The sequence below is a fragment of the Myotis yumanensis genome, unplaced genomic scaffold, assembly GCF_028538775.1.
Source record: "Myotis yumanensis isolate MYYU_CA2020_CCGP unplaced genomic scaffold, mMyoYum1.0.hap1 SCAF_13, whole genome shotgun sequence".
Lineage (NCBI taxonomy): Eukaryota > Metazoa > Chordata > Mammalia > Chiroptera > Vespertilionidae > Myotis > Myotis yumanensis.
The window spans coordinates 10,067,359-10,139,447 of record NW_027223764.1 but is presented as its reverse complement, the minus strand read 5'-3'; the positions used below and the strand labels follow the sequence as shown (position 1 = coordinate 10,139,447).

General features: G+C 46.2%; 2 long non-coding RNA genes across 2 annotated transcripts; both read right to left on the bottom strand.

The window, feature by feature from the left end:
• Positions 1-28,929: 28,929 nt before the first annotated feature.
• LOC139021437 (uncharacterized) lies at positions 28,930-35,950 on the bottom strand. Its single transcript, XR_011473508.1, has 5 exons — positions 35,855-35,950; positions 34,993-35,110; positions 32,098-32,262; positions 31,173-31,357; positions 28,930-29,584 (listed from the first exon to the last, which is right to left on the bottom strand). It is a non-coding gene; the product is annotated as an uncharacterized lncRNA (long non-coding RNA).
• Positions 35,951-38,327: 2,377 nt separating this feature from the next.
• Positions 38,328-68,848, bottom strand: LOC139021436 (uncharacterized). The gene is made up of 4 exons (XR_011473507.1): positions 68,789-68,848; positions 50,239-50,396; positions 40,638-40,805; positions 38,328-38,644 (listed from the first exon to the last, which is right to left on the bottom strand). It is a non-coding gene; the product is annotated as an uncharacterized lncRNA (long non-coding RNA).
• Between the last annotated feature and the right edge of the window lie 3,241 nt (positions 68,849-72,089).

Here is a 72,089-nt window from a genome sequence, read left to right as displayed (position 1 = left end):
TTTTACTTGACTTGGGAGAGGCCCAAAGAAATTTAGGTTGCTAAAGGAAGAGTGATAAAACTTTCAGCCTTACTCCTCAACAGATTGTGCCCTGGGGAGATATTTGGAGGGCTGGATACTTTTCAGTTGCAACCCAAGCACATCAGTGATTATGCAAAAAGCCTTCATGGTATTATGTGCATGTGTGTTCATAGATACACATACATATGGGTGTATACGTGTATGCACACATATGTTCTCTGCAAGAGAACTGTGGGGAGAGGTTAGTTATAATCACACACAGATTTGGATAATGTCAGTAGCCAGATCTATTGGTATGATGTCTTTTTTTATCACATTTAAAACTGTGACTTATTTCTATCCTGGTGATTCAGGCGAGTGATTTGGCATGCCTATTTTACACAGGAGGAAACTGAGACTCGCCTTAAGCCGTGGAGCTAGATGGTGGAAGACAAGAACAGGTCTTCCGACTTTGTGACCTTCACTTCTGTATTCAATTCTACTTCCTCCTGCTCTGAATATCCTGTACTGGGGAAGAAAGGTCATCTGTGTGATCTCCCAGGAAAAGCTCCCAGTCAGTATAAGCTGAGCATATCCATTGTTCACAGAAAGGCTGGAAACATAAGAAACCACCCTCCCTGCTCCACTCTAGCCCGGGAAGGGGCCTTGGAGCCTCCTGCAATGCAGCCATCATGCATTGCTTCACAATGAGACATGGACAAGTGGTGGCCTCTGGTCCCCTGAAGTCCTCTGGGCAGACCTAACCTCCAGCCCATTCCTTACCACCGGAGACATTTGTCTTCTGGTTGCATACACACCTTGGGTTTCTTAGGAGGAGTTACCTCCTTCCCCCATCTGCCATGTGTGACATCTTGGCAAAGATGTAAGTCTGGGTTCCCACCTCCTATATGGCCTCATTCCTCGGTTTCCCTCTGATATAGGCAGGGCCAGGCAAACGGCGGTCAGATTCTCTCTACTTTGAATGGAGTCTTTCCCAGCAGGTGCTACCTATTGTATCTCCAGATTCCTGCTTCTTATCTCCTGGGCCTCTGGAGGAGCAGAGATTTTTCTGTTTCACCATACTTCCCAGGCTATTCAGAAGGAAAGCCAAGATTATGTTTCCCGAAGGCTATCTGCCTGACTTCATGGAGGAGGGAGATGGGGTTGGAACTTGGAGGATATGGAAGGCTTTCTGGATTGTTGGGATGGACTGAAAAAAAGGCATGAAGTGGAAAATCAATGAGTCTAGTTTGGAGTGCAATGTATGCATAGGACAGGGATGGGATGGGAGATCAAGTTGATGCATCAGATTGGCATCAGTCTTTGTAAGGTTCTGACCAGAAAGTTAAGAGGTCTGGAAAGCAGAGCATAGAAAGGTTGAGCACTTATAGTCAGCCATGTCTGGATCCTGCTCCACCCTTTCCTCTCCCTGAGATCCTTCCCAACATACTCTATTCCTTGGCTGAACCCTGAGAACCAAGCTGGGGCTCTGTGTGTGACCATTGTGTTTCCATATGAAAGAATGGACTAGACCATCCATTTCCACAGTGGAGGCCAAGAAAAGTCTTACAATTACTGCTGAATCGCACCCAATGAGTCACCCTATGAGCTTTCTCCATGAGTACTATCTCTTTCCTCTTTCCACTCCCCAAAGCTGAAAGTCCAGAAAATTGTACACTCCAAATATCTCTCTAAGCCATGAGCTAAATCAGCCCTTGTCATAGCTCCTGGCACAGTGCACTAGGTCTGACTGACCTCTGGCTTCAGTGGTACTACCCCTCCCACAATGTGCTCAGGATCCATCCACCACAATCCACCGAGGGATCTCTCTAGAGCAGGGGTCCTCAAACTTTTTAAACAGGGGGCCAGTTCACTGTCCCTCAGACCGTTGGAGGGCCAGACTATAGTTTAAAAAAAAACTATGAACAAATTCCTATGCACACTGCACATACCTTATTTTGAAGTAAAAAAACAAAACGGGAACAAATACAATATTTGTATTTGCATGTGGCCCGCAGGCCGTAGTTTGAGGACCCCTGCTCTAGAGCTTAAATCTCATGACGCATTACATAGCCTTAGTGTCTGACCACTGCCTTTGGATGTATACCATCTCGTGAATTTGGCACGGAAAGCCCACTGTGATGTCCTGGCCTGAGATCATGCCTGCTTCCCCACTCTCTCTTCCACACAATCTCTCATACATCCTGTCTCTATGCATTTGCTATTTCAACCCTATTCTATTGTCTTTCTACCTGCTCATCATAGCTTCAGCCCGCAGGTAAGCCCATGCCTTGATGCTGTCTGCCCTGCACAAACACCCTCAACACTTATCATTTCCAAGTACAACAGTCCATGGTTTAACTTCTAGCACCCATGACTTTATGTTACAGGGTAGACCAGGAGTTCTAGGGTATGTATACTCCTGGGATCAGTCCTCAACCAATAACTGACAGGAGTCAGACGGTAAATTCCCCAGCTCCCTCACCTCTTAGCAAGACAACTGAGGCCCATGCCCTACCCTGGCTCTCTGAGCTCCCAGCAAGATGAAACTCCAATTGCCCTTCATGGAAGTGTGCTTGATTGGCTTCCTCCCTTTTCTTCTCTCTTTCCCGTCCCCTGACCAGCGTTTACTGGGACCACCTCCCAAATAGACTCAGGGTTTACTTCTGGGGAATACACTAAACCAGCCCATAATGGCCCTAGCCCAGTGTTTCCATGGCTATGCAGCTCTAGGACCCACTGCTCACTGGCACCTCCATTCTGTCTCTCTTCATTCAAATTCCAAAGAGAGAGGTTGGCTCTCTTTTTGGTGAGAGAGAAGCTCATCTTTTTAAGTCCGGCAGCATTCAGAGGTGGCCAGTATGCCCATGTATGGCCACCCAGGTCAGCTATCCACCCCAGTCCAATCATCTTTAGCCAGGAAGAGAAGGGTGTAAGGTTGACTGCTTGGTCCACAGGGCTGTAGGCAGGAGGCACCTGAGTCTCCACTGGGGCCATTTGCCTTTCAGGCAACTATCACCCAGGTGGCTGCATGGGGAAATCAACAGAAAAGACTGTTTATTGGACATCAAATACTAATTTTCAAACATTGCTTTGATAGGTTAAGTGCAAAAGAATCAGAAACATATGGATTAAATTTTTATTGAAATGCACACGTGGGTTTGAAAATTAACATGATATGTGCTTGGGAAGGGATTCTCTTCCCCCTTTCTTTTTGCCAAGCCAGGTTATTTGGGAAATAACTTGGGAATTTTTCACAGCTCAGCCACCCTCACTCCTACTCCCTCCTTCCCTTTGCTTTAGCTTTTCCCTCACACAGAGTTAATTAATAAAAGCAACATTTATCAAAGATGACAGGTCAGTCTGCGAGCGTGTCCTGTGGTGTTGGGGGTGGATGTTAGTTTCTGCAGGATGGATGCATTTCAGGGAGACCTGAGGTCACCAGTGCCTCGATGACTAACACCCGTTGCACACATACCACGTGTCAAACTCACTGTGCTAAGTGCTTAAGATGATCATTTAACCCCTGGGAGACCCCTGCCAGTAGGTGCTATCACTTACAGATTAGAAACTGTGATGTAGGGTTAGAGGTATATTTCCCTGGTATAAACAGCTGGGAAGTGGCAGAGCTAACATTTGAACTCTCTCCTTCGGTCTTCAGTAACCACTGGGTGATCCTACACTCTCTGTAAGTGGAGATTCATAAAACCTCCAAGTTGGAAGAGAGTTCTAATACCACCCTTTCATTTTACAGAAGAGGAAACTGAGGCCCAGAGACTGAAAGATCAAGCTAGATCATTTTCTTGGAATCTTGGTTTAGATAGGCGAGCTGTTAATTAGAGGCATTCATCTGGTGCAAGTATGTCAAACTCGGGTTTGACATGCTTGAGTGGCTTATTCAAGTGTTAAGTATTTGAAATACATGAAAGAAAAAATCCTAGGTAGAGCTGGAACATCTAGTACTCAAGTTCTAGTCCTTCACTTTTTGGGTGGGAATTGTTTACATAAGAAATATGATCATGATGACAAGATTCATTTACCACCAGGCGAGTTATGATATCAGGAGTTCCCAGAGCTGTCTCTACACCAAGTTTAACTCTACATCAAGGGGTGATTCGAGGGCCACTTGGATAGCCCACCAGCTCCAAAACATCTCTGCCAACCCCTGCTTTGCCATCCAAAATTTCCAACAGTAGTCCCTCCTTTGTAGTACTGTGGTACTGTGTGGGGTCCCTGAGTGGGCCAAGATCTAATGAAAATGTGTTGCAAGGGAAGGAGAACGATTTAAACTCTAAAAGTGAATTGACCTAATGGGTTTTCTAGCCTTGGATGTCACAGTCGTAAGGGAGAGAGATGTGCTTTGTCCCTGTCCAGGAAGCTAGGGCGAGAAGGAAACCGTGGAGCCGACTGCCTCCCTTGCTCAGACCCATTGCCACACAGAGACATTGTCATTGTCAAGGTTCTTCTGGCTGCAAGGAAGAGAAACAGACATGTTTAGACCATTGTTATTGTGGGTTTTCTATTGTTCTTAACCAAACCAAGACCTTTACACTGGACTCTAGTGACTAGAGGGAATTTAGGAAAGCAGCAGTGGGGACATGCTTCCTTTTCTCATTTTGTAGATATAGTGTTCCCCCCCTAACCCCCCCACACACACGCTCACACATACTCACATACGCTCTGGTCACCATAGAGCAAGAGTGGAGGGGACATTTCTCTGGCCCATGCAAACTGCATGTTCTCTTCTATTTCCTGTGGCTTCTGTGTCTTCCTTCTTGTGAGCATTTGCAGTTTACTGAGAGATTATTTGGGGAGATAGTCAAGATTTCCAGGGGGATTTCCTGCTAATGGACAGATCCTTTCTCCTCCTAATGATAGGCGAGCTCTGGAGAGCACCGAGGCCCTTTGTTCTCTGTTCTCAAGGAGACAAACTGTTATTTCTTTCCTCTGAAGAAGCTTCTTAGACGATGGGCGAAACATCACGAATAATTAGGCCAAATAGCAATGCAAGTCCCACTAGAAATAATGCATCCATTATTTCATTTCATCCTTGTGGTTAGAGCTTCTGCCTAATTTCAGTTGGTATAAAGATAGCTGTAGATTTTCTCTGCCCAAGAACTCCTCTAATCGTGCTCTTTATGGAATATTTACCATTTCTTATTTGATTCTTCTTCTCTTGATCTGTTGTTTTACAATTAAGAAGTGCTGCTGCTATTTTGATCTCACATAAAACCTCTGTAGTTGCAAAGATGCCTTGTTCCTGGGTTTCCCTTATGTCTTGGGGAGGCATCTGAGAGTGAGGCTGAAAGGCTAATGTGTGTGGTAAGTCGGTGCTTTTAGTGGAGTTAATGAAGGAGGGGCTTCCTACAGAGTCCTCCGGTGGCCTGAGTGAGTTAATGAAGCCACTTGCATGCCCAAGATGGAGGACCATCTGGACCAGAGTCTCTTTCTACAGCTTACAGGTGGGGTTAGATGAAGGAGGGAGGTGGGATCTGGCCAGCAACTAACCCCCAACAAATATTTGCTAGTGGCTTAAAGGAAGCACATGACATTTTAAAAATATGTATGACCCATTAGAGACAAGAGGTGGATAAAATTCTGGAGAAAGTAAAGACATCAAAAGTGTATAAGATGTAGCCCTGGTTTATGCTTCAATTCTGAGTAATTACTTGTAAGGAAATCCTTTGGATGTCATCAACCAATACAGGGTAATAGGTGAGTCCCTACTGTGTGTCCAGCACTTGCCAGATGTCATTTCTGCTTCTATGGGGAGGTGGGTGAAAAAAGTGAAGGGAAATAAAAGGTACAGATTTCTAGTTATAGAATAAATGAGTCACAAGGATGTAGTGTACAACATAGGGAATACAGTTAATAATATTGTAATGACTTTTATGTTGACAGGTGGTTACTAGACTTATCATGATGATCATATCATAAGGTACATAAGTGTCAAATCACTATGTTGTACACTTGAAACTTCTATAATATTGCTTGTTAACTATACATTAATTTAAAAGAATTTAAAGATGCATTTCCTGCCCCTGGTTGTGGGGGAGGGGGCTTTTAATTCAGACTCAATAAGGGAGTAATATAAAGAATATATTAGATATGTTTATAAATAATAAGAATGACTTTGCCAGCCAGGACATCAATTACCAAATGATGGGAAGCCAGTGAAAATAATGGCAGAGGGTGAAGATGAGAGGCTAGGAACAAGAGCTTTTTAGAGATAGTAGATCTCATACTAGATCATATGTGTAGACTTCAAATGAGTATCATAGATGAGATTAATATAATATAATAAATATAATATAATATAATAAATATAATATAATATATTCTAACTAGAGGCCCGGTACACAAAATTTGTGCACTCAGGGTGGAGGGGGAGGGTCTCTCAGCCCAACCTGTGCCCTCTTACAGTCCAGGAGCCCTCGGGGGATGTCCGTCTGAAGGCTTAGGCCCGTTCCTCGCTGCACTCACCAGCCATGAGCCCGGCTTCTGGCTTAGTGGTGCTCCCCCTGTGGGAGCGCACTGACCACCAGGGGGCAGCTCTTGTGTTGAGTGGGATCAGGCTGAAACTGGCTCTTCGACATACCCCTAGGAGTCCCAGATTGTGAGAGGGTGCAGGCCAGGCCAAGGGACACCACTGGTGCATGATCGGGGCCGGGGAGGGACATAGGAGGTTGGCCAGCCAGGGAGAGACTGCAGGAGGGCTCCAGGGTGTGTCCAGCCCATCTCCCTCAGTTCAGATCGGCCAGACCCCAGTAGCAAGCTAACCTACCTGTTGGAGTGTCTGCCCCCTGGTGGCCAGTGCACGTCATAGCAAGCGGTTGAGCAACCTTAGCATATCATTAGCATATTACGCTTTGATTGGTTGAATGGACAACTGGACACTTAGCATATTAGGTTTTTATTATACAGGATAGTGGTAGCACTCTAGAGTTGGGCAGAACAGGGATTAGACCCAGCTCCTCCACACAGTATGTGTACATGCGACCTAACCAGATTACTTAACTTCTCTTCTGAGTCCCAGATTCTTTAAATGAAAAACAAGGGTAATAATAACAACAGAACTTAGAGTATAGGATTAAATGAGATAATACACACAAAGTGCTTGACTTATAGTAATGCCGTTGGATCTTAGCTATTTTTATATAATAAGGACTAGAGGCCCAGTGCACAAAAATTTGTGCACTCGGGGTGGGGGGGGTCCCTCAGCCCGGCCTGTGCCCTCTCGCAGTCTGGGACCCCTCGGGAAATAACGACCTGCTGTCTTAGGCCTGCTCCCGGGTGTCAGAGGGCACGCCCAATCCCTAGGTGCAGCCCCTGGTCAGGCTCAGACCAGGGCTGATTGGGGAGTTGGGGCGCCGCCCCCTGTCATGCACAGAGCAGGGCCCATCAGGGGGTTGAGGAGCTCCCCCCTGTCACTCACAGAGTAGGGCCGATAGGGGAGTTAGGGCACCCCCCCCCCCTTTCATACACACAGCAGGGCCAATCAGGGGGTTGGGGCACCGCCACTGTCACACTCAGGGCAGGGCCGATGGGGAGGTTATGGCTCTACCCCGTCACACACAGAGCAGGGCCTGTGGCGGGGGTGGGGGGGGGGTTGGGGCGCTGCACCCTGTCACACACAGAGCCGCAGGGCAATCAGGGGGTTTGGGCGCTGCCCCCTGTCACACTGATCCGGTGCCAGGAGGCCTCGTGGCTCCGCTGATCCCAGTGCTGGGAGGCATATTACCCTTTTACTATATAGGGTAGAGGCCTGGGGGCCGGCTGGTTTGCCCTGAAGGGTGTCCTGGATCAGGGTGGGGGGTCCCCACTGGGGTGCCTGGCCAGTCTGGGTGAGGAGCTGAGGGCTGCTTTCAGGCTGGCAATTGACTGAAGCTCCCAACCACTCCTTTTTTTCTTTTTCTTTTTCTTTTTTTTTTTTAATTCTGGGCCAGCTTTAGCTCTGGCTCTAGCTCTGGCTCTAGCTCTGAGGCTTCCGCTGCTATAATCGAAACAATGTATAACTCTAGCTCTGAGATCCCGGCTGGCTGAAAGCTTTTTTCTGGGGTTTTGTTTAGCTTCTATATTTGCAACATAGTTTCTTAGAGTTGTAGCTCAGAGGCCGGCAAGTCAGGCGGGGAAGTTGGAGTCTGCAGTCACTGGAGCAAGCAAGCCTCATGTTCGCTTCCAGCTGCCTGGCTGCCGGCCGCCATCTTGGCTGACAGTTAATTTGCATAAGGATATGCTGATTAGCCAATGGGAAGGGTAGCAGTTGTACGCTAATTACCATGTTTCTCTTTTATTAGTGTAGATAGTAATAACCCTCAGGCTAGAAGGTTGTCGCAAATACACATGCAATTAATTGTTGATTGACTCAACAACTATTCACTGAGTATGTAGTTTGGGCCAGGCCTTGGGGGTACCATGAGGAGTCAGAAAGGATGAAGGCTCTGTTCTCAACAGGGTTAGAGCATTAAGGGAGAGAGACACATCAATCAACCATGATACTAATGATTCCATGAGCATAAATGAAGAGAAATACTTTAAAGGAAGGGACCAAAGTTTGCAAGAGCTGAAGCAAAGGATCCTGACCAAAACTGAGGTCTAGCAAGGCTTCCAGATGTGAGGATTGAGCTAAAGTTTGAAGAATGTTATGGAGCTTGCGAGGGAAGTGAAGAGGCAAGGACAAGTTGCAAAGACAGAGGGACAGGCGAAGAGAAGAGCAGGCACAAAGGCAAGGCACAGTCCAGGCTGGGGAGGGTAGCTGAAGGAGTTAAAGCTGGAGATGGGGGTGAGGGTGTCCAAAACATGGTCAAGTCAGGGAGATCAGCAGAAAAAGAGGTGAAGCTAGGGGGTGGCAGGAGGGAGATGTCCCGACCATGGTGGCCCTGGAAACCATGGTAGGGATTTCCATAGGAAGTGACACACCTGATTTGAGTTTCAAGAAGGTCATCTGGAGGCATCCCTCCAAGTTCATCCTGCCTCCTTTCAACACATCGTCTGAACCACTTACCTGGGGCCAGATTACACTGAATTCTGTGGAAGCTGCTCCTCTTGCTTCTGTCTGATCTCCCCCAGAGAACATACACTCTCCAACGGTCAGAAGCATGTGCTTCGTGTATTACCCACAGTGTCTCACAGAGTCTTGAAAACAGTAGATACTTCAATTGAGCATATGTCTGAGTATAAGGCAAGCCCAAAGATGAGAGAAAACAAACTTGAATAGATGAGCTTTAATGAAATAGTAAGGTATTTACTTCCATACTTAATTGATCAATTTATTGGCATATATTGCATAGTGAATAAAATAGTATCAACATTTAGAAATACCATGTTCCCCAATTTTTTCTTAAGTTCAGGTCATGAAATAATTGTATTCAGATTCTTGCAGTGCACCTTTATCATTTGCCTTTGTCACAGAAGCCATTTTTGAAGCATCAAACACAGTTCCTCATTGCCCATCACCTTTAGTTCTAAATTGTTCATGACACAGCACTTTAAATCCATGTAAGATACTGTTACTGAAAATTTTATTCTGAGTCCCAGAGGCTTTTTCAGTTGTCCTATAATTGGATATTTATGATCTCTACAAGGTCACCACTTATAATATGCTTTTTTTAAAAAGTGAGCTTTAAAAAACATGCTCAAAGTAACTTCAATATTTTTAATGATGAAGTCATATCTTCAGAAATAACAACCAAATCTGTGCTAAATATTTTTACCTCTCTTTTTTCACTTGATGTTATTAGATGACATCTATAAGCCTCTGGTCTTCATTCCCCGACCAACTATTATCTGTTGAGGTCACTTCAGCCTAATATGTCTTCCCCCCAAACACTTCCTTGATGTTCAAAACAAAGCAATTGAGAAAATGTTAGGAATGAGAAACTTTGTCAGGACTTATATTCTATAGAACAGTTTTGGGCAAAACACTTTCACAGTAATTACTTGTCCAATGAATATATTTGCTTACTTGACCTTGTGGTCACAGCTCAAGGGACACTGGATAACGGGGAAACTTTTGCTGGGAGAAGTACTGTATGCCTTCTCATCGTAAGAATAAATTTCTCTGTACATGAATGAATCTCAAGTGAATGAATGAATCCCAAATCGGAGATGTGAGTGCACCCAGTGTGGCCTTGTTAACTCAGAGAGTGTTGGTTCTTAAGGAGTGAGAGTGGCTCTTGGTCCTTCCTCCCTTCCTCTTCCAAGTCTGAGCCATATGATTCAGAAGGTTCTAGAAATGGAGCAAGTGTCAAAACACTTGCATGAAAGTAGAGTCCATAAGAGCATGAGCCTTGGAGCTGGGGTGTGAATCAGTTCTGTCACTCATTAGCTGGGAGTCTGCATCAGTTTGGTCTGCTATAACAAAATACCATGGACTGGGTGGCTTAGACAACAAACATTTATTTCTCATATTCCTGGAGGCTGGAAATCTGAGGTCAAGGCCACAGCAGATTCAGGTTCTGGTGAGTCTCTCTTTCTGCCTTGAAAATGACTGCCTTCTCACCATGTCCTCTCATAGCCTTTCCTGTGTGCGTACCTGGAGAAGGGCAGAGGAGAGGGGTCTGTCTTTCTCTTATAAAGGCACTAATCCTGTCATGAGGGCACCACCCTCATGACATTTACTCATCTAAACATAATCACCTCCTGAAGGCTCCACCTCCAAACTACCATCACATTGGGGTCAGGGTTTCAACATATGAATTTTGGGGGAGAAGGGGGGGGTCACAAGCATTCAGTCTAAAACACTAGATAATCATGGGTGAGATGTTTAATGTCTCTGGGCCTCCCTTTCCTCCTCCATTTGTAAAATGCAGATAACAATGGTACCTACTTCCAGGGATGATGTGAGGATTACCTGAGATAATGTAGGTAAAGTGGGGCTGGCTGGTTCTGGTAAGTAGGCAATCATGTCGACCACAAAGATTACAGTATTAAACTTTGGAAAGTCATGGACCACTTTGAGAAGGTCACCAAAACTACTACTCACACCAAAAGTAGACATGCACACACATGCAAAAGTTTGCATTGATTTTTGTGAATCTCCACCATAGGAGACACCATAGGATTCACAATATTCTGGGGTCTTCTTGCTGTACTCCAATGAACAGGATTCTGCTTTCTCTGAAATCTTTCAGAGTCTATTGGCGATACCCCCCAAGTGACTCCTCAATTCTATCCTATTTCACATTGTCCGTGCATAGTTTATGCTGATAGCTTATGTGTGTTGGTTTTCACAACCAAGACCACAAACCCCTTGGAGACAGAGACTACGTTTAATGCTTCATCATCATCCTTTGTAGTGATGGGGCAGATATTGGTCTGTGGTCCTAGGTCAGGTGGGCTGCATTAGGCTGACCTGGGGAAGATTTCTGGGTCTCACCCCTCAAAGCACCTGGGGCTATGCATTTCCCCAGTTTATGTTGCTTTTCAGCCAGTTTCATGAACCATTTTTGTTCCAGGAACTAATCACAAAACACTTCGCAGTGTGATTAAGAGAAGACAATAGCATATTCTGAGGGCTGACTAGATACCAGGCTCTGTGTCAAGTGCTTTCCATGTTAGGATTCCTAAAAGCCCAGTAAGCCATTAAAGAAGATAGTATCACCCTACGGTTTACACACAAGGAAACTGAGGTGCAGGGAGGTTGAGAAAGTGGAAATAACAGCTGCAGAGTTCCATCTCTCTGACTCCGGAACCCATGTCCCCATGGCCACCCCATGCTGCCTGGATGTTGGTGGATTATTAGATCAATGGATTACTTCTTCCTAACTCTCCTATTGGTGGGGCCATTGCCTTGTACATTATATTCCATGGCTCAAAATCCCTCACAAAATTTTGATCATCAGAGTTTTGAATTTCTCTGATCAAAGTTTTGCCTGACTGCAAGGCGTAAGGTATGATGTGAAAAGAAAAAGTGGGGGCACTTGCGGGGAAGAAAGGTCACGATCACACACTCAACCTGCTCGGAAAGGTGAACCAAGGAGGAGGCCCCACAAATCCCTGCGCAGCCGTCATTATTTCACTGTTCCTTCTTTTGGTTGCTCTTAACTGACAATCAACAAGCGAGGGCTCTTGGGCCAGTGCTTAGAGTTGGCTGGGGAGCAAATAGTCATTTTAAGCACTTCATTCGAAGCTTCTCAGGGTCCCAAGAAACATACCTTCATGCCATTTTTATGAAGTGCTTGAACCCCCAAATGAGGATGGGAGTAGTGCCGAACCCCTAATCCCAGCCCTGCCCTCCATGTCATGGATTAATGCACAGCCTGCAATGGTCAAGGTCAGAATGCGTCCATCATGAGGAGCAGCTTCTGGCTTCAGGTGGTGGGGACCTGCTTCTGCCTAGCAGACTCCTACTCGCTTCCAGATGGCATATCCTCGGCCGTGAATGGCATATCCTCGGCCGTGAATGGCATATCCTCGGCCGTGAATGGGGGGAAGGGAAGCCAGGAGCCCGATCCCTCATCAGTCTCAAGTCAACCGCCTTTTTATTTTAACATCCATCTCCGACAATTTGAACGAGCTCTTAGGAAAAACTGCCTCTCCCTTTCCAGCGTGATTCTGATGGATACTGATGTTTTTATGATTATTAATAAAATCTCTGAGACAGAATGTTATGGGCACACAGAGACCCTAAAAAGTCCTTCTTTGTCTTGGGAAATTGTATATGTTAAAGATGATGGAGGAAATTTTTAATAAGAATGTTCAAGTGAAAAGTTGGGGTGTGACTCCCTTTAACATTGAGTTGGCTTCCTGCAAAGCCCTGCATGGATGTGTCTCCTCAAGAGCGCGCACCCCAGGAGGCGTCGCCCCAAGAATGCCGGGAGTGATGGTTTCAGTTTCGGTGAGCAGCCCTTAGTCTGTTTGGGAAAATGCGTCATTAACTGTTGTTTGGCTTCTTTTTTAATCATCTGTCTTGCTTTCTCCCCGCTCTTCCCTTCCCTCCCCGCTTCAATTCTACCAACATTCTTTCCGGAGTTTCATGGATCTGTTCACCGAAACTGTGCAAAATCAAAGTGACTTAAAAAGAAACCCCAATTCCCTTTGAACCCCCAAATGAGAATGGGTTAAAAAATGAGACAGACACACGGGGCATGATGAGTTAAACATTGATGCACTGAGAGAGAACAGGAAGGGCAGAGCGCCCGACATCTGGTTAGAAGTCAGCCTTAGAATTCATGCAGATATTGGGGAGAAAATGCCTCGGCGAAGCCTGGAAAAATTTAGCTTTGCTCAATGCCAGGGACAAACTGGCACTGTTTCCACGCACAGTCCTTGCTCCGCTCTAGCAATCTGAGGGTAGGGAGGAGTGATACTGAGTCCTACCTGCAAATCTTCTCCGCCCCCTCCACCTCCCTCTCACCTCCCAGCCTTGGGACTCCATCAACTTCTGTATTTAAAACGGGAATCCTGGAAAAGTTGGTCATTGCAGGCCCATAATGAACGACTGGTTGGTGAATTCGTACACCACGAGAGTAGGGCAAACGAGGCAGCTAATTTTGATCACGAACAGCTTCGGAAGAACGAGGTGACAGTGTCCTTTGCATTTAGTTCCACTCCTGCCCGTGTTTTTTGTTTGAATTCTGTGTTCGTTTTAGAAACTGTGAAACACAACGTGCCAAATTGGTTGATTGCTGCTTCCCAGAGGCTAGCAACCTGTCCTCTTGCGGGAGGGGAGAGGTTGCACAATGAGTGTTTCCTCGGTTGTAGCCAAGAGTCTCGGGGGGGAGTGAGACAGTTAGTTGTCCAGGTAACTCAGAGCCTCGGTGAACGGGGGGCTCTGAGTGTTTTGAATCTGCTTCGTGTCTGCCTGTGTGTTCCTTCATTCCTGCATCTGTGCTTCTACTCATGGTGTAATTGGTTCGATTCTCTTTGCCAGTGCAGACGGACTATGTTTTGATCTGGAACACTGCGTTTTCAGTCAAAGTTACATAGATATTCTCCCTGAAGACCTGCCAACGAAGTTGGTCATTTCAAATAATGTACGACTCTATTCCTGAAGGGAAATTGAATTTTTATAGTCCTTTTAAAGCCAACATCATTCAGTTCATGAGTTTTAAAATGAATGTATAGAAGGAAGGGAGGAAGGGAGGAAGGGAGGAAGGAAGGAAGGAAGGAAAGAAAGAAGAGAGGTTGCTTAGTGAATTTAAATTTAGACAAACTCTGAAGAAACGCTTCCCGTTTCATTAAATAAATAGATGCTGACTGCTAAATTATATTGTTGAATCATATGATAAAGTGGTATTTAACCAGCCTATAAACAATTAAGATAAACATTTTTGCTCTCCTGGGACTATTTTAAAGTAGGAAAGATTATTTTCACAGACATTCATATAATAGCAAATATGGTAGCTGGCTTATTAAAAAATTATGAATGTTGATTTTGAATCATGCTTTACAAAAGTTGTTGCTGAGTATGGTTTATATGTCAGTTTTTATCTGTCCCACTAAAAAAAAAAAAACACAAAAAAACCCACTCATAAGTAAAAGACTCAATGCTGGGCATTATTTAATGGGAATTGAAACAACCCCTGTTTTCAGGGGAGCTTTTGCTAGAGAGAAAAGTCCCCTCAGAATATCAGGGAAATGCTTCAGATAAACATTCAGAATTACCTCCTGGCTAAGCAAGCAAGCCAGGGGGGAAAAAAAGAAAAAAAAGAAAAAGAAAGTAGGATAAAAAATAAACCTTAGTGAAGACACCCGTGGCAAGTGGGAAGGAATTGGAACGGTTCCTAATTTGAGCTTTTAGCTCTTTTGCTGGCCTCCTGGTATTTGGTTTCAACCGAGAGCAATTCTGGGGTTTTGGGTGTCTGTCCTTGTTGCGAAGATAAATAAATTGAAATTTAGGGAGAATTGAACTTTATTTCCTTCTTCCCCATAAGAACCTATTTGGACTCCCGCCCCTCACCTCCTTTCCAAGCCTTTCCGCCTTGCGCTAACTCTTTTTAAAAAGAGAAGGAGGCAGGAAACAAGCAGCAGTGAGAACTTTGGGTCGGGTTCCCACGACTGCATTTACAGATTAAACCCAACTCTCCCATGTTGCCTTCATGAGCCTTTAGGAGGCCCTACAATCCCCACATCATAATGAGGAAGAGGCATGGTTGGGATTTGCTGTTGTGCTTTAAACAGACTGAGAATCCAGTGAAATTGTTTTGTTGTAATTCTTCTATCCCTTTGTTGTTGTTGTTGTTGTCAGCTCACTGACTTCTCAAAGCAAAACTTTTTACCAAAGTAGCTGGCGGGTTCCAGAATGATAAGGGGAAGTGGGGAGAGAGTTTCCCTGCTGGTTTCTCTGTCCTGCTTTCCCCACCACCACCGCCCCCCGCCCACCCCCCCGCCCCGCCCCTGCCCAAGAGTCTGAGGCCCCTGGAAATCCCTGGAGTGCATTTGGCGAGTAGAGGCCATTATAAATGAAATACGAATCAAAAGCATCGTTCCATGGGCGCCTTTAGGTTCTTAAGCAGAAGAACGTTCTGATCACCAAAGCCATTTCAGGGCCTGAAATTAGAAAGTAATAAAAAATATCACACTCTCCCTGGTGGGTAAGACGTTTAATTGGTTCCCCAGCAGGAGTCCAGCTCAAGTCAGAAATGCTTACTTACTCTCTAGGTCTCTGCTTGGGAAAGCCCTCGTGCAAACACGACCCAATAAGTAAGAAATCAGGTGAAGGGAAACTGGAACTTCAGACACAAATGCAGAAATAAAGAGGCTCAGTGCTAAGGAGAATAAAGGAAAGAAATGCACCACCCCCACATTTCTTTAACCACAACAGTTTGCTAACTTGCACATCAGACCAACTGCCAAGTTTATGCGTTTAGGTCAGCTTGGACCAACAGCCCTGTTTAGGCCTGAAGTTATGCTTTGGACTTAAGTTCCGGCTGCAGGATGTTCTCCGGGAGAGAATGGACTGTGCTCACAGAACTCTGACTGTTTGGGGTTTGTCTTAAAAGACTGGCCAGATCCGCAGCTCAGCCTTGGCCCAAGCGCAGCTTTCCCTGGCCGCCCATTAAACGCCAAATTGTTGGGACTTGCTGCCTGATCCAGGAGGACCGCTTGGCCCACAGAGCCTGGTGCTCTGCTGCCACCTTCTGTCCCAGCCGTGGTGCCAAGAGGCTGTTAAACGCCGAGCTGCCCAGAAAACCCGGTGACGGTCCCCTCCGCCTTTGAGAGCCTGCCTGAGTCACCCGCACACTCCCACTCCGGGCACATGAATGTCCTGTCCTCGTGCCCACCCGGGGGTCTCAAGGCTTTGGGGTTTGGCCCTTTGCAATGGCTTCTTCCAGAATCAACGTCAGCTTGTTTGCTTGCCTCCCTCCTTTCTCTCCCTCCCAGATCTGGAAGTTTCCATAGGTAGAGGGGTCTGGAAAACGAAGTTGAAGGCAAAGACAGGCCTTTTTGTTTTCAAACGTCAGCACGCTCTTGTCTAAATCATTGCCGAAGACAAATGGGATGAGGGGAGGCAAGGAAAAGTGAGATTGAATAGCAGGAAAAGAGCCCTGACAGCAAGATCTATGGCCCTGTGGAGAGGCGTCCCCAGGGGGGAGCTGTTGGGAGATATATTTAAAACTTGAGTGGACAAAACATTAGACCCTTCACCACAGGGAACAATTCTGCAGCAGCTCCCGGGACCTGACCCTCGTGAGCTCAGGGGTCCTTCCCAACTCTAATTTTTTTTATGATTTCTCAATTGGCTCCCCGTTCTATAAAAAGTATTGGGTTGCCGCTGAGGAATCCAACTGCTTTGACATTTGGTTTGAGGGCAGGATGGTTTCGGTCTCCTTTCATTTTTGTGCGGCACTAAAAAGGCCCCTGTACCTGCTCTCTTTGAGACCAAAGCAAGCAAATTCACACAATTAAGCCTATAAATACGTATTTTGGGGAGCGGATGTGGGGGGGGGGGGCGGTCAGTGCTTGACAACTGGCCAAGATGTGACGTGCAGAGTAGCCGTGGCTTTGCCGGATGGCCTTGGGCAATTGTTACCCATCTGAGTGGCCAATTTCAGTTCGTTTGTCCGTTTGTCTCAGAAGTCAGGATAATGATATCTGATGCCAGTCGTGAACATTTTGGAAGGCCTGTGAAGCAGAAGGAGTGCCGTAGCTCTGCATCTCATGTCCAACTGCTCCTTCTTTGTGCGGCTTTTATACTTCTCAGCTTGCAGGCCGGAGCTGGGGGTGTGGGATGGTGGCAAAAGGGAGGAGAGGGAGGTGAGATGCAGTCATGCTCTTTGCTTGCAAGATCTTCCTCTTTAGGATGACTGGGCTCAGCCATCCCACTGATCATCATTAGGCTCCCATTAATTGCTAGGCCCTGAGCTAAGAGCTGGTCAAAGTGGAGGTGAACAAAGACAGACAAGGAGACCAGTGAGTCCCTGGGGGAAATCGCTCCATGGCTTTTGCCTGTTCTTAGGGTAAGGTTTGAAAGCTCACATTCTGCAAAGCATCCTGTGATGAGGCCCCTGCCTCTCCTCTGATCTCATCCTAGCCCTTTCTCCAGGGTCTAATGCACCGGCTGCGTCTAGCTGTTCCCATTTCTTCGGTGAGCTCTGTTCCCTCTCATTTCAGTGCCTGCCTGGGTGCTCAGACCCAAACGCAACTAACTGGTCTTCCTCCCACCCTTTTACCTAGTTCAGTGGTTCTCAACCTTCTGGCCCTTTAAGTACAGTTCCTCATGTTGTGACCCAACCATAAAATTATTTTCATTACTACTTCATAACAGTAATGTTGTTACTGTTATGAATCGTAATGTAAATATCTGATATGCAGGATGGTCTTAGGCGACCCCTGTGAAAGGGTCCTTCGACCGCCAAAGAGGTCGCGACCCACAGGTTGAGAACCACTGACCTAGTTAATGCTGCGTCTCACCTCCCAGTTCCCAGCCGAAGGGTCCCTCACACAGAGAAACTTTCCCAGGCCTCTTGGCCTAGGTCAGTCTCTTGAGCGTGTGTGCTCCCTTGGCCATTGGCCCGCCTTTATCAGGGCCCAGGACAGAAGGACAACTCATGACTCCAGGACAGGGATCACTGCTGATCTCCCAGAACATGCTTCACACAAGTGGGCACCTCATCTGTCTTGCTGATCTCTGCTTCCCAGAGCTCCCCACGGGGCGCTGTGCACAGTGCCTCTGTCGAGTGGATGAACAAATGAAAGGCTGAATGAATGAAGTGTGGTGACACTGGAAGGGGCTGTTGGATCACAGAAGAGATAATGAATTCCACCTGGAGGGGCTTCCCAGAGGAATTTATGGTTGAGCTGGGGCTTTTCCCCCTGCAGTTTTACCGAGGTATCATTGACATACAGCTCTGTAAGTTTAAAGTGTACAGCACAATGACCTGATGTACATATTTTGTAAAATGATGACCACAGTAAGTTTAGTTAATACCCATCATCTCACATAGATACCAAAAAAAGAGTGAGAGGAAAACCATGTGTTGTTGTTGTTGTTTTCCTTGTGATGAGAACTCAGGATCAACTCTCTCAACAACTTGAGCTGACTTTTAAGGATAAATTTAGCGTTTCTATGTTGAGAAGGGCCTAAGGGCTGTTTCTACAGGGTACACCCTGTAAGCCAGCTTAGGAATGGGGCCTCCTTTTAATTTCTTATTACATAATATGTATCTGTGGTAAGACATTGACACATTATTGAAATGTACAAATATTAAAAATCACCCTCCTTACTTCCCACCCACACCCTCAAGGCACAACCACTAGTCACAGTGGGTGTGCCCTTCTTCCTGTTCAGGCTTTTTTTTACACTTTTCCCCGAGTGATGAAATTATTAAAAATAATTTTTTCTTCTACCCACGAAGTGCACCCACATTGTCCCAGGGAAGAGCCTTGCTCCTTTCATTTAACTGGGATCTTGCGCAAGTCAGGAGGAGTCTGGAGGCCTTTGTTTATTTCCCAAGAGCTGTGCAAGATACACTAGGAGACATTTTTACATTGTTGTAATAAAGCAAGTCTGGCCCCAATTTCTCACCCCTGAGAAACACAGGTTTTGGTCTGAAGAGAACTCTTAATAGATACCGTGACTATTTGGTTCTGTTACAATGAGGATTAAAAAACAAGCTAGATCAGGAAGTCCAAATGGAATGGAAAATATGAACAGCTTGAATTGCATTTCTATTTAATAATCCCCAAGTTCAGGGACCTGACATATGTTGAGCGTCTGGCATTAGACTAATGTTTTGCATGTATCTCTTTATTCGCTCTTTATGATGACCTTGCCAAGTGGGTCCTACTATTAGCACCCCCAATTTACTGATGAGGAAGCTGAGTTTCTTGCCTCAAGGTCAGAAAAGCAAGTATCAGAGCTGGGACTTGAACCTAGACAGCCTCGAGAGCTTCACTACTGGGCTATTTTGGCCCCTGGCTAAGTCTAGTAATCAGAAGTCCTAGTTGTAGCTCCTCTCTACTTTAAGAACTGGAAATACTTGAATTTCTGAGTCTCAGTTTCAACCCATATAAAGGGGGATAATAATTGTCATCCCACAGGGTTGCTGGAGCTACTAAATGGAATCATCAGTGGAAGTACTTGATCACCTCTAGCACATTCTAACATTTTCATGAGTGCCTCCTAGTTAATTTCACAGCGGCACTTTTCAAGATGGCTAAGGTCGGCTGAGACCCCTGAGAAGAATAATACGGAATGAGAGGAAGCACCCAGGTCACAGTTGGGAGGGAGTGGGGAATGATAGTGGTCCTCCCTACAAAGCTACCTATTGTGGCTCTCATCCACACCTCTCATCTCCATCTGCATTATCATTGATATAAATAGGTGTCCATTTTTAAAAAATGATTTCATTGTCTTTGTCAAGTAATTTGTGCTTATTGTGAAAAGTCAAGTAACATAGAAAGTACAAATAGTCATCTTTTTTGAATGTTCACCTTCCTGTTTCAAGGCACTTCATTTGTTTTATTCTTGGCACGTGGGTTATAGACTCTGTATTACCCAGAACAGGTTTTTAAAACAGCATACGGATACCATGCTGCCCTGAGTCTTGTTGAGGAAAGTCTTATGAGATATAATAGTAGGCAGAGTGAATAAGGAAAGGGACCTCTTGAACGAACCAGGTGGGCATTCCCAACCCCACCGGATTGAATCAGATTTTTCTCCTGCTTCGGCTATTGGTGCTTCCTCAATACCACTCTGGTGGAAAGCCAATCTTGCTTTATAACACGCCCTGTACAGTGTCTATTTTTTTTTTCCCTTTAAAAATCCAAACCCTTGCAGAGAATGTAAATATGCCTCCTCCCCTGCTCCGAGGGCTCTCTCCTCCAGTGACCATGTGTGAAATCTCACACGTACTCGTGCGCAGTGTGGCTGACTGTCTGATTCAAGATGACAGGGCTGTTCTCCATGTGTCTGTTGGAGGCCCCAACCCCCCAGAACCAAACGAGACCAGATGGGAAACCACAGACCAGACCCCTGCCCTCTGCAGCGTGTTGTCACCTCATGTTGCTGTGCGTCAAGTGAGGAGACCAAGGAGCTCAACCCCATTTCTGGACTGGGCTTAGCACACAGGACGGCTTTCCGCACCTAACTCGTCCTTTGTCACCAGCCCAACCCTCTCCTCGGCCTGACACTTAAAAGTGATCAAGCCACTGATCTCTCCCTCCACCCCTTGCTCACCAGCAACATCGTCCCTGATACAGAGCAGACACTGGGAAAGAACTCCAGCACGTGGTGGGGAAACGCATCAGGCCCTGTCGGCAATTGTTTATCAGGGGCTCACGAGCTGTCTTCCTGGTTTAAGTTGAGGGAGGTGCGGAGAGATCACGGAGCTCTTTGTAGCTTTGGCTCATTCAACATCTGGGTGGAGCCATGTCCCGGCGGAGAGAGACGTGATGCTAGTCATCCGTGGGTTATCTCCCGTGCTGCCCAGTTTGCTGAGCACTTTCACATTTGTGACCTCCGTTGACCCTCTCAGCCACTGCAAGGAGGATTCTGTCCGTATCTCCCAGAGGAGGCTGTGGGACTCGGAGAGGTTGAGTGCTTTGCATGTGCCATGAGGGGCTGGGCTTTCTTCATCCCAGTCCCTCCCTACAATCTGAGGATCTTGAAGCAGAAGTTGAACTTAGAGCAGTGGTTCTCAACCTTCCTAATGCCGCGACCCTTTAATACAGTTCCTCATGTTGTGGTGATCCCCAATTTCATTGTTACAAATTGAACATAATTAAAGCATAGTGATTAATCACAAAAACAATATGTAATTATATATGTGTTTTCCGATGGTCTTAGGCGACCCCTGTGAAAGGGTCGTTTGACCCCAAAGGGGTCTCGACCCACAGGTTGAGAACCACTGACTTAGAGGAATGACCCGAAGCAGCTGGTCCCTGCAGTCCTCATGTCCCCTCTTCTCTTCTGGCCCCATTTTCACTTCCCTACTGGGACCTTTGGGGAAACCGAGTGCCCAGTGCCTGGGGTGGCCCTCCTTCTCTGCCCTACACTGTGGCTTGTCACGGACTGAGCAGGGAGCTGACAATTACTGGCGGCTGACCTGTCTCTTTGAGGACTGCGGGGAGCAGGCAGCCTGGCATTCTTTCTCGGGCTGTCCCAGGTGATATTTTTCAAACTAGTTTTTGAAAAACCAAAAAATCAAATCTGGTTAGTGTCTCACAATTCCAGAAGGGCTGGCTATGGGCAGCATCAGACGAGGTGATCCTGAATGGCCCCAGGGTAGAAACAGTCACTGAGCGAAACATGGTTTTTCACCTGCAGGAATTTGAAGAAGCGACACACAAGAGTTGTGTTGGCCCTTGGTTCCAGCACTCAGGGCTGATCAAAGACCCAGGTGTTTGCCGTGACCCTGGCCACTCATTTCTACTTGGATTGGGGACCACCCTCAAGGGCACAAAACCTTCCTACAAAACCTGGCCACTTGGCTATAATTTGTATAAAATTCTACCCACTGAGATCTGCCTCATTGAAAGTCTTCAATCTCATATTCTAGAAGAATCTCACCCTTTTTTCCCACAGCAGGCTTTTCCCCAGCCCCTCCCCATTCCTTAATGTCTGTTTCTATCAGAAGTGGCAGGATAAGGACCGACCAGAAGGCTAGTTGGGGTCCGGGCAGCAGTAAGCCCCCTAGTGCATTTGTTTCCTGGTTGGCTGAATATGAAAAAATATATGTATTTCTTTTATATTAACAGTAATAGTGACCCAAACTAAGAGCTTTAAAACATGATCTCATTTAATCCTAAGACTAATTATTAAGTAGAAATGTGTTACTCTCCCCATTTTACAGATGAGGCAATTGAGGCTCAAGGAAGTTCATGAACTTACCTAAAATCATACATTAGCAGGGAGAGATGAGATTCACACCCAGAAGTCTCTCATTCCAGATCCTAGTGCTTTGAGCCATTGCCCAATATAGGCTAGCAATTCTCAAACTCAGGCTGGAAGCAGTATTTCTAGTTGGGCCTCATCTATACTCCTGCCAGTCAGATGTTACTAAGAAGCCCCCTCAGTGGCAGAGCCTGGAGAGCAGGGCCTTTCTCCCAGCTGACTCTGGAGTTGGGGTATTCTGTGTCAGTGACCCACCCACATTGAGGGTTCAGCCGTGACCATGTGAGGGCTCCATGCTAGAACTACAGGAAATAGACCCTCAAGTATGCAAATCCTATTTCTTAAACCAAGGGTTATCAGATAAAATAACAGATGCTCACTTAAATTTGCATTTCAGGTAAGCAGTAAATTAATTTTTTAGGATAAGTATATCTCGTGATATATTTGGGATATAATTTAAAAATTATCCACTGTTTATCTGCAGTGAAAATTTAATTGGGGATTCTACATTTTTATTTTTTAAACCAAATAACCCTACTGGAACTTAAAACAAATATATCTGAACCAACTGAAAAAAAAATGTGATGTGGGTCTGATGTCCATGTATATCTCAAAGACATAGCTAATATGGCAGTACCAATAATAATAACTATTATTACCAATAAAAGAATAATACTCATTAACATGAATAATAATACTTACCTGTTATCATAGTTAAGTGCTGGAATACCAGGATTTCTGGGACGCTTCCGCTTCCATGGTTTATGTGGGATCAACTTGACAAATACTTGAATTAGAATTAGCCCAGAAAATTTGGGACAAATAATTGCTTTATGTATAAGAGGTGACTTTTAACTGGTGGTCCTCAGTCCTGGTTACACATTGGAATCATTAATGAGCTGAGATTCTGGGGATATTTGGTCTGGGGCATGGACTGGTCATGGAGATGACATATTGACAATAAAACAACAAGGCTTCAAGCATGGTGTGGATGGCGTGGCGGTGCAGGTGCTCAGAAGGGGGCTACTCTATGACTGGAATGGTCCCAGTAGCTTCCATGGAGGAACAGGGAACCCAACAGGTTGAAGGATGGGGAAGGTGTGAATAAGCAGAGAGGAGCAGGGAGGGTGTGCCAGGGGAAGGGAATGACTTGGAGCAATGAGGTAGAAAAAAAGGAGCAAGGCAAGTGCAGAGGATAGATAAAAGTGGCACATCTGAGTAGGAGCAAATTTTTAAAATTTAATTGTTTTCATTTCGGTATATAAAAATAATACATGAAGTTGTGGGAATTTTGGAAAGACAAGATGAAGAAAAAACCATTGCCTGTCCATCAATCATTAAGTGAAAATCACTTTTTAGTGTGGGCTACTTTTCTATGCCTTTTGGACATTGTTTTAGAGCATAGCATTCCACAGTTTTGTATCCCATGTTTTAAATTTAACATTATATCACGGCATTTCCCCCATGTTATTAGTAATTCTTCATGAGCATTTGTACTGGCTGCAACTGTTGATATTGATGTAAAAGTCGCTCAACCTTTCTCCTCAAGTTGGGCCTTCAGGTTATGTCCAATTCTTCACAAACTTGGGGGTTGATTTTAGATTTGTAAGAAATGAGGGAGAGAGTCTGAATACTGGCCTTTTCCTAATAGTCACTGGAGTGAAAGAACTTGCAGACCCCTTCTTCAAACTGTGCTCATGAAAGCGCTGGAGAAGAACCTTGAAGTCTTCAACCCCCAAACCAGATGTCAATTCATCCTCAAAGTCAAAAGCTGCCGATCTTGGAGACGCTAAGCAATGTGTTGAGCCTTCTCTCCTCGACCCCAAATCACAATTCCTAACAAACAGAGCTGCTGCTTCTCCACGTTGCAGATGCCGTCTGGCTAGGAAACTACTGGGGGACCTTAGATTTTTTTAACACCCAATTAAATTGGTGTAATTGGATAGAATTGCAACTTCTTTGCCTCCAGCTGTGAATCATAATCTGTTTCACACCCGAGTGTTGTTTGACATGATGTTTAGTACTTTTCCCGGAGTTGTGGAGATGGGGTAGAAGGAGAGAGAGCTCTTTCCCATTTTTCGATGTGTAGACAATTTTTCCTTGACTTGAAGGGGTCACTGGCAGTCGGACAACTATGGTTAACCTCCTGTGGGCTAAGACTCTACTTTGATCCCAAGGTTTTAGCATCCAACTCTCTCTGGGGCCAGCTGTTTAAAATGTCTAGGCAACAAGGAAACAGTCTGATCAGGAAAGAACAGTTGGTCAAGCTTGAGACTCAGCTCACAGAATTTTGTTGAAGGCTCATCTGGCCCATTTCCCAAGGCTGTGGGAATGACAAGGAGATCATACTACTGTGTCAAATTCTGATCAGTTTTAAAAACATGAACCCGATATACTTTTTGTGGTTTGGAAGATAATTAGGGGAGACAAAATAAGCTTGAAGTACTCTCTTCTTAGACACTTAATGATTTTATCAGAGCTCTACAATTAAATAACAGGATACATAGGAAGGAGTATTTTGGGCCTCAGCCCATTTCTATTATCTGGACCCTTTTCCTCCTTTGAAACACTCCTGTGCTTAGAACATAGTCTTTTTCATAGGAGGTGTTTAATGCATATTTACATATATTAAGTATGTGGAACCTGTACTTGTTTCTGACTTTGGCAATAGCCAGAATTTTTAGAAAAGATTTGTATGTTGGATCAATGGTTCTCACATTTGCATGTTCACCAGAATCACCTATGGGCATGTTAACCTCCATATTGTGGGACCTCACTTCTGATTCAGTAGGTCCAGGAATTTGCACCTCCAACAAGTTCTCAGGTGATGCTGTTGCTGCTGGTCAGGAGACAACGACTGTGTTAGATTTTGAAGGTTTCTTAAGAAGCATCTAATCAGAGTGTTACATTCCACAGCCAGTTCTCCACTTCCCTCTTTTCCTGGACAGACATCGCCACTAAATCCCTCCCCTCTTTCCTCATGGGTTCTGACTCGCCTCGGATCCTTGCAATACTGCAGTTTAGTAGGACCTGTTCCTCAAAGTGCTCCATGCACAGTAGCATTGGCATCACCTGGGAGATTGACAGAAATGTGGAATCTCAAGCCCAACCCCAGAATCTGCATTTAACAAGATCCCTGGATCACCTCTATACACAATAAAGTTTAGGAAGCATGGGTCTCGGCAACCAGAGTTACATTGGAGTTGGAACCTATCTGTTTAATATAGTCCACTCATTTCATCTTAGAAATGAGAAAACAAAAGCCCACCGAAATCAAGAAATCTAAGCAGCAGATTTTCCTGTGCTTGTTAAAGCATTAACTTACTCAAGGTGTTAGCTGATGATCTTAAAAATGTCACACCAATCCCAAACCCCACCACCTCTAGTTTTGTCATTGCATTTTTTCCTTTTGTTAACCATGTATTCTTTTTTAAAAATCTTTACTGTTAAAAGTATTACATATGTCCCCCTGTCCCCCATTGACCTCTCCCAGCCCACCCCCACCCCTAATACCAGGCCTTCACCACCCCATTATCTATGTTCATGGGTTATGCATATATGCATTTAAGTTCATTGGTTGATCTCTTCCCACCCACCCACCATCCCCTGTCTTCTCTCTGAGGTTTGATAGTCTGTTTGATGCTTCTATGTCTCTGGCTCTATTTTTGTTCATCATTTTATGATGTTCATTAGATTCCACATATGAGTGAGATCATGTGATACTTATCTTTCTCTGAGTAGCTTATTTCGCTTAGCATAATGCTCTCCAGGTCCATCCATGTTGCAAATGGTAAGAATTCTTTTTTATAGCTGCATAGTATTCCATTGTGTAGATGTATCAGTTTTTTAATCCACTCATCTGCTGATGGGCACTTAGGCTGTTTCTAAATCTTAGCTATTATAAACTGTGCTGCTGTGAACATAGGGATGCATATGTTCTTTCTGATGGGCGTTTCTGTTTTCTTAGGATATATTCCTAGAAGTGGGATCACTGGGTCAAGTGGGAGTCCCATTTTTAATTTTTTGAGGAAACTCTATACTGTTTTCCACAGAGGCTGCACCAGTCTGTATTTCCATCAGCAGTGTAGGAGGGTTCCCTTTTCTCCTCATCCTTGCCAACACTTGTTTGTTGATTTGTTAATGATAGCCATTCTGACAGGTGTGAGATGGTACCTCATTGTTGTTTTGATTTGCATCTCTCAGGTGACCAGTGACTTTAAGCATTCTTTCATATGTCTCTTGGCCTTCTGTATGTCCTCTTTTAAAAAGTGTCTATTTAGGTTCTTTGCCCATGTTTTGATTGGAATGTTTGTCTTCCTGTTGTTAAGTTGTATGAGTTCCCTATAAATTTTAGAGATTAACCCCTTATCAGATGGATCATAGGCCAATATGTTCTCCCATGTAGTGGGCTCTCTTGTTATTTTGTTGATGGTCTCCTTTGCTGTGCAGCTTTTAATTTTGATGTGGTCCCATTAAAAGGGTCTTAAAAATGGAAAAGTCTGGACTTAAAGATGCCCTAATGATTGACTGGCAAGCAGAAGGGTCAAGACAAACACTACTTTCACCAAATGGATGCTTGAATACAGGCACTAGAAGCTACTAGTAATGGGGCTAATGTATCCCCCAATGTCTTCATCACCTAATTCCTGGCTGGAATTCTGGGCTGAGAGGGCCCGAGTCTTGACTCTACTTACTGAGGCTCTCCACAGAATGAGGCAGTAGACCTGTACTAACTAGTCGTCTAATCCCAGAGACACACTTGTGTTTCTTTTCTGAAAAGAATTCCACAAAACCAGCATTGAAGGCAGGTCCAGATAAAAGAAAATATTGCTTTAGAATGTAGCAAAAATGTTTGTACAATAGCATGCATTTGGTTAAAGGTGAGAAAGGAAAGGCTGGGAATAGACTTGAACTTAGAGCTGGAAAGGCCGATGGTGATGACCAATGCACAGGTTCTTAGTCCGAGCCAGCAGAGCCAGTCATCAAACTGAGTGGGGATGGGGCGAGGAGGATGGTCTTCTGTATCAGGGTGGGAGCAAACCTCAGGAAGAGGTGTGGGCTGGAGGGGATGTCCAGGCCTAGGAGTGGAGGCACATGTACAAGCAACCTCGATTTACTAGTACATGACTGATTTAACCTGTTCCACCACCACCCTCAATTATTAAAGAAACAAAGAGAGTAGTTCTTAACTTTCTTCTTTTATGGAGTCCTTATCAGACTGAAGTGCCCATTTGGGTCATGGCACATTTGTACAGACAATGTCAGGGTTTCACAGACCCTGAAGCCCACCCAGGGATCTCTAGGGGATCCAAAGACTCCAAACAAAGAATTCTGGATAAATGCTCAAAGCAAGTGCTTGTTCAAGGTCACACCGAGGGTTAGTGACAGAAAGGATACCAGGCCTCCTTTCTGCTTGAGGCTCTTTAGAAAATTCCAAAGTTTACCATTGAGAGGAAACTTAAGGTAATAATTAAAATTAAGGACCTTAACCTAGTTAAGCTTAAACCTCAAATAATATCTGGCCTGTGTATCTTTGAAAGTCAAATAAAAAGCAAAGGTCTAAATGGATGTGTTCAATCTATACATCTGTATGAAACACTATGTAAAAGACTGTGTTCTAGGCACCGGATAGAATAGCAAACCAGTCAGATACTGGCTCTACCCTTGGGACGTCTGTGGTCCAGCCAGGAAGACAGAAAGGGGACAAGTACTAATTATTACAAGTTGCTGCTTAATGAGAATTATAAAGGTTATCTTGAACTCTTTGGGAGCAACTGTGCTAAATAAATGATTAACTTTAATACTCGAAATAGGGGTAAACCCTCCTGTGTATGAATAATTAAAGGAGCTTCCACGATGGAAATGCAGCTAAGCTTCTAGGAGTGGCCGTCTTCGTCTGCGGCCACCGCTCCAGTGCGTCCTGCGGCGCTTTCACTCGATGCCTGCGCGCGGGTGTCTGTCTTGCCTGTGGGAGAGATGAGCCCTTTGGAACCACAGCCAGACTCTCTGGTCCAATCAGCCTGTAAATATTTACAGTATTCACGGCACTCCCTCCTCGTATCAAATGCCGGGGAGCAACAGAAAAACGAATGAACTCAAGCCGACCCCATGTTACGCCACGATAAATATTTAGACGGTGCCTTTGGGGGGGCTGGGTATAGAGCTGTGGGGAAGTGGCTGTGGCCACCACTTTGTCCTAAAAAAGAAATAATCAACATCGCTCCGAACACCCGGAATGAAGCTGGGGGAGAATGGAACAGCCCATTTGGGGGATGAGGAATGCTCGTGTTCTTTTTTATTTTGGCGCTCGGAAGCAGGCTCTTCTGTGCAGGTAGCGGATTAGTGGGGAGTCTGTTCTCTTTAGCGTCCGTCAGAGACTGGAGATCTGGGGAATGGAACTGTGTCCTTTAGATTTCTCAATGTTTACTTCTCAATGTTTATTATAAACTGCTATTGGGTGTTTTTTTTTTTAAGTTTCAAGTATATGAGAAGGATCTTAGAGGAGCCCACCCCCGAGTTGGGGACCAGCTTACCATGTGAGATGATAACTCAGTAAGCTATGATAGCAGATGTCTTGGTCCAGTTAGGCTGCTGTAACAAAGTAGTACAGGGTGGGTACCTGATAAACAACAGAAATTTATTTCTCACAATTCTTGAGGCTGAAAGTTTGAGACTAGGGTGCCAGCATAGACCAGTGAGGGCCTTTTTGGGTTGCAGACTTTTCATTGCATCCTCACATGGCAAAAGGGGCTGAGGGATCGCTCTGGAATCTCTCTTATAAACCACCAGTCCCATTCATGAGTTTTCACCCTCATGATGCGAGCACCTTCCAAAGGACCTCCGTCCTAATACCCTTGCTTTGGGGTTTAGGGTTTCAACATTTCTATTTTAGGGGGACACAAACCTTGAGACCATAGCTATAAAGACCCACAACCCAAAACTTGAGTTGGGAGGTGCTTGCTGAGCCACACTAAGGAAAGGGAATTTTCTTTTTAAAACATCCAGGTGAGAGTATGGCTCTGTGCCTCCCTGCCAGGCTGCACCTGGTAATCAGAAGTGTTAGAATCTTCCTGGCATTGTTTGCTTTCTCTTTGCTCCAACCTTGGCTGCATTGGGCGTGGCTGCCCTGGGATCCTAGGCCATCCTGGGAAGCTGACCGAGGTCTCTTGACCCCTCTTTGTACCACCACTGAAGAGATCACGGTCTTCAGCCTGTTTTCCAGACAGGAATGGGGTCTGTGCTCACATCTGGTGTCTTGTCTCACATCCAGGAAGGAAATGCTGAAATAACTCAGGAAAGAGACATCTGGAATAGAGCAGAAATGCCATCTTCTGGAACATCCCTTCTCCAGATTCTTTTTTCTAGAAAAGGTACCCCAAACGATCAGAATGGAAACCCTAGGCTAGTCAAGATTGAACCCAAATTAATGCTGGTGGGGCAGGAACAGGGACAAAGGTACACATGTTGTGACCTCAACCCAGTTAGAAACCCAATTTACATGATTCATATTTAAATCGCTTCTTTCATCCAGGAACAAGGCTATTTCTTGCCAGTATTTTAAATAATTTAGTCTGATTCATTGTGATCTACACTTGGTATGTGTATAAACATACCCAATGGGTTTCGTCCTTTATTCAGATAATTAGGACATGAGAGAGGAAGTTGTTGTTTTTAATGAAAAGTTGAAATAAGTTTTAACTTTTGGGGGACTGAACCAGTTTAGAGAAAGAAGCAACCACTCTCACCAAGCTCTAAGCATAACCAGGTGGCACATGTTGGTACACACACCTGTCCATGGCTCGGGGGTGAAGGAACCACCATTTGGCCAAGATGCCTCCTTTTATATTGTGCTTTCTGTGCTGCATCTGTGTCCCCAGGGGTGGCTCTGCCATCTAGGAAACCCCATTTTCATGTCAATCTCTTGGAGACTTTAAACTGATGGTCTGTCTATTTGTAATTTTGTGCATTTAAAGTTTGCTCCCAGCTTTTCCCCGAATGGCTTGAGGAAATTTATGCCTTTTATTGGCCCAATAAAAGGAGGAAGTTAAGATTATCTGATAGAAGTATGTGTGTGTGTGGTGGGGGAGGGGGGGGCGTGGGGGCGGGTAGTCATTCCTTTGAGGAACGTGGCCTAGTAGTTTTTCCAAACGTAGGCAGTGACCTAGGCTGGACATTTTTAGCAGCAGAAGCCAAAAAGGAAGTGCTCCGGGCGACACGGTGTCTGCCTCCTTATAGCTCAGAACCTACTCATTCATTAGCATCATCTGCTGAGTGGCTGGGGATGAAAATGGAGAAGTCCACAGGCTCAGCAAGAATCCGTAGGACCAGTCTGTAGCTTGGTGGATTGTGATATGTTTTCCATTAGCACAAAAAGCCAGGGGATGATTCCTGTCCACTTCTGTCTCCTAAACCCTTTTGGTTCTGCATTTAAAACCATGTTAACTCCTCTCTCTGAGGCCAAGCTGTGACCTTGGCTGAGGACTTGTCCTCAAGATGTTGTGATTCTGGGATCCACAACTCTATCCACCTACTTGGTCAAATCAGTGAAGGTTTGTGGTCTCCTGGCCAGGCAGGTGACTCGTGGCATCTCCAACAAAGGGAAGGATTCTTTGTTTCTTTTTTTAAAAAAATTAAATTTATTGAGGTGACTAATTAATAAAATTATATAGGTCTCAAGTGCACAATTCTATGATACATGATCAGTATATAGCATTGTGTGCCCACCACCTAAATCAAATCTTCTTCATCACCATACTAGGATATTTGACCCCATTTATCCTTCACTACCCCCTTCCCTACTGTCATCTGTGTCTATGAGTTTGTGTGTCTTGTTTGTTCACTTGTTACTTTCAGTGTTATATCCCATATATTAGTGAAATTATGCAGTTCTTACCTTTTTCTGTCTTATTTCGCTTAGCATGATAGCCTCAAGATCCATTCACATTGTTGCAAATGACAGTATTTCATCTTTTCCTAGGGCTGAGTAGTATTCCATTGTGCATATGTACCACATCTTTATCCAGTCCTCTATTGAAGGGCACTTTGGTTGTTTCCACATCTTGGCCACCGTGAATAATGCTGCAATGAAATAGAGGTTCCTATATCTTTGTGAATAAATGTTCTTAAAATTTTAAGGGATACCCAGAGAGGGGTTGCTGGGTCATATGGTAACTCTATTCTTACTTTTTTGAGGACCCCATCCCCCATACTCTTTTCCATAGTGGCTGTACCAAAAGATGATTTTCTTGCCTCTAGTGGCCATTGCAAGGTGGCAATGTGTAACTCATGAGGAGTCATGCTGTTCTGGCCCAGAGGAGGTGTGCAGGGAGTCCAGCACCTTTTCTGTGATAGGGCGGGACATCACATGTAAGTCCTGGGTTGGGTGCTTGAGGAAGGGGGAGGGATCCACTGCTCAGCTGTAGTCACTGTAGATGGCAAGACCTAAGCAGTGCTTCTCAGATTTTTTTTTTTGTTTGTTTGTTTGGTTTTCAAATCGTCTGTGTCACAAAAAACAAAGAAAAGCCATGGTCCCTCTCCATATTAAAAACAAAAATAGTTATTATTGTGAAGAATTGTCATTATTACAGTAACAATTCAAGTTGAAGGCAGCTAAGCAGACCCAGACTGGGATCTTAGCTGAGCTGAATAAGGAGCATTTAACCCAACCCCTTTCTCTGGGCACAGCTCTCAGCAACAGCTACCAAAACCCTTTCCGGATCAGCAAGAATGTTATTTCAAATGATGCGGCCTCTTGACACAGGGTACATTTCTAAGACACAAATGTTTCTTGAAAAATTACATTTTCAGGGGTCTATTACCCTTTCAACAATAGTTCAGGAATCCTGAAAGCGAGGTGTTTGATCCTTTCTCTTCGAAGAACTGAGATCAGGAAATAGTCGTCATTGTCAGAGTGGGCTGCGAAGGTTGTGAAGAAGGTCATGGAGAGCAGAGGGAGGAAGGTGCTCTACAGGAGGGCGTGCTTCCTGATGCGGGATGAAAAAGGAGCCTGTTAAGGACAGCTCACCTCAGCTTCTCACCAAGACACCCTTGGAACTTTCTTCCTGCACATTTTAAAGATCTCTTTTCCTTCCAAACCAGATCTGTATTTCTGAGCAATAAGAGTCTGTACGCCATTCTGAAGTGACTCGGCGTGCTATAGATCTGGGCTCTGGTCCTCATCCTCTCACCAGCTCTCTGTGTGTCTTTGGGTAAGTTACTTAACCTCTCTGAGCCTGTTTTTCTCATCTAAAAGGAGCATTAGTTTAATTGCTAGAAACACATTGCAACTCTGGCCTTCGTTGATGCTTATATCTGGGAGGTAGCTTTTCTCCCGGCCACGTTTGTGTCTACCTCATAGTGTGAAACTCCCAGGTGGGCTAGAGATGGGTGCAACTCTCAACACAACCACTGAGCCAGCTGAGGGACATGGCTCTTACTGACACCAAACTTTAAAAATAACCTTACTGCTTTGCTGCGCTTTTAACCCTTTGAGTGCCAACCAATATCCTAGGACCTATGCTAAAATTGCCAAGGCATTTTTGCTGATTTTACAGCAGTTTAGGAAAAAATTATGAATCGCAAGTAAATGAAGTTACATATTCAAAAACTTAAGGAAACTTTTACTACATTGACATATTTAGCAGTATCATCATCACTAATAAAAGCAGACTTAGAACTGGATGCCATTTCGAAGCTTTGATAGCGCTCCCGGCACTTTTGGCGAAAGACAGGAGAAGCGCGATCGCGCTCCCCGGCACTCTAGGGGTTAAGGCCTAAATGAAAGAGCATCTTAGGTTTCTAGCTCAGCACTTGGCACCAGCCAGGCCTTGAAGAAGTTAAGTTTCTCTTTTTTCCTCTCCAATACCCATCTTCTCTCTCCAACCCCCATTCCCAGACCAGGTGCTGTAACCACTCCCTCCCCATTCCCACACAGCCCAGAGCAGGAAAGTGAGTCATGGGAAACCAAAGATGAGCCTTTGGGCCCTGTTTTCCATCTCCCACCCCCAAACTGCAGCTAACTGGCCTTTCCAAGTTCATGAGCATTGATTACTCTTCTAATGATCATGATAAAAATAATGTCTATTGAGTGTGGCAGGGTCTGTGCTGAGTACTTTAGGGGCATTCTTTTGCTTCTCACATGGTGAGGATGGTATATACCCATTTAATAGATGAGAAAACTGATGCTTAAAGAAGATTTGAGAACTTGCCCAATCAGCAGAGTAACAGTCAACACGTTGGGCGGAAGCCCAACCTCTTGATTGAACAGGTACCTCCCTACTGCCTGGTAGCATACGCCCTGCCTCAGGGGACCCTGAGCATCCTGGTGGGTTTATGTCAAAGCCATCAGCCAGGCAAAAAGGACAAGTATGCATGAGCATGCTGGGGTCGGGAGGGTGGGCAGCCAGGTGGGTAGCCAGGTGGGTGGTGTCTCTGGGCTTGGGGTGAAATTATAGCCTGGTGGCCTCCTCTTCCCCCACCTCCTTGGTTCTGAGGCTGCCAGAGAGAAGGGTGACACACCGCCAGTGGCACTGACAGTGTACACCCCAGATGGCTGCCAGGCTCTGACTGGCGTTCGGGCCATTAGTTCCAGCAGTGCCAAAGGTTGTGCACGGAGCCGGGCAGCTGGGAGAAGGGAGACAGAGGCCCGGGGTTACCCAACGGCTAACTGTGACCCCGGAAGGCTCAGCTTACACCGCTGCGTGTTTCTGCCTGGGAACGGGGAGAAGTCTGCTCTCCAGGCTGGAAGCTGTCACTCTTGTTTGTGTGTATGTTTTCTGTTTGCTGCCAGGTGCCCCCGAGCCTGTAATGTGAGGAGGGTCTGGAAATGATTGTGGCTCCTCCCTGGCTGAGAAGACTGGGAAAGGAAATGGGGAGTGAGGCCCATTGACCCCGAGGCTGGAGAGCAAGCTCCCAGTGAGGAGTGAGCAGAACTCGAGGCACCTGGGCCGGGGCCTTTCTCCTTCAGGTGTGTGTGTGTCAGGCGGGGTTCTGCCCGGAGTTTTTTGCTCTTGACATGGTCAGCTTGTCTCCAGAGGCTAGGGAAGAATTTCTCTCTCTCGGGTTGTGAGACCATCCTGGGGTGGGAATCTCACAGCAGTAGAACTTAGGGGGTAAGAGTTAATTTTGTCTAAGTGGAAGCCTAGGGCAACAGGGTCAGCTGCATGGCATGAGCAAGTTTCCAAAATGCTCTGGGCCTCAGTCTCCACATCTGTAGAATGGGGATAAAACTAGGACCTACCTTTTAGGTTCCTTGTGTACAGAGATGAGGAATGCAAAGCACTCAACACCAGCTATGACCCATAGTAGGTGCTCATTAAGTGTCATTGAGTGTTCAGAATTTTTATGGGCAGTAGAGCCTGTCCAATTTCTTAGATGTGTCTTGGGGTCATAACAATAATCCAACTTTGCAGAAATCTACTGAGCCACGCTCCCAGACCCAACATAACCTCCGTTATAAGCAGAGGTTTATTATCAAACTTTATCAGCTCTTACTGAGTTCCAGGCACAACGCAACAGTATTTGTTGCTTAAGACCTCATTCAGTCCTTACTGTAACGCTATGAGACAAGCACTATTTTATCTTCATCATCCCCAGTGCTATGGGAGGAAGCCATGTGCTCAAGGTGCCATAGCCAGGATTGGCCAGCAGAGTGCCCGAGCCCCAAGTGACCTGCCTCTCCCATCGGAGCTATGCAAACGTGAGTCACTCCTCACCTTGTCAAGTAGAGGGCTGAAGAAGATTCTAGAATGGTGGACATTTTGTCCAAGGTTACCCTCTGATTTTGGTAGAAGTCCTGAATCTCTGCAGGGGTGGCTTAACATTCCCCTTGGCCTGAAAGACAAAATGCACAAGTTTAACAGTGCTTGTGGTCACCTTGAAATCAACACAAGCGCCAAATTCTGCTCCAAAATCCACAATTCAATGCAATGGAAGGAAAATGTACAGTCTCTGTACTGGGTTGAATAGTATCCCCTCAAAAAACCCTTCTAAGAACCCTGGAGGTGACATTATTTGGAAACAGGGCCTTTTCAGATATAATCAAGTTAAGATAAGGTCCCACTGGTCAGGGTGACCCTAATCCAATAATTGGCCTTAAAAGAAGAGGAAATTTGGACCAAGTCACTGACACACAGGGAAGAGCGTGTTAGAACAGAGGCAGAGGTTGGCGTGATGCAGGTAGGAGCCCAGGGAGGCCAAGGATTTGGCAAATGCCAGCAGCTAGAAAGGGCAGGTAGAGACTCTCACCTGATGCCATCAGAGGGAGCACGGCCCTACCAGCACCTTGATTTTGGCTTCCAAGATTGTGAACAAACAAATGCCTGTTGTTTTAAGCCACCCACTTTGTGGTCATTTGTTATAGCAGCCACCAGAAACTAATACAGTCTGCTAGAAGGGAAATTGCGGGGTCACCTTGGAAACTCTTTTACCTAAGTGTGCTTGGGAGATGAAGAAACTGAGGCCCAGACTCATGCACCGTCAGTGAGCTTGGGGTAGAGCAGCTATCACACCATGGAGGGCCACTTCAGGGTGAGGACAGGTGGCACCTGGGTGTTTTCAAGTTCTCAAGGGACATACCTGGTGTTGAGTGTCACCTATATAATGAACCTTCGCCCAGCGTGGGGCTTAGGAGTCGAACGACACTGCACATCAGGCAAGCGTGCTGTGTGCCCTCTGTCCTTCTGGGGAGACACACTGGACCTGCGCTGTGTCCTGTTGCCCTCAGCATAGCACGCCCTCCCCGGGCAGAGGGAAGCCTGTGTAGAGCAGGTTGCAAACATCAGGCAGGCCGTGCAGGCTCCATTCTTCATGCTGGGGGAGGGCCCTGGCTGGGGTGGGGTAATTTACATCGTGGTTAGGTATTGGAAAGGTTTCCGTATGAAAAGAGGCTGGGACAATGGCATTGACTTGGCTCTTTTCTCTCCTACCTTGAAAATATTGAATATTCCTGAAGACTCAGCTAACGATCCTGGAAGGAAGCATTAGACATTTTGAAGAGATTTCCAATGCGCAGAAGACAGATGACATCAATAACCTTCTGAGGCCAGCTCGCGCCGCCCCCGCCCTGCCAGAAAGGGCTCCCGGCTGATTGTTCTGCCAGGGGGTCTAACTGGGAGCCAGGCAGCTGCTGGCAGACCACGATCCTACAACAACCCTCTAAAACCAGGCCCTCTGCCCATTTACGAAAATGCACTTGCAGCTCCAATTATCTGATTACCCAGGAGGGATTTGCACACACAGATAGTTGTCTCACTTGTTTTGCTTTGTAGGGGAAGGCACAACACCGGGCCCATGCCAACACAGTGTCCACTGTCTTTGGAATGATTGTATCTACTTCCTGTCTTATTTATTTACTTATAATTATTCACCTGTGTGTTATTAAATATTTTTCGTACAGGTGCACTTGGAAAATTCACTAAGTAGTTGAATCGTTGCCTTTTTAACGTTTTTATCATCTCTTCAAACTATTGTGAGTCATATTTTTTTTCAAAAAACTCAATTGAAATATAAAATTACCACTATTTTCCTCTAAATAAAGATTACAGTCAATTCAGGAATGGACCTTAAGATCAGAAACTATAATTCTGGGTTCAGATCACTGCGTGAGATGTGCAATCAGATTACCTGCTCTGAGCGTGCGGAGCAACGGGGTGGTTCCCCAGGCTTCCTTCCTGGCGTGGAGAGAGTTTGAAGAGAGGAGGTGGGCGGTGACACTCGGATGGGCTCTACCCCTCTCTTTTCTAAGTTTTTCTGCTAAAAAAAGAAAGAAAAGACAGCTGCCCTTGCTTTCAATATGGGGAAATGCAGTGCTTCCCCTGCAGACAATGGCTGGGGGAACTTCCAGAAACAGACACCACAGATAGGATGCTGCTTCCCATAGCCCGTTAGGGAAGGAGAATCAATCACCTTGACTGAACTGATGAGAATCTCCAGGAAAACAAGTATTTTAACTGGGTCTGCACCATTAATTGACTGGCTATTTGCCCAACTTGGTTTTTCCGGCCATGCACAGGTGGGTCAGCCTCTGAGTCCCCTGGGGCAGTGGTCAGCAAACTCATTAGTCAGCAGAGCCAAATATCAACAGTACAACGATTGAAATTTCTTTTGAGAGCCAAATTTTTTAAACTTAAACTATATAGGTAGGTACATTGTTATTAACTTAATTAGGGTACTCCTAAGGCTTAGGAAGAGCCACACTCAAGGGGCCAAAAAGCCAAATGTAGCTCAAGAGCCGCAGTTTGCCGACCACGGCCCTGGGGGAAAACATGAGGACGTTTCCTACGAAGGCCCTGGGTTCTCCAGCTCTCCCCACCCCATGCTCCCCACTGCCCTCGCCGAGGGGCGACAACGTGGCAGGATCAGTCACTTTGGCTCCTTCCCTTCGAGTCCATGAAGAAGGTGCTTCAGGGAGGAACTGGGCCTTGGTGGCCCTGCAGACCCTAAGACAAACCAGCCTGTGTTCCCCCACCTCCCACATATGTGCTGGGGAAAAACAATGCCCACACCCCCAAAATATCACGGTCACCTACCTGAGTCCTACTCTGTAGCACTCTGCCTTGGAGTCCACACGGTGTCCTTGAGTCAGGACCTGCAAAAGTCTTTGCAAAGGCACTGAGGTGCCAGAGCGGAATGGAAGAAGCACCCACCACATGTCTCCCCAGTTGACAACAGTCTTACCAGCTGGGCTTCCTGTTTGGGGACCCCCCCGAACTCCCCTGGGAGCCCATTGCACTGTGCTCTGCCCCCTCCTACTTCCCTGAAACCAGGCATCCCTCCAACCTCTGACATCACCCGCCTCCCCTACCCCAGAGTTGCCACTCCTCAGCCAAGAGCCTGAACCCCCGCTCCCTGGGGCGCCTCTAAATCCCTTCAGAGGCATCTCTTTCAGGAGCTTCTGAGAAGAGTGTCATCTCTCAATGGCTGGAGAATATATTAAAAATTCTTAATAACAACGCTTTACTCTTAAATACAAAACCAGCCCTTTCAAAGGCCCCCTGAAGGGCCTAGAACATGCCGTGACTATAGAGAAGGAAGCATTTTATCCCAGTGATTTTTTAAAGCAGAGAAACACCCAATTGATTGGGCCGCCTAAGTGTGAAATCATTTGCACAGCGGGCCTGTGGGGGTCAGCCACGGGCTCCTCAGGCCCAGATCAGGCCCAGCCACTCAGCCGCCTCTTCATAATCATTGCCTCAACTCTCAGACTTAATTCATTAGTGTGCACAGCGCTGGTAGGGAAGGGCACCAAACTGCTCACGCCTGTGAATTAATTGTGTGCTCACAGATTAGCAGAAACATCCACTTCGGCTCTGGAATCTTCCTTCTGACAACCATGGACATCCAGGCCTGGCTTCTGCGATCTTCAGACTAAAAATGAGACAAAATAGGGATGAGTGAATCAGAAGGTAGAAGTAGAACTAGACTTGGACTACCAAAGAGCTAGCTGTGTGACTCAGGACAAGTTACTTAACCTCTCTGAGCGTCATTTCCCCGTCTGTAAAATGGGAATACAACCTCCTAGGTACCTACTAGTACCTCTTAGGGTTGTTGTGAGGACTAAATGACATAAGGCATGTACAGTATTTGACACAGCACATGTCACGTGGTATGTACTCAATAAATTTCAGATATGGTCACCAGCATCAGCTTCTTCATTATGCCTCTAAATTTGACCTCAAGACCCTTTGAGTAGAAGGAGCCTTCCCTGCATCCTGCTCACTGCCAGGGAGGGTTGGTTAAGGTAAGTAACCACTGCCATGAGCGCTTTGGAGAAATGTCTCTCCTAGAGTTCTTTTCATGGGGATTCAAAACAGCTTTGCAGAAAATGGGCTCTCATGGCCAACGAGACTATACGTCACTGGAGGCGTCCTAGCAGGAGAACAATCACTTATGACCTGGGATAGGAGGATTTAGCATGGCCAGGGGCATCTGAGCTCCCTCCTTCCAACCCCCTACACTCCATGCAACTTTGGGAATGGTAGCTCTGCATAAAAGCATCAGCCTATTAACTTGAGGCCATTGCTCTTTTTTCCATTCATTCATTTTTTTTATTGAGTGCCTACTAATGCTGCACTAGGTACCAGGGAACTTCCCATGGAGCTCTACTTAGAGCAACTCTCCCAAATTGGAAATGTGAATGACAAGATGACCCCAGGGAATTAAACTGGAAGAAATTGGGGAGGGATGGGGTTACTGTAAATACAGTGGGATGGGGAGATCTGTCCTAGAAGGTGATATGGGGTCTGAGATAATGAGAAGGCGCCTGCTAGCAAAGAACAGAGAGAACAAGATTCCAGGCAGAAAGAACAACAAATACAAACAATCCCATGGGGTCAAGGAACAGAAGTTAAGGCCTTTGGGCTAACATAAGGCAGAACACCCTGATGAGGTCCAAGCCCTTCAGTGTCTTGATGGCCATGGCAAGGATATGGGATTTTACTCTGAAGCAGTGGGAAGCCACTGGAGAGTTTAAGCAGGGGTGACATCACTGGATTGACCCAGAGCAAGCATCTTCCAATATGGGACCTCCCTATGTCACTGTCTCTTTCCAACACAGAGAATGTTTCTGTAGGGAGGGCTCCTGGCTGATTGTTCTGCTGGGGAGGGAGGGGGGCAGGGTTGAACTGGTAGCTGCTGACAGATTAGGATCCTACAAGAACCCTCTAAAATCAGGCCCTCTGCTCATTTAGGAAAATGCACTTTGCATGGACCAAATGTAGAAAGGGAAAATTGCTAATGAGTCATGGAAGTCAATGTAGAGGCCAGAATCCTGTTTTACAATGAAATGTGCTTTGAAATGCTGGGGATATATTCCCAACGGAGTCCTGAGTGTTTGGGAGGCTTTCAGCTCATGCGAGCTGCAATGAAGGTGGCCCTTATCAGTCTGAGCTGGAGCTGCCTTAATTAGACCCAGATTCTCTATCTTTAAATTGGTCTTACATCAAAGCTAGAGTTGTAATTGCAGGTGATGCATTTGTGAGCTGCATTGTCATGTAGAATACGGCTGCCATCAGGTAGTGTTGGGATTATTGGAAAGCAATTTGCAGGGAAGGTCTATGGGGGAAATACAGTTCACCTCACTAAGCCTAAGAAAAAAGCAAAAGAAAAAAAAGCAATAGATAGCTCCAGGTCTTGGGGAAAACATGTTTAACAAGAGCTATTAAAAAAAGAAGACCGTTCAGCATTTTACCACCTCTGTTTTGCATGCACATCTGGCGTAAGGCTCTGAGACACATGGCTGTTAAGGTCCATGTTGTTAGAGGTCATTGCTGGCCTGCATTCAGTACGGTCCTGGGAATTGCTTGTGGGGTCATTAGAGATTATCAGGAAAGTTCTGGAGGCAATTTTTGTGGCTACTCACCAATTGATTTCAGGTCTTCAAGGTGCTCAGAGAAGATGCTTGACTTGATGCATTTGTTTTGAAGGCAAGTTGTTTTATATGTGGTCAGATGCTGAGTCTCAGGAGAACCTCTTCTTGTCAGTGAAGGAAGGTTGCCACTCAAGCCCTCAGGACCACATGGATGGGTTCCTAGGTTTCGAGAAAGTGGGGGGATTTGTGAGTAGCTGAGTCTCGTGAGAGAGAAGAATATCTTAGAACTTAGAAAAGGCCACTCAAGTTAAAGGGTCATTCAACTTCCAAAGCAGAACTTCCAAAACTTTTGGATAAAACATCACAAAAGGAGACATGTTCATTTCATTATCCGCTACTGGCATGCATTTCTTTGTGTATTAGCTTAGGATATCCAAGAAGAGCGTGTAGGATCTAGTCAAAGAGAGGATTCTGGGATTCTGCCTACCTACGTAGCAAACTAACAGCTCCCCATACCCTGCTCTGATTGGACACAGTCGCTGCTGAATTAGGGTCCATGCGTCAGATCTCCCAGAAAATGTCCAGAGAAACTTAAGAAACCCTTTACAATCTCTCCCACTTTTCCTTTATCATCATTCCAGGAGCTACTTTGTAAACACGAAGTCGTTTATCATGACCAACTCTGATCCTTGGGGTCATTAATGGAATTGTATTGTCTACAGTTGTGTCTACAGCCCACCCAAACTGGTCACTTCTGGGGGTGAGGTGGGAGTAGAGAGCAGGAGGCAGCCACCTGTCAAAGGTATGGAAACAACTCCTTTATGTGGCTGATTTTTTTTTCACATTTCATCTGTCCTGGTCCCTGGGGAGGCAGGTGACCTCTTGCCTCTTAGATTGGAATAATGTTCCTGGGCACGAAGGCAGCTTTATCTCTAAAGAGTTTAGGCTTTGGGGAAGGGGGGGGGGGGGGGGTGTCAAGTTAGTCACCAAGGGCAGGGAATCCAGGCCTTCACTCCAAACCACATTCACTTTTCTAATCGAACTGGCTCATATGATTCCAATTATTTTTCCATCGTCTCTGAGGGCAGCAGGCCATGGGGTAGGCTGATGACCTGTGAAATTTCAATTTAAAGAATGAAACTGGTTTTGATTTATTAAAAAGCCAGCCATTTCTCTGGTTCTGTGTGGATGTAGAGAAGGCAAGAAGAGCTGCCAAAAGGCTGGGTGACATCTGATGAACCCCGTCTCCCGGCCTTGGCAGCCCCTCAGGCCAAGTCTCTATGCCCAGGACGTGCAGAGAATGGCAGCCACAGAGCTACATGTGCCTTCCCGACAATGTTGCATGCAACCTGCATGGGGCTGTGTGAGGCCCGTCACCATAGACGTCCTTGAAGAGGCAGGTTTGTCAGAGCAGAAGTGACTGGGTGAATGTCCACTGTGCTTGACCTTCACCCCTTGCTTCCTTCCTCTCCTTTTTCTGGTTGATGTTGTTGAATATGGTGTCTGTGGGTTTCTAGGTTGGTGTGTAGCTGGAGAGAAGGCACAGAGCTGCTCCACTTGGTACAACTTTCTTCTTTGTTCTCTCGAACTCCTGCATTGACTCGTCGATGAAATAATCCTTATGCCCTCTAATTTCTTTTCACCCTCCCCATGGGAACTGACCAGTTTTTTTATTAAATGGACTCAGTGTATGTATACATCCATCAACATGGATGGATCTTAAAAATATGATCCCAAGTTTAAAAAAAAGAAAAGAAAAGCAATTTTCAGGGAGTTAGATAAGACACTATGATGTTCAGAAATTAAACATAGATGTATGCCCGGTTTGGCTCAGTGGATAGAGCGTCGACCTGCGGACTCAAGGGTCCCAGGTTCGATTCCGGTCAAGGGCACATGCCCAGGTTGTGGACTCGATTCCCAGTGGGGAGCGTGCAGGAGGCAGCCAATCAATGATTCTCTCTCATCACTGATGTCTCTATCTCTCTCTCCCTCTTCATTCCTCTCTGAAATTAATAAAAAAAAATTTTTTAAAAAATAGATGCACATGGAAAACAAAAAAGTCACATTAAACAAGGAGAAGAGCTGCCTATGGGAGGAGAGGAATGGAAATGGAAAATAAGGATCAAATGAAAGAGCTAAAACGAATGAATCAATCAATCTATCAACAATGATGATGTGCCCTGAGCTGAAGAGTATGATTATCTTTACGCCCTATCCTTAGGGTAAAGGATATAACAAAAAGCAATGTAACCTTGGTAATCTCCTAATGCTAGACCTGAGGCTCAGGACCCAAGTGGTGCCGTGGCACCAAGATGACCAGCTCAGCCTGAGTCCTTCCATGCCATGGCTTCACATCCAGATGCAAGGGACCCTCCATGAGAAGACAGGAGCCATGCTCCCCGGGCACACACCTTCCAGAGGAGAAAGACAGCATCAGAGGGGGCTTCTTTCTCCTCTCTGACTGTGGCCCCTTCTCTCCCACCTTGTTATGGGGCCAGTAGCAGGCTGAGCGTCATTTTCACCATCTGTAAATGGCATGATGCCAGTACCCCCTTATAAGGCTGTTGTAAAGAACGAATGTATAAATGTCTGCTTGGCTCTCGGCATAGTGCCTGACTCAGAGTAAATGCTTGCTATTATGATCATAATCATAAGAATACTTGCTAAGAATAAGAACAACAAACATTAGTAATAATAATAATAAATCATAGGGAGCATTTTTCTCGTTCTTGTGTACGCCTTGCTCAGATGGTCCGTTTTTTGGAATTATTCTTAAGACCCTAGTGTCCACCTAAACAACAGGAAATCAATAAAAATGAAATTTTCCAAGATTCTGGAAACAGAATATTCTCTGACATCTCTTAAGTCTCCTGAGGATCCTCCAAGGCTGGGCCACAGGAAAGGAAGTCCTGGCAGTCATATCAGACATTTCAGTGCAAGTGGTCTGAGTCCAGAATCTCAGCCAGAAGGACAAGTTGGAGAGAGACAAGACTAGCGAAGCTGAGGATGAGTTAAGACTAGCTGGTGACCGGATGGCATGTGGGGGCTGCCTGCTCATTCCTAATGGTGTCTTAAGATGCTTAGAGGTTTTAATTGTCCAAAGTACTTCAATACCTGCTATCTCATTTGAGTCTATGACACTCTCCTGAGGAGGTGTAGAACTCCCATTTTACAGATGGGAAAACTGAGAACTAGAGTGTTCCAAGCCTAGGATGAACATTAGTTGTAGACCTGAGTCTAGAACTCAGGTATACTGATTCTCAGCCAGGGCATTATATAGTGACTAGTGGCCTGGTGCACGGATTCGTGCACATTGAAAGGAAATGAATTAGAAGAAATATTTTAACATCACTATTTTCCCTTTCTCTATAATAAAATGTCAACAAAAACAACCGAATTCACGATCAACAATGACAGATTGAAACACATGCATGCTATTGGTGCCAGTGAGAGCTTTATATGTATCGCGCATGCGAAAGTCAACGTTTATTTTTAAATTGCCAGTGTGTGTCATATGTACCAGCCGGTCGGTCCGACGGTCAGACAGCCTTTTATATATATAGATAATGATGCTAACAATAATGGCAATTGTTACTCACAAGTGTCTATATTAGCCAGGCACTTTTGTAGGGGTTATATTTATATTTCGTCTAATTTTTGCAATAGGCCTATGATGCCAATGCTGTTAGTCCTCATTTTAGAAACTAAACAGCTAAGGCACAGAGAGATTAAGTAACCTCCCTAAGGTTGCACAGCCTGGAAGTGGTCAAGGCAGGGCATGAGCCTGGGTTTGCATCACTCCTTTTACCATCTTTTGCTGCCGTGCTACTGCCTTGCGGACCAGGCTCTGCTGCTTTGAGTCCTCTCAAGACAAGAAACACCTACCGACCCAAGGGTGGGTTAGTGCCCACCCCTTAATCCCAAGATTGGGGAACAAAGTCTTGTGCCATTGGGCTCTGGTGGGAGAGGTGGCTATGGTTTCTGTAGCAAAGGACTCTTCTGAACTTGGAGCCCTGGCCAACCACAGATGTCTCTGCTGTACACAGGACTCATCCCAAGTTTTCCTGGGGGCCTAGGGAACTTCTCAGAGTGCCAGTACCTTATTCAATGCTTGGTGTCCCTTTTGTTGACTATCTGGTGTTCATTGGAGTCCAGCCTGCCACCGAGGCCTCTCCCACCACCAAGCATATTTTTACTTGGCATCTGCTCTTTACTGGAAAGTCTTTGTGGAAGAAAGAGGGATGTGGACTGGGACTGACAGTGGATAAAATTTAGAGCATCAGGAGGACAGGGAAAGAGTGCTAAAAGAGGAGAGTGATATTGGAGAAGGGCAAAGTGTGATGGGGTTAGAATGGACACCAAGTTTGGCTGGAAGGGAAGAGGAGATGAGCCAGAAGGTAGGCCTAGAATGCCAAGAAGTACTTTAGATTTTTTACTTTCTTTGCATTTCCCAAAGGCTATGCAGTGGAACTCCGGGTAAGTGCCATGCTAAGAGGGGTTCTGGGAGAAGAAAAGTCTGATCAAATAACTCTTGGAAACACTGGGTTAAATTCAATGAAATGCTTTTCTGTACTGCAGGATTTATCAGAGCCTTTATAATAAAAATGTATACTGTGAATCTTCGCTGGGGGAGGATAATGCACGAGCATTTCCCAAATTTATTCTACCAATGAACCTATTTTTTTCAAGGTGAAGTTTATGGGATTAGTTTAACTGAGCAGTCTGAAATTGCTTTCCCATGGGTGATTTGGGAAGGGGACCACTGAAAAAGCAATCCAGTCTTAGTTTGCTGTGAGGCCTGCATCAGCTTCTACCCTCCTCAAACCCTTACCATAGCTCCCTTAACCCCTACTGATGAGGGCTGAGTTCTGTGCTTAGTTTTACCAACTTTGGGAATACTTCTGCTTGGTAAACTGCAGTAGGACTCCAATCCTTGACATGTGGGCCTTTACAGGAACCAGGGCGCTGACTCTCATTCCAGTTTTGAAATTACTATACCAGTCAATGGTTCTAAAACACTTTGAGGTCATGAATCCATTTGGAAATGTGCTGGACGCTATGAACTCTGTTCCCAAGCCAGGGCGGGGAGAGTTGGGGAGCTCATAGGATCATAATACGCAAACAATATTAAGGGATTTTCCAAACCTTTTGAGACCTATCTAATGGAATACCTTCATGCACACACATTGGCCCACTAGTTCTTCTGTTGGGTCAGCACCAAATTTCTTAGTGCTGCTTTCATTTGGATGCTTAGGTAGACAGCCCAATTGGCCCACTCGCAAAATTGGCCTTGTGGCCCATGTATGACCTTTTTGCCTGGGGAATTACACAGACTGGCCAGCTGGAAGCTATTTTCTGGGGTGGTATTGGGAAGAAGCATGGAGAGACTTCTAAACTTGTTTTTAATTTAGCATCTTCACCTTTGTTTGGAAGCAGAGAGGAGACAGATGGAACAGTCCATCCAAGAGATGTCTGTGTTTCTTTTAACTTCTAAATTTGGATGGGATGGGTCACCGAGCTTGCTTGTGTTGAAGGAAACCAAGCCAAGCCAGTCATCCTGGGACCCCATGGCTGACTTCATGCTTTATTTAGATGAACACTGAGCTTTGCTCTAGAGTGATGGTCTGATGTATGGAGAAGCTTTAATGTGGAGTCTGTCCTGGAGATCCCAGTAGGACACATTTTTCCAAAATGCTTTCCTTCAAGGTCACTTTGAAGATATTTTTTCTAAATACATTGTTTCTTGAAGAGCTGGGACAGGCCTGATAGCCACCCTCTCTCTGTTTTCCACTTCCCCATTGTCTGTGAGCTTGACTGTTTTATCTCTCCTTCATTTCAACCTTCTTGTGTCATTTTATTTTAGGTATTTCTCCTAAGTACCAAAAAGCCAGTTTATAGAGTATTTAAAAAATGTAATCTGAAAGTCTTTAGCCTTTAATGTGTGGCTTTAACTCATTTATATTTATTGTGATCACTAAGCTGCTTGAATTTATTGAAACCATTTCTTTTGTGTTGTTTTTTTAATCATATATTTCTATCTCCTCAACTTACTTTGCATTGAACATAAGGAATGAGAGAAAACATTCGGTTGCCTTTTGTTTCATACAAAGACTACCCATGAGTGCTTCCTTGAACTCCTTAGGAAGCCTGTCCTTTCTGTCCTGAGCATCTCAAGCTCTTTATTTCTCCAAGGCCTGACGGTCTAAGAAGGGAAAACCTGGGTACTAAGCCAAGAAGAGGATGGTGTGTTGCACCCTTGGTCTTTCTGCCCATATAGAAATAGGGGGAATGGGTAAGGGATGAGATCAGAAAGAACAAGAAGCAGAGAAGGTGGCAGCAACTCGCTTTGAGATCTACCAGATGGAGCCAGATAAAGCTTCACAATCTCAATGGTAGGATTTGATTCACCAGCTGGGGACCCTGCTTTGGTGACAGAGGGGCTTTAGCCTTCTCCATCCATATGACTGGTACTCTGTCCTTGCCCTCACTATCAGCTTTTCTCTCCCAAGACTATGGTTAATGCCCCGGTACTTGGAACACAATCCCATAGCCTTCTGATGTCAGCAATTGCTTTGATTTCCAGAAGACTCAGCCAGCCCACAGCTCTGCCGGAATCTCCAATGGTTGGCTCAATAGATCAGTGACCACACACTTGCCCTGAATTTGGCTGGGCTTTGGAAGCAAGTGGTCAGGCCTATGCTGAACAGATTGTGTGTGTGTGTGTGTGTGTGTGTGTGTGTGTGTATGTGTGTATGTGTGTCCCAGCCTGAAGCTCTTAAAGCAGGGCCTAAAAGGCACCGCCCATAATAAACAGTTGTAAATTGTTCCATTCTTGTTCCTCTAGCCAGAGGGCAAGTGTTTCTACAGTTCTTTTTAACTTTACTTTTATTGTTGACTCTATTACAGATATCCCTATTTGCCTCCCCTGCTTTGCTGACCTCCATCCAGCCTCTGTCCCCCCTTTCCTCTGGCCATCACCATACTGTTGTCTGTGTCTATGGGTTATGCATGTATATTCTTTGGCTAATGGAGGAGAAAGTGTCCTGATGCCCTTTAATAACCTGGGTGCTCCTCCCTAGTCTAGAAGACCTATGCACACATAGATAAATACAATGGACAGCATGAGGCAGAAAAGTCTGTAGCAGGGCCAGAAGACCAGGGTCACTGAGCTTGCTTATGTTGAGGAGAACCAAGCTAAATTAGTCATCCTGAGACCCTATGGCTGACTTCAGGCTTATTCAGATGGACACTGAGCTTTGCTCTAGAGCAATGGTTCTCAACCTGTGGGTCGCGACCCCTTTGGGGGTCGAACGACCCTTTCACAGGGGTTGCCTAAGACCATCGGAAAACACATATATAATTACATATTGTTTTTTTGATTAATCACTATGCTTTAACTACGTTCAATTTGTAACAATGAAATTGGGGGTCACCGCAACATGAGGAACTGTATTAAAGGGTCGCGGCATTAGGAAGGTTGAGAACCACTGTTCTAGAGTGATGGACTGAGGCAGTGGCTGGCTCCAAGCTTGGTTGGCCAAATCATAGAATATACACAGGCTGGGCCAGGGGGAGCCTTCACAGCCTCCACACATTGGCTTCAGTTGGGCCAGCCAGAGGGCAAGGCCCAGGATGCAATTTAATGCAAATGACTCAAGACAAGGATTTCTGCTAAGGTGACAGTAGGGGGCACAATGGTATATAAAAACAGTCCTCTAATCTTCAGAATATATGGTATGTGGGGAGTGAGACATATACATGGACAGTAGAAACAATAGGGGAGCACAGGCCAAGGGAACATCATTGGAAGTGGGTTCTGTGGGCTTTGGAAGTCTGAGAAGGCATACAGAGAATGTATACAGAGAATGGTTAGGATGCCAGGCTTTGGTGCCCCTCTGGGGGTACATCTCTCTTCTGTTTCTGTTTATAGGTTACATGGCCTTCCGTAAATCATTTTCTTCACCTATAACCCTACCTTGTAGGATTTTGTGATCTTTAAATGAAGTGATATGTGTGAAGTGCTTTGCACTAGGCAGGACATATATATAGTAAGTGCTCAATAAATGAATAAAAACTATTAGTCCTAGAGTAAGTGGTCATTTCAAGGAAGAGAGAAAGAGCTAGAACAACCAGAGCAAGAAGAGCAAAGAGCATAAAAACAAATTTAAAAAATGGCTTGCCCAGAATTTGGGGCGGGGGTTGTTCATATGTACAATAAATATTAAGTTATCATTGGCCAGGCAACATGGAATACAATGGTGAACTAGGCAAAAGTAACCCCTGCTCTTAACTACCCATTATGGAGGAAGAATTTGGGAAGGGATCAAAACATTTTGCCTAATCCAAGATGATATTTACGTCAAAGCTGTGCGCTTTGGGATGGAGAGGACACACAGTGCACCTTATGTTCACCATGACATATCTTTGAAAATCTCGCCTTCAAAACTTTATTCCTAGCAACTCTACCATGCAGAGCATTCTATGCAATTAACTGACAACATGGAACTTGCTGGAACTCCCAGGAAGTCCTACAACTTTGAACATTAATTACCATCTAATGTGGGGGGCACCTAACCTGCAGAATGGTGAATAACGAGGCTGACACCCCAGTATCCATCTGCTCCTCCCCTAACTGAGTAAGAGCAGTGCTGTTTTGTGATTTGACCACAGCTCTAAGGGTAATCCCATCCTTCTAGCAAGTGATAGGTTCAGGAACAAGCATGTGACTCAATTGAAGATAGTGCAATATAGGAAGAGATGGACTGGAGGCTTCTAAGAAGATCTTAATGAAGAATATCTAGAGAGTGTCTCCTGGTAGATATGAGAAGCAAAGCACTTCACCCTGATTGCCATTGCCAGCCGTATTGCAATCATGAGGGAAGCCTGCCCTAGCATGATGCCAACTCCATGAGTGGTCGAAGGAAAGACAGGAAGTACATGGGTCCTTCATGATCTAGTTAATGGGCCAGAACCAACTTAAAAGCCCAACTAACTCTGAACTTTCTGCACTTGGGATATAACATTCTTTAGTATTCAGGCCTTTTGAATGGAGTTACCTATTATTTGCACTCTACCACATCCTAATGGGCACACTTGATAAAAGAGAACCAGGAATTTATTCAAATGATTCTCTCTCTAGTTGGCTTTGTCAGGGCTTTTGTCCTCAGAGGGAACACACTCAGCTAAGCCCAATTCCTGCTCATCGGACAGCCTCTAGGACGCTCCCAGGAGCACTCAGTCTTGTGTAGCTAGAACCTTACAGGAAACACAAATTGTGGTGATATCAACTTTTCGGATTAAATCAGGTTTAATAATAGCAGGCTGTCTCCCAGAGCTTGCTGTGCATCAAGGACATATCTCAGCAGTTTACATACTTTATTTATTCTTCTAATCAGCCCATGAAGTGGCTCTTGCCATTATCTACATTTTGGGGGGAAACTGAGATCAGAGACAGTAAGTAAGTTGTCCAGAGATGCACCGCTAATGAGTGGCTGGCGCTAGATTCAAAATCAAGTAGTTTGGCTTCAGAGTCTAAATTGTTCCTCATTTGAGGTGGTTCTACGATCCACAGATAAAAGGTATATAAGGGAAGACACAGAAATGAGCAACTAAAATAGAACGCATTTGAAATCATAAAATGGGAAAAACACACCTTTAAGATTTCATCCACCTCCAGGGAGCCACAGCCGGCTTTGGAGAACAGTGTCAGTTTCAGGCGGTTATTCATGTTCCTCTTGCCAGCATCTCATGTCTTCATAACCTCATCTTTCCATCATTTCTCTGTGACCATCTCTCTTTTCATCTCCTCATCTGTGTTAAGAACGAGTGAATTAATAATCTACTATCAAACAAAGTCCACAACTTCTGACCACGGTTACTTTGGTAAAAATTTTATATTTTTACCTACCACAGAGGCCAAAAAAAAAAAAAGTTCTTATGTGCAAAGGAAGCCCCATGTGATCCTTCCACTCCTCTGCCAAATGGCTCGGGCTCGCCCCACCTTTTTTAATTTTGCGAAGCATTTGTGTGTGTCTTCAATGGAACACGGACAAGCCGGATCACGGGAGGGGAATCTGGCTTGGCCGTGGGGTGGGCTGCAGGTGCTTGGCGAGGCTGGCCAATGGGAGAGACTTCTTGGAACAAGCCTGACAAGTAACCGCTGGCCCAAGCCGAGGGCCTCATCTCCCTCCAGCTCGGGCCCCAGGTCACCAAAAGGAAATGTATTTAATTTTCAAATCCCTCCCGGAGCCAAAGAGAATTCCAGCAAAACAGCCATAAACATTGAAAGAGTCTCGTCTGATTTAGGAAAACATTCCACTGGATTTAAAATGAAATATCCTGTGACTAATCTCATGTAAGACTGGGAACGGGGCTAACTGTTCACGCTGGTGGTCAGCGAGGGGACTCCGGAGGGAGGCCTGGTCCCGCCCATGCACCACTTTGGGAGCAGCAATAAATCAGCCGGGACCGAGTTTTCAAACGAGGATTGGGAAGGGCTCGCTGTTTGATCCTCGAGACCCCTTCTTCTCAATTTGTCATTGATTTCCCATCAAGAAGAGTTTATGAAACTGAATCCCCCATGCAATTCTGGCACTTTGTAAGCCAGTAAATAAAACCCAAATGTTAATTCTTCTGAGCACAGCGTTCCCTGCCAAGAAGTGAATAATGCACTGTGAAGGAAACAGCATCATGCATCCTTGGATGAGGAACAAGAAACAGTGGGGCAGAGCTGGGGAGCAGGGAGTTGTGAGGCAAGGAGTAAAACCAGAAAGGGAGATGCGAAGAGGAGAGGCAGAAGGAACGAAAGTGCCTTGGAAGATAGTTGCCCTGTCTCCCTGACTCGAGCTCCTGAAGGCCAGCACCAGGCAGTGACAGTAACAAATTACTTGGTTCCATGTGCCTGCACAGTACGGAGTACCTCCCACATGCATTCATTTCCTCCTCACAAGGCCCTAGGAGGCAGGTTCTGCTGTTATCCCACTTACAGGTGGAGAAACTGAGGCTCAGAGAAGTTAAACAACTTGCCCCACAGGACAGAGAAGGGCTGGGGCACTTGGTGGGTATCAGAGCCGATGCAGCCCCGTGGTGCTGTCCGCCCCAGAGTAGAGACAGGAAGTGTGGGTAGAGTGACCAACCATCCCTGTGTGCCAGGATTGAAGGGACTCTGACAGGCAGGTCTTCCAGTGATAACACCTGGAGGAATGTCCCAGCCAAACTGGGACCAGCTGGTCACCCTGTGTATGGGTGGTCTGACCAAGTGACCTCCTTAGGTGTTTATGTCAAGAGCTTCTGCAGAAAAACAGACATTGGCCGAAACCGGTTTGGCTCAGTGGATAGAGCGTCGGCTTGCGGACTGAAAGGTCCCAGGTTCGATTCCGGTCAAGGGCATGTACCTGGGTTGCGGACACATCCCCAGTAGGAGATGTGCAGGAGGCAGCTGATCAATGTTTCTCTCTCATCGATGTTTCTAACTCTCTATCTCTCTCCCTTCCTCTCTGTAAAAAATCAATAAAATATATTTTTTTAAAAAAAGAAAGAAAAACAGACATTGGTGTATGTAGCTCTGTCTCTATAAGACGAAGTACCAGCACCCTGTTTCTTGCCTATAGGCCACCCCCAAAATACTCTCCTGACACCTGACAAGCGAAGGAAGGAATAACAATGACACATGCTACTGTTGCTGAAAAGACCAAAAGTTCCACTTGGAACCGTCTCCCAGCAAAGACAGGAGGACATCGTCTTAAATTCTAGCTCCACGAAGTCTATAAGTAAATTATGATTTTCCTCATTTATGAACCAGCAGGTCATTTTAAAGGTACAGAGGGACTCTTTCTGCTCACCATTGGAACGGTGGAAGGCAGAAGACAGAATTCCTAAGCGGGGGTGGGGGAGGGGGGGGGCCCTTCTCATTTCTGGGCCTCACTCTATCAGCCGGGACCTCTTGCATGTGAATGATGCTAAAATTAAGCCTCTGTCTCCTTAAGGAGTCAAGTCAATCTTGGAATCCATCCAATACCAATAGTTCCTACAACAAACAGAGCCGCACATTTCCAAACAGAGTTTTCACATATGTTATCTGACTTCAGCTCCTGGAGATCCCATGAAACAGGGCAGATGGGACGAGTTTCATGCTCCATGGTCCATGATTGGGGGGTGGGAGGGAATTTGGAAAAGGTAAGCAATTTATGGAAGATCATACATTTAGGGAGGGGCTGAGTTGGAAATCAGATCCACACCTTTTGAAGCCACATTCTACATGCTCTTCCCAGCACCTTACTCTTTTTAGAGTGGAAGGAGGGAGGGAAGGGTAGAGAGAGAGTATGTGAGAGAGACACATTGATTGGTTGCCTCCTGCACACGCCCTGACCAGGCCAGGGATCAAACCTGCAAGCCAGCTGCGTGCCCTTGACCAGGAATTGAACCCTTGACCCTTCTGTGCATGGGCCGACACTCTAACTATTGAGCCACCCAGCTAAGGCACAGCACCTTGCTCTTACATCAGGACAATCTAATTATTTCAATAGCAAAAACACCTTATGTGACCTCCATGAAGGAAATGGCTATATACAAAGCAAATATATCTCTATATTTCCAAAACGGATCACGGTGCCTATCACACAGTAGGTAATCACTTCCCCACCTTGAGCAGAGGGGGCAAGGGAAAGACCTGGCTGCAACACGGACTACACTGAGGTTTGAATCCTAGCTCCGCCACCTACCTGTGAAATGCAGGCAGGCCATTTCACCTTTGAGCCATCAGACCCTTCCCAGGCAGAAGTGCAGATGAAAACACCCTCAGAGCCGGGAGAGCTGCGGCCATAGCTGAGGAGGGCTTGGCACATATTGTTTCCAGGTCCCGGGATTCCCGGCACTTCCTTAGCCCAGCCTGCTGGTGGAAATGGTGACCGGGGCCACCAGGCTCTAATCTCTGGGGGCAGGCACTGGACCAGATGCTTTCTGACCTTCTGTCATGTTTAACTCACCTCTCCCACCCAAATGAGAGGGAATGCTCTCCCCAGTCAACACATTTCTAGTGTGGTTGGTGACTCCTTCCGTCTGCGCCCGGGGCCAAGCCACAGGTGATAATTAGCTCTCAGAAAGTGGAAGGATATTAACTCCAGCATCTTGAGTCCATTCCAATTGAGATAATTAAATAAAACGCCCACAGGTGGATCCAGTTAATGAGGCATTGCCTGGGTTGCCACTGAGCCAGGCAGGCAGCAGGCATGGAGCTGGGGCGTGAGCTGAGCCCGGATGACTAAGCCTTGGGCATAACTAAAAGCACAGAGCACGACCCTCTTCTCAGCCCTGGGTGTGTTCCTGCCCAATGTCCCCCGGGGAACGTGGATGTGCTGGGCTGGGAGTCCAGGACGTGTGCTCCAGGCTGGGTCCTGCCACCGGCTTAATGCATAACCTGGAGCAAGTATCTTCCCTGCCCCAGCTCAGTCTCCTCAATTGTAAAACGAAGGAAACAGTTAAGGGGGCAGCTCACAAAACCTAAGGAAGAGCTTGGGCACAATTGGACTCCGTCTCGTTCTCTCCTCCGTCCCTCACTGACATTGCTAGTTTCCGCTGCTCTCTCCTTGGCCTCACGCTGTCCTCCAGCCTTGTCCCCTCTTCCTTCCACAGCGTCAGCATCCTCCTATTCACAGCCTTTCAGTGATAACATAGGAGGTGGGCCAAGTAGGACTTCCTCCTGGTTTCAATTTTGTAAATCCTCCGGGAGGACCCGATTGGTCCAGCTTAGGTTACAGGTTCACCTTGTGACTGATCACTGTGACTTGGGGAGGGGGAGGGGGGAGGAAGACAAGAGCATGCACTAATCCAGAGGCAAATCTATTGAGCTATCACCAGAAGCCATCAGCATGGGAATCTTGCACGGTGACAAAGGTGTCACACATGATGACTCTTCCCTCCTCTAAGAAGCAGATTGTGTTCGTGTGTGTGTGTGTGTGTGTGTGTTAGTGCCCTGGAACGGGAATATATATTTCTTGACAGAAATAATGCTAGGAATGGTGTTTATTCTTCCAGACCCGTCTAAGAAGAGGTCGCCTGGAGCCTACATTTTCTCCCGTGAAAAATGGAGAATAATAATGGCACCCGCTCATGGGTTGTTGAGGTAAAGAATTCAGTTAGACTCTGTTGGTAGCACACTGCCTGGGCAGCAGTAAGAACTCAATGAACAGGAGCCATTATTATTACAAAGTGATATACCGCTTGTATGTGTTTTAAAAAATAGTGAGAAAGGTCCCTTGTAAAGAAACAAGGGGCCCATTGACCTCGGATGCAAATATACTTATTTTCTTTGTCTCAAGCATTGGTGGGTGTGAAAAGGTGGGATGAGTTAAAGAATAGTGAGAAGATTGTGATGTGAATCTTGGGGGTACTTTTAAGGACCTCAAACAGTGACTGTGCTCTTTGTGGCTAACTTTGCTAGTCACTTTCTATTTCCTTTCCTGTCACCGACTCCTTGCTGTTCAGTGGTGTTTGAGACTTGTTAAGGGAAAGGGGAGGGGTCCAAAAATAGGACCAAGGGGAAGAAAAAGACAAGAAGATGGAAATAAAGGTTTCCTTGATGGGCCAGAAAAAGAGTGATACAGACAGGGATGAAGGAATAGAATAACTATTAGAATAGTTAACAGTCACTAGAACAGTTATTGTTTTGACCTGTATGTGAGACAAAGAACGGGCTGAGATGAAATGGAGTTCCATGAGGTGGAAGGCAGAGCAGGGATCTGGGACAGGTGTCATTTGTAAGGAGATGGGTCGCAAGGGCATGTGTGGGGTTTTTGGTTCTGCGCCCAAATGATATAAAAGGCCAAGAATAGTTTTATTGGTTCTTGAGGTTCTCAAGAATGGTACATCTCAAGGGAGAGGCAGCAGCTATATTTAACTGAGCCTTTTCTTTGTGTTGTATGCTCATGTTCCCTGCTTTGCTCTCATGAATGTCCTGTCTGCAACATACACTGTCTTATTCACCATAGTGCTTGGTACCATGCTAAGTCCCCAATAGGTGATCCATACCATTGGAGGCAGTGAGTGTTCACAAATCAAAGTTGCTCCTAACAATTCTCTCTGCAGATCAATCGAGGTGCTCCTAATACTGATACAGTGGGACATCCTAACTGACTCAGGAGAAGGAAAAAGGGAGTTTTCCTGTGCATCATTTCATTATTTCATTCATTCATTCAACAAACATTTCCTGAGGGTCTGCTGTCTATAAGGCTGTGGTGAGTGCCAGGGACACTTCAGTGAACAAAATTGGCAAAATCCCTGCCCTCCTGTTGGGAGGGAGAGATGAGAGACCACCAACTACTCATAACATGTGAAAAGTGCTACCAGGGAAAACACAAAAGAGTAAATGAGAGTATATAAAGAGTGCCTGAAACTTAACAAAAAGTTATTAAACTTGCTTCCTGTTTTAAAACTAAGATCCACATTCTTTGCAGAACTTCAATTATTTTTATAATCATAAAGAAAATATAGCCCTGGCCAGTGTGGCTCAGTTGGTTGGGCATGGTTCCATACACCGAAAGGTTGCCAATTTGATTGCCAGTGAGGGCACATGGCTAGAGTTGCAGGCTTGATCCCAGGTGGGCGAGTGTAGGAGTTAGCTAATAGACGTTTCAGTCTCACATCAATGTTTCTCTCTCTCTCCCTCTCCGTCCTCTCTCTCTAAAAATCAATAAAAAGTATTTTAAAAAAGAAAATATTGACCCATTATGGGAAACCTAGAAAATATAAAGATACAAAAATCTCCTATAAACCACTGTTGAACTCACACTTATTTTATGCCTACTTGGCATCATATTGCAAGTAGTTTTTTGTAACCTGCTTTTTCACTTCAAATTACATGGTGAGCCTCTCCTCCAGTCATAAAAATTTAATTTAAAACATCACTTTAAATAACTGCATGATATGCCATGATATAGATGTGCCATAAATTATTTAATCATCTCCTCATCGTTGAATATTTGGTTTGTTTCCACTCTTACAAATATGCTTCATGCTTCAATGACTCTCCTTGTTTCTAAATCTTTGTTTGAGAGTCTGTTGGTTTCTTAGAATAGTTTCCTGGCCAGTTGGGCCACAAATATTCATTGAGCAATTATGTGCTAGCAGATTTCCTTTTGCTTTTCGAGCCTGATCCTTTTGGTGCTGTTAGGACTGCTTGCCCATGCTACCCTTGATTTTGTTCCTATGACAAAGTGGGCCTGTTTGCCCCATCTTGTCTTGGCCTCAGTTGTACCTCTGGACCAGGGCATGGGAGCCCCTGTCTTATTTGGACTCCTCTCTGTACCAAGTCTGTTTTTCATCTTCATCTTTCATCTCTTGCTACCCAGTCTCTCTGGGTCTGTCTGCTGTGCTCTTCCACCCAGATTTTCTGTGCCTTCCTCATTCTTTTAGGGGCTGAGGACTGTGGCTCTGTAACTTTGTAGTCCCTTCTCACCTAGATTCTAGCTTAGCCATGAGACCTGCTTGGCCAAATGGGATGCTAGCAAATGTGGTTCAAGTGGAAGTTTCAAAGTGCATGTCTATTACCACCAACCCTCTTGTCCACTTGGACTTGCTCTTCATTGCAACTCTGAGACTGCCATCAGAACATAGCAGGGTCAGCCCATTGGGGAGCTGAAGAGCAAGGAGGACCTAAGGCCATCCTAGACCAGCCAGTCCCCTGCCCATCTGCCAGCTGACTACAGTCCTGCCACATCAGCTGAGGCCCTTCAGATCTGCCAAACTGACTTGTGGAAAAAACTCAGCAATAACTAACGGATAGAGACATTAACATTGAAGAGTAGAGAAAAGGAGGGCAATGGGGGAAGAAGACAGAGGAAACGGCAACAGATCAAAGCACTCAGAAAAACCCCAAGTCTGAATTCACATTAAGCACTACTCTATAGCATGAATTCCACCCCGGGGGCTGCTCTTTGACCTCCACGGTGAAGCTTGGCTACACTCCACTATAGACATACTCCCCTCTGGGTCTCCTGATTAGCAATCCCAGGAACTAGAGTTGTCAACTCTTGGAGCCCAGATGTCCCAGAGACCAGCTCATCCTAATCCCAAGGAAGGTTCTGGAACTGCACAACCATCAGGAGAGAGCCCTGGAGTTCCCACACCTGAGGGCACTGGGGCCTGCCCAGCAGTGGTCTGATTTCCTTTTGTCCTTATCTACACTTTTGTCTCTTCCTGCCCATGTGGCTGGCCACCTGAACTCGGGTTTTATTGGCCATCCCTCACCTGGAGCCACCTGTAAGAGTGTGCCCCGTTATGATCTCATTACAGCCCCCCAGAGCCGGGCAGCATCAGGTTGGGGGAGTGGGCAGGTGGTCAATGAGCTGGATAAGTCCACCTTCAGCAACATCCCCATTCCCACCCTGTTTGCCTCTCCTGTCATGGGCGCGCATGGGGCTGCAAAAGGCACCCTTGGGGAATCTGACCCACACAGAGACAGCTCATTCGGTGCACACAAATAGCCATCGTCTCTAGTAACTTTCTTTTTCCTCCAAGCTGGCTTCCCAACCTGAGAAATGTAAGTTGCCCTCCATTCTTCCCTCGATATTACATGGTGGTTTCTATCTCATTATTATTGCATTATATGTAGCACATCTGTTACTGGTCAGGAGCCAACTATTTAATTCTATTAGATACATCTATACAGCGAAGTGATAATCTACACCAGGTTTGTGGAACAAGCACTTAATACTTGGCAGCGAGCAGCCAGTCTTGATGCACAAGCAAGAGAATGTAGGAGGCCTGTCTAGCTGAGGGTCACAGCGGCCAGAAAGCTCGGCGGCATTCTTCCGCGGACCAGCATTCCAGTGTGGGAAAGGAGGCAGTCATCGGCTTGTTCCAACATCTGCAAGATATTGATGGAGAACTGGGGAGGGAGAGGGGAAACGTTTACCTAACCAAATGCTAACTCTTCCAAGGGGACTCATGTCAGCACAGACTAAATGATGTGAGAGTTTTAGGAACATGTGGTAGTATTTACCCTCCAAGAAATGGACACAGATTCGCATCTTGTTCAGTAACGGCAGCGCCTCAGACGTGCCTTCTGCATTTGCCCCTGAGTTCCTACTCGTGTTTCCTGGCTTCATCTCTGCACATCAGAGAATGGGTTTGTGTTCAGCACCGGGGAGCAAAAATGGGCTCCATGTGCCGGGATCTCTGACTGTGGCTCTGACCTCAGGAAATGCAGGCTGGAACGGCTCCATTCTCTCCCAAACACCCCATCTTACACAGCCGCGTTTGCTGCCTGGCGCTCCAACTGGCCGTGTTTTGTCAGCATCACCTGCATGTTCACCCAGAGGGCTGGAGGGGGAGGTGGGGAGGAAGGGGGAGGAATGATGATGGGATCTATGTCTCATTTCCCCTCCATCCAGAAGGAAAAATCATTTTTAAATCTTGAAATTGATGAAGGGAAGTGGAGAGGGGCAAGTCGAGAAGCAATCATGTCTCATATTTCATCGATTCCAAGTAAGATGTCATCGATTTTAAGATGTATCGTTATTTTATATCCCACTAAGAAAGAAAAAATGTTGACTTTTCAACTATGATATGCCATTGAGTAAAAGATACATCCCAATTTCAGAGATGTTAACGTATAGGGAGAAAATGCACCTTAGGATGTCCAACCCCAGGGCTCTCCCTAGACTGGCCACTCAGGAGTTGTGTGATGGTGGGCACATTATTTAACTTCTCTGTGCCTCAGTGTCCTCATCTGTGAAATGGGAATCGTGAAAGCACCCACCTCATACAGTTATTGTAAGGATTTACATATTAATGCAGGTAAAGTGCTTAAAAGTGATGCTATGCTTTTACTAATTGTGTGACCTTGAACGTGTTGCTTAATATCTTGGAGACTGTTTCCTCAGCTACAAAAATGCAGGTAGCCATGACATTCAGTTTATTTTCCTTTGATATAGTCCAATGTTTGGACCTGCGTTAACCAGGAAGGTGGATGAATAGGGTGGCTGTTTAAAGGAGCATCCACTGTGGTGACTGGACACACATGCCAGCAAGCTAGCCCATCCCTCCCCAGTCCTCCCTGTTGTCTAGGCTACATCTGTGGGCACTGCCTTGCTGGACCGGGCGACCATAGCAGGCTGCACTACTTTCTAGGAGTTTAGGAGAAAGACCTGGGTTGTTACTGGCCACCTGCCTTTGCAGTTGACATGAACTATAATTTACCTGCTGTCCCCAAAATGGTAGGTTTTTGCCTTTTGTCCCTGGGATGCTTTAAGACTCGTATGCCAAGCAGTTGCGTATTTAGTCTCATAGTTAATATTCTCAATGGCCTTGTAAGGAAGGTAGGATAAGTATTATGGTTCCCATTTAATGAAGGAAGAAACTGAGGGCTAGAGAAGTAAATGACAGCCCAAAGTCATAGAAAGCTGGTTCTCTTAAAGACAGGTCCTTGGTGCTTGTGTTTGAGTGGTAGACTGGACTTCCGATTGCCCACATTCAGTGCTTCTCCCTGCAATGACCCTCCTCACAGGAGGATTATGCATTCCCAACTGTTGACACCAGACTTAGCCAGGTGACTTCATTTGGCCAATGAAATGTGAGGTCTGTCCAAGAAGAAGCTCTAAGAGCTATGTTCCTGCCATAAAGTTGGCAAAATTCCAGATAGAGGCTGCTTCATCAATTGGTCCCCTGGTGAGGACAACAGGGAGCTGCAGCTGGCCCACAGTGGACATACAGCATGAGGAAGAAGCCAACCTAGATTTAATCTCCAAAATTTACAGGGAACTCATACAACTTAACAAAAGGAAGATAAACAATCCAATCAAAACATGAGCAAAGGACCTGAATAGACACTTTTTAAAAGAGGACATACAGAAGGCCAAGAGACATATGAAAACATGCACAAAGTCACTAATCATCCAAGAGATGCAAATCAAAATGACAATGAGGTATGATCTCACATCTGTCAGAATGGCTATCATCAACAAATCGACAAACAAGTCCTGGCGAGGATGTGGACAAAAAGGAACCCTCGTGCACTGCTGGTGGGAATGCAGACTGGTATAGCCACTGTGGAAAACAGTATAGAGTGTCCTCAAAAATTAAAAATGGAACTCCCATTTGACCCAGTAATCCCACTTCTAGGACTAGATCCCAAGAAATCAGAAACACCAATCAGAAAGGATATATGCACCCCTATGTTCATAGCAGCACAATTTACAATAGCTAAGATTTGGAAACAGCCCAAGTGCCCGTCAGTAGATGAGTGGATTAAAAACTGTGGTACATCTACACAATGGAATAATGCGCTGCTGTAAAAAAAGAAGGAACTCTTACTATTCGCAACAGCATGGATGGACCTGGAGAGCATTATGCTAAGCTAAATAAGCCAGTCGGAGAAAGATAAATATCACATGATCTTACTCATTGTGGAATATAATGAACAACATAAACTGATGGACAAAAATAGAGCCAGAGACATAGAAGCATCAAACAGACCATCCAACCTAAGAGGGAAGGCAGGGGAGGTAAGAGATGAACCAAAGGACTTGTATATATGCATATGAGCATAACCAATGGACACAGATAGCAGGGAGGTGAGGGCATGTGCTGGGGGCTGAGAGCGGCCAGGGAGAGGTCAATGAGGGAAAAATGAAACTTATGTAATACTTTAAACAATAAAGAATTTAAAAAAAAAACAATCTTTGTGATTATAAGCCATTGGAATTGTGGGGCTGTATGTTACTACTGCAAAGCCTAGCTTATTCTAATAGATATGATGTTTTCCAAAACATATCTTCCATGGACAAGACCTAGAGCTTCTACCCTCCATGGAACATTTGCTTTCTTAGAAGAAGGTAGCTCAAGTGCCCTGATGCCTATTTTAGCCCATACCTCTCTTCTTCATTTAGCCCTGACTAGCACAAAATCATATAATTCTGATCATGGACTGAGGCTGTACAGTTTTAACCAGGAATGCCTCTTGTTGTTATGGGTTGAATTTATATGTTGACATCCTAATCCACAGTGCCTCAAATGTGACCCTATTTGGAGATCGGGTCTTTGCAGAATTAAGTTAAAATGAGAATATTAGGGTGAGCCCTACCACCATACAACTGTTGTTCTTGTAGAAGGAGAAAATTTGGACACAGAGACCTGCATTCAGGGAGAATGCCATGGGAGCATGAAGATGGCCATCTACAAGCCAAGGAGAGAAGGAACCAACTCTGCCAACACTTGATTTCAGACCCCCAGCCTCCAAAAGTGTGAGCTAATATGCTTTCATTGTTTAAGCCAACCTTTTTGTGACATTTTGTTATGGCAGCCCTACCAAATACACCTAAGGCAACTCTCAATCTATTAAGATCGCGGAGGTGGTATCAAATTAGGTCAGAATGAGAAGAAATTGAGGGGGGATAAAAAGTAGAGATGGGAGGGAGGGATACTTCAGGCAAGTGTGTGGCATCAGAGAAGTCCAGAGGGGGACCCCACCCGGTGTGTTCGAGGCCTGGCAGGTATACCAATTCTATTCATGGGTAGGATGGGAGATGGTGGGAGAAGGTAGATGGGGGCCAGGTCATGAGAGGAACCCTTGCTCTTGAATAATAGGCCAACACCGAATGCTTTCATTTCTGACAAGGAGGAAATGCAATAACTTTCTGAGGAAGAATCCTCTGGTGGATTTGGGGTTTGTGAATGGTCAAACTTTAATCAGGACTGTGTCTAGTGGAGCAAAGAAAACGGTCAATTTGGGACAATAAGTAATAGAGTAATGAGCCGTTTCCTGAGGTTGGCTTTTATGAAGTAAATCGATCTTCCCCTGGCTACACAGCTGAGCATATTGCTTCCTGAAGAAGCTACTCTGTTGGTCAAACTTCTGATACAGCTCATCACTTGGCAGTGACACCTCAGAAACTGGCACATAATCTTGGCAGGCCTGGGTACCCCCAAGTGGATCCCTCTCTCCAGATCCTGCATCAGCCCTGCTCCTGAGTCAGTCTGCCCAAGTCAAGAAGAAATGGCAGCCAGAAGGTGGGGACAGCAATGCGCTGTGCTGCTCTAGACATGAGGGGTGGGGGGTCGGGGAGAGGAGCCCAACCTTGACCTGACCTGGCTGCATTTAGCCCGTCCACACCCATGTGACAGCTTCTGACCGCCTGCCTGGTTTCCATGGCCGTCTTCCGCCACTCTGCATTTGGAGCACTGAGCCTCAGCCGAGTGCCCTGTGGCTTGATGACCCACCACCCCCAAGATCTGGCTGAGGTCCTCTAGACGGTATGGAGCTTGTGCCTGGAAAACCATAGCAACAGGTTCAACCCCCAGATTCAGCTCCCACGGACACTGACTCCATTCAGTCTGTGACTTTTCATATAACACTCAATTGGACAACAGGCTCCTCTTCAGAAAGACAGTCAATAGCCTCCCAAGCCAGGTCTGTTCCCAGTGGGCTGCCCCACCTGGACTACTGAGGACCCCGAATACCTCACGTAAAGCTCCCTCCCCCAAGGTATAGCCACAAGCTTTCCTTTCCACGGAGAACGGGGCATGCTGGCTGACTCCCGATCCTCAAGTGCATATGGAGGGCTGCGTGCCTAGTTCTGAAGGTGCCTGGAGACCTGCAGATAAATGATGGCTCTCAGAAGCCAGGGCTCAGGTTACCGCTGAGCTGCCCACCACTGGCTTTCCTCACCCCAGCACTGGGCAGGAGGGGCTGGTCCAGCTGCACGTCTCTTGCTTGATGGGGACCCATTCCAGAGCTCTGGAGCGAAGGCCATTAGATCCAAATCCCACTCCAAGCGAGTGAGTGACAAGCAGCTAATTTCCAAAGCTGTGCAGCGGATATTTTTTCTCCCTTCCATCCTCTGGGAGAGAAAATGATGCAAATGAAATACCCCAAGGGGGAGTAGCTTGTTGTAACTTACGATTAATCTTGAAAAACCACATGAGTTAAGCATCCCAGTCCTGGAACTAACCTAAAACCAGGAACATGATACTGCTCACTCACATGCCTGCTCTCTTCCCGGCTCCCTCTCTCGCTCCCAGAAATCCTACGTGCGGTTACAAAAACACAGATGCCTGCCACTCAAGCCAAGAGGGTACCTTTATTGGCACCAGCCAAGAGAAGAAGTGGCCTTGGGGTCTGTCTTGGGGAAAAGCTCTTCTAATCAGAATAACAGCCCAAGACATTTTTACAGCATTTTGCTCTTTCAAATACTCGGTTTCATTCTTCACGGCACAGGCGAAAGTTGGAGAGCCCCTCACTTCTCCCCGTCCAATAGGGCGCAATTTGGACCCTGGCTGACCATGGGTGAAGATGGGGATAGTACACGGTGTCTGGGGACCATCCCTTCTCTTCAAAAGTAGGGCATCGGGTGCTCTGAAGAGGGCTCCCTGCAGGTGTCCCCCTCTGACTGTGGGCAAATCATTTCACCCGAGGCTTCTGTTCTTTGTCTCAGGAATGGAACCAACACGGCTCGCCTGCCTCCGAGATGGCTTAGGAAAGCAAAGTCACTGTGGCAAAAACATCGCCTACTTAGTTCTCAGCTCCCTCTCTTGGGGTTTTAATGAAAATCAAATGAGCTAATGCATGCGAAGTGCTTAGGAATGTATTTGGCACGCAGTGAGTCCTGAAGCAATGTTGGTCATTATTTTTATTGGCTTCGAAGAAAGCCAGGCGAAGGCTGGTAAAAAAGGAGAGACAGTGGCACCAACAAAAGCCTGAATTACCTCCCTATTGTTAGGGCTCTTAAGGTGCCTCCCCTGAGTAACCAGCTGGGTGAGAGGTCCTTTATCCCAACTGCCACTGGCAGCTGCCCTCACGCACCTAGGTTGCCCGTGCGGTGAAGTGGGACCTTGGTGCAGGGCTGTTTTCAATCAGGGGGCATTTCAACAGGGTCCTACTGAGGTTGAGCCATCATAATGCAAAAACACTTTTTTAACAAAATTAATAAGTAATGAGGACAAGTGACCTTGAACCTTCCTTCCTCAGTCTAGTCTTATCCTTGAAACTGACCCGCATGGAGTCGAGGAGGAAGTGTTGCTATGTCCATTTCTTGTTGTTAATGTTTTGGTTTGGTTTTTAATTGGGCGTTTAAGCATGTGTTTCCTAAACTGCATCAGAATATGCTGGGTTAATGTGGTGCTGTCAGATGTCCGTCTTCTCCCACAAACCACCCAGTCTTCTCAGACACTGTTGCCTTTCCAGAGCTCACTGCGGGGTTGCTGGCCGACCAGACTCTGTGGGGGTGAAGCAAGGGCAGCCCCCCACCACTTCCATCCTAGGGAGGACGAGGCAGCGTTATTGGCCACCAGCTTAGGAAAGCCAGACTTGGGGCACTGGGGTGTCTAGGATTGGAAGGCATTTAGATTAATTGGCCACCATTTACAGCTTCGTGCCCAGCCCTGATTTTAATGAGCCGCTTCCGGATTTCATCTCCCAAATGTTCAGCCGCCGTCCTTGTTTAATCCCGAGGGCCGGATGGGTCCTCATGTGTGCACATCGATGCTGTTTACCAACATGAAAGCCACCCAGCCGTGTTTGAACTTTAGGCACCACCATTGGTTATCAATAAGGAAAGGCAACCCGGCAGGTGTCGCATCAATAGGAGCAGGTCAATATTCTGTGCACAGGCGAGACCCGGCCTGTCTGCGTGGTCTGGGGGAGGAGGCCGCAGCGGGCAGGGGCTCCCGCCTGCTGGTCTTTGTCCTCTGGGACGACCATCGTCTTTCCCATTCTGAGTCACTCAGTGATCCCCTGTGGGATTGATCCCCTCCGGTGACGGAAGAAGCTTCCCGTGACAGCCGAGGAGAAAGTCAGCACATTGGAAGAATGACTTTTCCCAGCAGATGCCCAGGACCATGGTCCTTCTGGCGTCCTGGACTTGGAGTCAGCTTTCAGCCAGGCTCCCACACTTAACAGCTGTATGATTTGGGACAAGTCAAAAGCTTTCTTGGCCTCCCTTTTTTGGTCTAGAAAGATCAGTCTTGATGATGAAAGGCGATCACATGTCCAAAAGTGTGTTTGTAAGCTGTGAAGGGTCAACGTGTTGTACAATGGTTTACAGAGGCAGACAGACATGGGTTCAAACTCCAGTTCTGCCACTTCCTGGCTGGGTGTCCTCCATTCGGTCCATACCATCTCTCTAATCCTCAATTTGTCCATCTGATGAATGGACTTAATAGTGGTACCAACCTGGAAAGCTGTTTGAGGACTCAATGGGATTAAGCACTAAAGGCTGTTGTAGCCTCGTACCTGGACCTAAGAAACCCTCTGTATGTATGTACGTATTAATTGTGGCTCCATTCTGTTGGCTATTTTAATTAAATTAGCATTTTATCACCATTACAATTCCCAGGTCTGCCACTTCTCAGTGGAGTGAATTTGGAACTTAATTTCCTTCCTGAGCTCTGGTTTCTCAGCTTTAAAATCTGATTCCTAACACCAACCTCTCAAGCTTCTCTGAGAAATAAGTGAAAATGTGCAATCCATGGACCAGTATATTTTAGATGCTCAATGCATGCTAGCTCTCTTGTACTCATGTTGCTTTGTCTCTTCTGTGGAGAGATGTAAATCTCCTTTCTTTCTGCAGTATTCTTTGCAAATCTGCAGGAAGCATGTTTAGCGGTTTAATTTCAGGCCTGGGTTCGAAAGTTGCCCCAGTTGGGAAGGGCAGCGTCCCAGGAGCAGATGTCAGGATGGGAGAATGTGTCCAACCTCCCCCAGGCTGTGCCTCTGGAGGGCAATGGTCACAGAACCCTGTGGGGTTTGTTGTTGTTGTTTTAATATATATTTTTATTGATTTCAAAGAGGAAGGGAGAAAGCGAGGGAGAGAGAGACATCAATGATGAGAGAGAATCATTGATCAGCTGCCTCCTGCCAGCCCCCCACTGGGAATAGAGCCCGCAACCTGGGCATGTGCCCTGACCGGCAATTAAACTGCAACCCCCTGGTTCATAGGTCGATGCTCAACCACTGAGCCATGCTGGCTAGGCTTAGTTCTATTTTATTGTCACTTATACACACCCCTCCCTCTGTATTCCATACTGTAATATGTGGGGAGCAGCTTGGTTAATTCAGGACTTCATTTTTAAAAGTTCTCACATGGATATAAACTATGCTTAATAAAATAATTGGTATTAAGAACTGGTACCACTATACAATACCTTTTTCCTTGTATTAAGTCTTGTAAATACCAGTTTCATTAAAATAATATTTTTTTAAAAAGTTCCCACATGGGAGTCCAACTTCCAAAGGGTAGAGTCCCACGGCTCATGCTCTGAGGGACTGCGGACTTGTGTTTCTATGACTTCTGTCTTCAGAGACCCCAGCCACATGTACACAGTCTGAGCACACAGAGGCCCAGGGTTTCCCCCAGCATATGAACCTGTGGGTGGTCCCGGATACCACCTCCCACAACTGCCCCGACTCTGCTAAACAAACAACTAAAAATCTACCTTCCAGGAGGGGGACCAGCTCATCCCAATGTGCCCGGGACATTCCTCCTTTGACCACAGAAAGACCTGTCCCCAGGACCTCCTCGGTCCTGGGCACACGACCACACGTGTCACCCTACTTTCCAGGGTAGTCAAATTTTCTTCCCCGTCAGTTGATGACGAAGCAAAGAAACTTGGGACAAATTGGGATGTTTCTCTAGCAGCGAGGAATGGGGACACCCACAGAGGCCCTGGGCTCCCTGCTCTGAACACAGACACTCAAATAGCTACACTCTCCTCAGAGCACACAGGAGGCCGGTCCTTCCTAGAATGGATTCTTTAGAAAGCGCTAGATGGTATGCAGACCTTCAACTTCTTATGAAGCAAACCTCTTTTCCTTTGAGTCTTACATGAGCGGGTAGAGCGGCGCCCAAAGTAACTCTGAGAGAATTTCGATCTCTCTCTAGCTTAAGACTCATAAAAACGCCTTTAGTCTCTTAGAGAAGGAATAGCAGAAAGCACTCTGCCAAATAAGTAAAAGAAATCCTAGAATTATTTACACATAAGCAAAGCAAACCAGGTTAAAGATACTGATGGTAAGTTCCTGATGTCACTGACGTTTCTGTGGACTTTAGACTTTAAAAGAGTAGAACAAGAGAGGGAAGCCAGTATGAGCTAATGTCTTTTGAGTAATTGGTGCACGTCAGGCACTGCGCTCACCACTTTCACACCTGATCTCATTTACTCCCAACAACCCTGGGAGACAGGTACTTGTATTATTAGTTGCCTTTTGGAGTTGAAAACATGAGTTTTGAAGGCGTTGAAGGAACTGGTCTAAGGTGGCACACCAGCAGGGGTCAAGGCCAGGATGTGTACCTTGGTCATCAGGGCAGTAGCCATGGCTTTAGCCAGCGTGCCACATGCTTCCTAGCATATTCACCCTCACCGACTGGCCCATAGGTTTTTACATGATTTCCTGCAAAGCCGTCAGAGATGCTTTGCTCAGGGTGAACCCAAGCAGTCAACGCTGTTTCAACTCTGGCTGGTGCGTGCACACACTCACACGTGCACTCACACACACATGCACACACACGCACCTGCTAGTAAAAATGCAGGGATTCAAGCGGAATCGCTGTAAAACATGCACATTTCCTTTTTCCTTGGAGCTTCCCATGCATGCGTCTCAGTGACTGTCAGGCAGAGTCTACATGTTGAGGGGTCGTAGGAGGGGGTGGGGCGAGGGGTGATGAAAGGTGCTGGAGTGTCAGAGGGAAAGCCAAGCAGAAGGCAGAAGGCTCTGTGTGGGTCATAGCCCCTCCCTCTCAAGTCTCCGGGAAAGTTTAGAACCTTTACCATTGGGGGCCTTGGGAACAGCAAGGGACCAAAAGCCGGCTTGGGGACAACCTGAGGCCTCACCCCCCAGGAGAAGGCTGGGGAGTGGAAGAAACTGAGAGGAGGGCTCTGGACTTGGGGGCTGAGCTGGGACGGCAGACTGTGGACCTGGGACCCGAATCCAAGTTCACCTAAATCTGTCAGGGGACAATGGCTCCATGTGGCCTTGGTCACACACATTCTTCAAGTCCCCAGGCTTCTGGCCACGTGCCTGCAAAATCCCAGACTCTGCTAGCCCGAGACTCAGAGTAAGCGGCGCCATACTGGGCAGTTTACCCCTGTCTAGATATCTCTGCCCCAAAGGGCCTCTCTTTTCCCGCCCCTCTGCCTCAGTTACCCTTCCTGTGCTGTCCGTCCCCCCACCAACCAAAGAATGCCAACCAGCTTATCAGATATTTGGGACTCACCAGCTCCCAGAAGCAGAGCAAACCGGAGGGATGAAGCTGGAACTTTCAACTTTCTTCAATGTTCTCCCCTAATTGGAAGCGACCACCTAAGACAATGCCAAGCACATGTGGTTGGGAGGTATTCTTGAAGTCGCTCACCTGCAGGCACTCACCTCCATTTCTGGAGGCCTCCGTGAGCTGCAAGGCACTTTATTCAGCTTTGAGGAAGGTTCGTTCTTAGTGGGACAGCGCAGACCGCTCTGTGTCCTGGGCCTGTTCTGGGAGGTTCCAGAAAAGTTTTCTCAAACATCCACAAGTCACTGCTGGGCCTGGTGGACGGTTAGCCCCTCTTTACCCAAACAGGAGGCGATGTGTGGGTCACTTCTGAAAACTCCATCTTCACAAGGACCGCATCAGGCTGCAAATCTGGACTTTCCTCCCCCCTCCCCCATCTCCCTTTTGTTTCTTGCTAATTGGCAGAAAATTAATGAACGTGGTACTGACTGAGCAGCTGCTCTTTATGGGAAAAGACGGAATTGGAGTTTTTCTTGCCCCATTTTTTTTTTGAACACATCAAGAAGGTGGTAGCATGTGGCAGGTCAGAAATGAAGAGACGGCAACAGTACAGATTGTATAGAACACAAAGGAGTTGGTGTGTGTGTGTGTGTTTTCTCTTTTGTTTGAACTTTCTTGCATCTTTTCTTTTTTTTAAGCTCATATTCGGCCGCAGCTCATAATTAGCAGCTAGGCCTCTGGGACCTAATTAACCAATTCAATTAACAAAAAAAGCACACAAGTCACCCTGACATTTGTCAGCCATTAGGAGGGATGTCAGACTGGCAGTTTCAGCCAAAACATTCACGGGGACTCGCTCATTTGTGACTCATTTCACTCCACGACCCCCCTGGAGAAATGGCCTCTGCGCCACACTGCCCAGCGCTGCGGACCAGGAGCTTGACCTTCAGAGGTCAATACAGGGCTCCCTCCTCCCTCTCTCATGGGCTCAAGGGGCCCCATCTCCACCTCGGCTGAGACATCTTCTACACCTCAGCCTACACTTCTCCCCAGTTCCCACAAGTCCCTTCCGACAAGCCTGATACCCTCGGCTATTTCTCCAGGGGATGAGGATTCAGCACAGGCTTCCTTATTGGGGGCGAAGCTGTCCAAGCCGTTATGATGTTTGGCCTGTGGGTCCCCACATTTACTCCCTGAGCTCGGCCGGGCGGCTGCAGCCAGCTCCAGCTCCAGTCGGGCAGGCGCTCGCTTCATGCAGACACCGCCTTTGTTCTTGGGGTTGATCACTCTGGTATCTTACTTGATGCCGGCGGGCACTGGTAGAGTAGCGTGGCTATCTTTGCCTCTGATCTCCCTTCACTTAATCCAGGTCCCCGGAAGCCTTGATTTCATACTAAGCAAGGAAGCCCATGTGCATAAATAGCTCAGGTACGTGGGTTGACAGGTAAAGCGGGGTGGCCAGGCCCTGAAATATCAGAGACCGAGTGGCACGTCTTCCAATGTATCCCTCCCCCTTACCTTAGGAAGTCTCCAAAGGCTGGTTTTGCCAGCCCCAAGAAGTAATCAGCACCAGGCATGGTTTAGAGAGGCTGTGATCGGCTGTAAGAGGAAGCTCAGGTAACAGTGACGTAAAAGGATGAAGATTTATTGTGCTCACCTGACAGGAGGTCCCCGGGGGAGGCAGTCACGGGCTCCACCATTTCATCAGTCCCTCCACCTGACCTCCATCTGTTCCACGCCCCTTCGCACGTGGACTTGATCCTCGTGGTTGCAAGGTGGCTCCTCCCACACCGCCAGGCCTTGGGGCTGCATTCCAGGGAGGAAGAAGAGGGCAGGGAGAAGGCCAAACCTTTGTGAAATCTCTCTCCTTTTATTTTTTTTTTTAACTGAAAAAACGATAGCTTTTTAGCAAGACTCACCCAGCAGATGTCCACTTTTGATGGACTAGAACTCTATCGTAAAGCCACCCCAACCACAAGGGATCCTGGGAGATTAGGATTTTCTTGGTTGAATACATGGCCGCCCTGAACAAAATCAGGATTGTGTTCCTGAGGAAGGAGGGGAGGGGAGGTGTTGGTGAACCAGCAGTATCTGCCCCCACCCTGGGGACATGTTTTCTTTGCAGGAACCTTTCGGGGAGGTAATGGCACCCCCGTTTGACCCATGAGCCAGGGATGCTCAGTGGGGCTAAGTACTTTGCCCGAGGTCACACTGTTGGTGAGTGACAGTGCAGTGGGTAGGATTCAGATGGGCTGGACCCGAAGCCTGTGGGGTTTTTCCCCCACCAGCACCACTGTGTACCAGCTAGGGATTCTGGGAGACCCAATCCACAGCCACATAGCGGGACTCTCTGATGATCACAGTACAGCATAGGGAATATAGTCAATAACATTGTAATAACTGCATACTGTGCCAGGAGGGTACTTGAATTATTGGGGAGGGAATCACTTTGTAAACGATATCATTATCTAACCAGGGATCCTCAAACTTTTTAAACAGGGGGCCAGTTCACTGTCCCTCAGACTGTTGGAGGGCCGGACTATCATTTAAAAAAAAACCACTATGAACAAATTCCTATGCACACTGCACATATCTTATTTTGAAGTAAAAAAACAAAACGGGAACACATACAATATTTGTATTTGCATGTGGACCACGGGCTGTAGTTTGAGGACCCCTGATTCTAACCACTATGCTGCACGCCTGAAACGAATATAATATTGAATGTCAACCGTAAGAGAAAAAACAAAATAAAGAAACAGAGACTCTCCCCAGTTGGACATGGGAGTTGGGGACCCCGAAGAAGCTCTTGGCCCCCCAGCCTGCCCCCGCTGTTTGCCTGGTTCCGAGCCGTGTGCCAAGCACCACACGCATGGGTTTCATTTCCCCCAGAGCTGGCCCGTGTAAGCCCCCCAAGCCACCTTGCTTGTCACCCTCTGCCCCTTCCCTCCAGCTCCCCAACCCCCCAGCTCACACCCAAAGCTGACCCATTCAAACAGGAGACACCGCAGGCTGTGCAAGTAGGCCGGAGGCAAAAACAGGCCCTGTTTCAAAAGGTGCCTCCCTACCCTTCTGAAAGAAGGCCATTAATTGCAAGCCCCTATTGATTCATTACCACGAACCAGCCTGCACCGCCCGCTCGCCTGTAGCACAGCCTTTCCCCACAGAGGGAGCCGGCGTGCTTTGCAGGTAATCTACAGGGCCCCGCAGCAAATACCTCCACCGGGGCTATTCAGGCATGAACAATATAGCGGCCCCTTATTGTTACGTCCATTGTTCCCTCACAAAGAGCAGCGGGCAGGTTAAA